The 72,089-nt window shown below is 38.3% G+C and overlaps 2 protein-coding genes across 2 annotated transcripts; both read right to left on the minus strand.

The window, feature by feature from the left end:
* Positions 1 to 18,022: 18,022 nt before the first annotated feature.
* LOC145004622 (small COPII coat GTPase SAR1A-like) lies at positions 18,023 to 19,990 on the minus strand. The gene is made up of 3 exons (XM_078963578.1): positions 19,588 to 19,990; positions 19,265 to 19,396; positions 18,023 to 18,501 (listed from the first exon to the last, which is right to left on the minus strand). Exons 1-3 carry the CDS (start codon positions 19,714 to 19,716, stop codon positions 18,181 to 18,183), a joined length of 582 nt encoding a protein of 193 aa, XP_078819704.1. The 5' UTR covers positions 19,717 to 19,990; the 3' UTR covers positions 18,023 to 18,180.
* A 5,890-nt stretch (positions 19,991 to 25,880) lies between these two features.
* LOC145004865 (dihydrolipoyl dehydrogenase 2, chloroplastic-like) lies at positions 25,881 to 29,768 on the minus strand. Its single transcript, XM_078963873.1, has 16 exons — positions 29,245 to 29,768; positions 28,816 to 28,962; positions 28,586 to 28,720; positions 28,355 to 28,472; positions 28,135 to 28,259; positions 27,912 to 28,037; positions 27,747 to 27,827; positions 27,573 to 27,635; positions 27,241 to 27,315; positions 27,093 to 27,171; positions 26,904 to 27,004; positions 26,692 to 26,805; positions 26,494 to 26,607; positions 26,330 to 26,401; positions 26,159 to 26,222; positions 25,881 to 26,065 (listed from the first exon to the last, which is right to left on the minus strand). The coding sequence occupies exons 1-15, from the start codon at positions 29,560 to 29,562 to the stop codon at positions 26,175 to 26,177; spliced, it is 1,716 nt and encodes a 571-aa protein (XP_078819999.1). The 5' UTR covers positions 29,563 to 29,768; the 3' UTR covers positions 25,881 to 26,065; positions 26,159 to 26,174.
* Positions 29,769 to 72,089: the final 42,321 nt, after the last annotated feature.

Genomic DNA, 72,089 nt, shown 5'->3' on the forward strand with positions numbered 1-72,089 from the left:
GTATGAGGATGACGGTGATGACTCCGGTATTAGATACCATCCGAGAGGCCTAGTCAGAGGCTATGAGACCGGAGAACCACAAGAGGGAGCGGGTGATTGGACAGGTATCCGAGTTTGTTACTGATAGCCAAGGGCTTATAACCTTTCACGATCAGATTTGGGTGTCATTTATGGGCGGGGCACGTAGCATACTGATGGAGGAGGCGCACAGATCGAGATTCTTGATTCATCTCGGGACCACTAAGATGTATTTGGATCTGAAGAGAGATTACTGGTGGCCCTGTATGAAGAGGGATGTTGCGTGGGTAGTAGAGAGGTGCTTAACCTATCGTCGAGTTAAGGTCGAGCACCAACATCCGCATGGCAAGTTGCAGCCGCTAGAGGTTCCCTAGTGGAAGTGGGAGTAGATTTCTCTGGACTTCATAACCAAATTTCCAAGAACGGAGAGGGGTGTTGATGCAATTTGGGTGACTATGGATCTATTGACGAAGAGCGCTCACTTCCTTGCCATCAGTGAGAGCTCTTCTGCAGAGAGGCTAGCAGAGATATATGTGAAAGAGGTGGTGTCTCAGCATGGAGTTCCGATCTCGATTGTGTCAGACTGTGATGTACGTTTCACTTCCAGGTTCTGGAAGAAGTTTCATGAGGAATTGGGTACGAGGTTGCATTTCATTACTGCTTATCACCCACAGACGGACGGGCAGAGTGATCAGAGGATTCAGATGCTCGAGGACATGCTTCGAGCATGTGTTATGGATTTCAGTGGGAGTTGGGATACATACCTACCCTTGGTTGAGTTTTCCTACAACAACAACCACCATTCGAGTATTGGTATGCCTCCCTTTAAGCTATTATATAGGAGGAGGTGAAGGACCCCCATTTGTTGGGGAGAGGTAGGACAACGAGTGATGGGTAGCACATAGATAGTTCTTAAGACAACCGAGCAAATTCAGCAGGTCAGACAGAGGTTACTGACGGCCCAGAGTCGCCAGAAGAGCTATGCAAATAGGCGGCGATCTGAGCTCGAGTTCTAGGTTGGAGACTTTGTAGTCCTTAAGGTATCTCCTTGGAAAGGAGTGATCCGGTTCAGGAGGAGGGGCAAGTTGGGGCCCTGATTCATTGGTCCCTTTAGGGTGATCGCTAAGGTGGGTAAGGTAGCATACTGATTACAGCTACCCGAGGAGTTGAGTCAGATCCATGATACCTTCCACGTATCCCAGTTGAGGAAGTGTATAGCCGATGAGACGGCGGTGGTACCACTAGAGGATATTCAGGTGGACTCGAGCCTGAATCTCATTTAGATACCGATCACGATTTTGGATCGCAAGATCAAGGTTCTGAGGAACAAGGAGGTGCCTCTGGTTCAGTTCCAGTGGCAACATCGGAGAGGGTTCGAGCTGACTTGGGAATAGGAGACGGAGATGCAGGAGTAGCATCCAGAGGTGTTTGCGTTGTGAGACTTCGAGGGCGAAATCTAATCCTAGTGGGGGAGAATTGTAACACCCTAAAATTCGGGTATATCTCTTTAAACCTTCTTCATTTCCCAAGATGTCAAATTTGGCCCCAAAGTGGAAAATGATGACAAGTGGGTACACTGGGCGTACTAAAGAGTACGTTGCGCGTACCCATGAGCATGCCTTTGACGCGGACTCACCCCAGTACGCGGGGCGTACCGGTGTACGCTGGGTGTACTAGGTCCTGGCTTAAACCCTAATTAAGTCATAAGCACTATAAAAGGAATGCTATGGCCTCTATCCCAGCCACCATTTCTAGTGAGTGAAACCCTAAGAGAGCTAAACCTTCATTCTAAGCTTGTGTGTGTGTGTGTGTTTTTGGGCTTGAAGTGTCTTTGTGTGTTTAAGAAAAAGGAGAGAAGATCTTGAGGAGGAAGTTTTGGAGTCTAGGCTTCTAGATCCAAGCTAATCAGAGTGGGGAGCTTCTCATAGAGGTAAAAAGCATCGAGCTTTACCACTCTTTTGTTATGAACATTATATAGGAGCATTTTTAGGGTTTAAGTCCCAAAGGTGGAGACTTTTTGAGAAAGGGAACTCCATGGACCTAGATCTACCCCTTTTCAGTGTATATTTTGTTATAAGTCCATAAAAATCCAATCTTTGACGTTAAGATTAAGTAATGCATGAGTTTAGGGATTAATGGGGAAAGAGGATATGTGTCTGAAGTGATTGGTGACCTTTTGTCACACCCCCAAACCGAAACGGCGGAAACGTTTGGGGGTGGATGACTTCATGTCGTAACGTAACAAATGAATACATAGTAAAGAAAGCAATACAACCATTGTATATATAATTCAAGAATCTATTTGGTACCTGCAATTACTGAGTCCCTGGGACATACAAGTAGTTTTGAAAGTGTAGATCAGCATTTAAGCTGGTGAGTTTCATAAGTATTAAATGATAATGTTTGTATGAACTAAAATGAAATGGTTTGTTTTTGTTTGTGGGTTCCTAGAAAATCCCATATTTTCTACTGGTATAAATGTAGCCTTAAATCAATACCAATGTTTGTTTCTAGAAAATTGATGTTTTCCCGTATGTGGGTAGTGGTTTAGAAGTTCCAAACTTGTATCCCAATTAGGTTTTTCATGCCCAAAGTAGTTAATTTATGTACGCATAAAATTTCCAATACGTCTGAAAAACCCCGTAAATCAATGTGTTTTTAATACTCCATGTGAGTTTTATAACCATGCTATTGACTAGAAATGCCTATACACACCGTTCTTTAGGCATTGGAATGTTCTGACGTTTATCACCCCAAATGGTGTACTGTAGCTAACAGTGAGGGCGCAAGGTTGTCAATCCCGTATAGATCTATACACAAACACCATGCTCCCCCTCCAACGGATTCTGGTATATAATACAGGACTTGAAATGTGTACTCGAGCGTACGTGAAGTTTAATGTCTCACAAACCTTAGTATAAAACAGATTTACGTGTGAAAATGTTCGTTTGTTCTTGTATATGAAAGTAACTTCTTGAAATAGTGTTTCTAGTATGTAAAAGTTCATGATGTTCTCGTAAAAATATACCTATTATAGTTTTCTAAAAGTGTGTCTCGTTTGTATAGTAATCCCTAGCGAAATGCTCACTTGTTATGAAAAGTATAATTTTTGTAGTGCCAAAGGTAGACACATATACATCTAGTATGAGCAGAGTGTTTGATTTACATATATGTACATAAATCATTTCTTAATTCAAAGATAAGATGATATCGTGGTCTATTTTGCATACGAAAGTTTCCCTATAATAGTTATAAATCACATATGATTCCATTGATAAAAAGTGTATAATGAAACTTTATATAACACACGGTAATAAACGTGTGTTTTACTTGTATCCCCCCCCCCCCCTAAAAGCATATAAAAGTATTTATAAAACATTTAAAAGTGTGGATTATAGGGGTATGAACTCACTTGAAAGATTGAAGAAGGCGAGATGAAAACCGAGCAGAATTTCGACTCGAGAAAGTAGATTTTCTCGGGATTCTCGGGAATCTCGGGAGCACAAACGACCTTTGGGACTTGAGCAAGGAAACTAGGGCTTTGGGATAGTACGTGCACGGAAAACGAGGAAAAAACCCAAGAAAGATGAGAGGAATTGGGCCTTTTCTTCGGAACCCTCACATCCTTTTTATAGGGGGTGGGAACCGTCTCGGTACGCTGAGCGTACTCATGCATCATGCGTGACCACTTCCTCCACTGCATCGGACCTTCAGATGGGACGGGGCATAGCCTCGCATATGGGAGACATGGACGATCCGAGGCCTAGGCCTCGAGTACACTGGGCGTACGAGTGTACGCTGGGCGTAACTCGGATCGGCATGTGACTCACCCTTCGGATAATACCGAAATTAAATATAAAAATTATATTTTTATTATTTAATAAACTTCAAAAATTCATATCTTCTTCATACGAACTTCGTTTTCGATGTTCTTTATATCCACGCGTAGGTGAGACTATACTCTACAACTTTCGTTTAGATTCCGTCGGCAAATTTTGAAATTATTTTTATTATTTATTTTTAAAAGGTCGCGGTAAGAAATTTTCGTTTAGAAATTCATAACTTCATTATCTGACGTCTGTTTTTTCCAGACTTTTTACCGTTGAAAAACCATTGTTGAGACCTTCGATTCTCATTTAGGTCATTTCGGCCAAAAGTCGCTCGATCTCCGTTTCGAGTTTTTAGCTGTCCGTTGCTAAGCCGAACTTGGAAAATTCATAACTTCCTTATACGAAGAAGGATTTGGGCGTTCTTTTTATGTACGATCACGATTTAATGACATCTAACATAGTAGGTAATTTAATTAGAGATTTTTGGACATTTTATTTTCGAAGTTAATTTCATTATAACAAAAGTGGTTACAATATTTGACTTTTTAGGTCGTTACATAGAGTTGAAATATCGGGTTGTCACACCTTTAAAGCCCTGCAAAGGCTTAAAGGTTTCGAATTTATGGCTTGATAAACAGTAGAGTGCCTGGATCTGAGATATGAGAAAATGACTTAATCTATTCAGACCAAAAAGCATGGAAGTATGAAACTGGGACTTACGTTGGGCGTAATCCCAGTACGCTCCGTGTAGGGGGTCGAGTACCCCGATTCTGGATGTCCACGGAGTACGCCTCGCATATAGATCTAGCACGCGCAACGTACCTCCCTTCAGTTGACTTTCGTTGACTTTTGAGGTTTGGTCAACATGTGGACTTTTGGACCATTAGAGGGGTAAAATGGTCTTTTATCCTTCTGAGAGAACTTAGGAAGGGACTGGTCTAGCCTTAAGAGCCATTATTAATTTGCGATAATTACTTTATGTGATTAGGCGGGGGCTAGGTCATCGTTTCGAGTTCGGGGATATCGAGCACGTGAGTTAGTACTAGATATCATACGAGGTGAGTCTTCTGATTATACCTTACCTAGAGTGGTAATTATGTGTGACCGGAAGGTCTTACGTGCTATGACAAGTATGTGATATATGTTTCTATGTTTCTATGTATGTGTTATGTATGTTATGAGTGATATGAGATGGACCGGAAGGTCAGCAGTGTATGGACCGGAAGGTGAATATGGGATGGACCGGAAGGTCGACAGAGTGGGGCTGGAAGGTTTAAAGTAAGAAAGATACTTGTGAATCAGAGAAAAAGATGTGGGTACTTTTGTTTCATCTGATCTTCGCGTTCCCATGTGAATTCAGGTCCTCGCTTGGCATTCCAGTGAACTTTCACGATGGGTATCCGACTTTGTTTCGTTTGTTTGACCTCTCGGTCCATGATTTATACCAGTTCTTCCATGAAGTTGAGGCTTTCGTTGATCTCGATCTCGTCGAGTGAGATAACGAGAGTCTCATCGGACATACACTTTTTCATGTTCGATAAATGGAAGGTTGGATGTATGTTACTAAGTTCACGTGGCAGATTAAGTTTGTAAGCTATAGGCCCGATTCTGGCAAAAATCTCGAATGGCCCTACGTATCTTGGATTTAGCTTTCCATGCTTTCCAAAGTGTATTAAGCCTTTCCACGGTGAGACCTTTAATAGAACGTGGTCTCCTACTTGGAATTCCAAAGGTTTCCTCCTTTGGTTAGCGTAGCTTTTCTGTCGATCTTTAGATGCTTTCAACCATTCACGAATCTGAACGATCTTCTCTGTCGTTTCCCATATGATTTCCGGACCGGTGCGAGTGCTTTCAGGATCTTGTCCTTTAGCTAACTGTGTGCCACCAACTTCAGTCCAGCACAGAGGGGACCTGCACTTACGGCCATAGAGGGCTTCAAATGGAGCAACCTTTATGCTCGTATGATAACTATTGTTGTATGAAAATTCGAAAAAGGGTAAATGGATATCCCATGCCTTTCCAAAGTCAATCACACAGGCTCTCAACATATCTTCCAAAGTTTGTATCGTTCTCTCCCTTTGTCCGTCTGTTTGTGGATGGTAGGCTGTACTCATGTCTAGTCTAGTCCCCAGGGAACTTTGTAGTGACTGCCAGAATCTTGATGTAAATCTACTATCTCTATCAGAGATAATGGACATCGGAACACCATGCAGTCACACTATTTCCCTTATGTAAGTTCTCGTAAGCCTTTCCATCTTGTCAGTCTCCTTGATTGGTAGAAAATGCACGGATTTGGTCAATCTGTCGACGATAACCCATATGGTATCAAGTCCACCTGTTGTCTTGGGCAACTTGGTTATGAAATCCATAGTAATCTGTTCCCATTTCCATTCAGGTATCTCCGGTTGTTGTAGTAATCCTGAAGGTTTCTGATACTCGACCTTAACCTTAGCGCAAGTAAGACATTTACTTACAAAGGTAGCAATTTCTGCTTTCAAGGTAGGCCACTAGTACAATTTCTTAAGATCCAGATACATTTGATCTGAACCTGGCTGAATGGAATACCTCGTGTTGTGTGCTTCGGTCATGACCACGTCTCTAAAGCCACCATGTCTCGGTGTACAGATACGGTCCATGAGATAATAGGCTCCGCCACCCTTGATTTCTAGATTCTTTTCCATTCCTCTCAGGGATTCACATGTCACATGTTCAGGTTGCAAAGCTTCTAGTTGAACCTCCTTAATTTTTGTGGACATGTGGGAATGGATAGTCATATTCAGAGATTTGACTCTTCGACCATTGTATTCTTTTCGACTGAGGGCGTCAGCTACTACATTGGCCTTGCCAGGATGATAACGAATTTCGCATTCGTAGTCATTGAGTAGCTTGACCCACCGTCGTTGTCGCATGTTGAGCTCCTTTTGATCGAAAATGTGTTGGAGGCTCTTGTGGTCGGTGTAAATAGTACTCTTTCATCCGTACAGGTAGTGTCTCCAGATCTTCAGAGCAAATACCACTGCTCCTAACTCAAGATCGTGGGTTGTATAGTTTACTTCGTGTATCTTGAGCTGACGGGAGGCATAGGCAATAACCTTCCCTCTTTGCATAAGAACACAACCAAGTCCTTGATTTGATGCATCACAATACACTACGAAATCTTCTATCCCTTCGGGGAGGGATAGTATCGGTGCGGTGCACAAGGCCTGTTTCAGTGTTTGGAACGCCTTCTCTTGTTTTGCTTCTTAGTCAAAGGCCACGCCTTTCTGGGTTAATGTAGTAAGAGGTTTCGCAATGCTAGAGAAGTTCTTTATGAATCTGCGATAGTAGCCGACTAGACCTAGAAATTGACGAATCTTCGTAGGTGTCTTCGGTGCCGACCAGTTCTCAATGGCCTTAATTTTGGAGGAGTCCAGATGTATCCCCTTTTTGCTAACAACGTGGCCCAAAAATTCGACTCTTCGAATCCAAAATTCACATTTAGAGAACTTCGCATAGAGCTTCTCCGATCGTAGTGTTTCTAAGACTCTTCGTAGGTGCTGACTATGTTCTTCCTTACTTCGGGAGTAGATAAGTATATCATCGATGAAGACGATGACGAACTGATCCAAGTAAGGATAGCACACTCTATTCATTAGGTCCATGAATACCGTTGGTGCGTTGGTTAATCCGAACGGCATCACTACAAATTCGTAGTGTCCATAACGGGTTCGGAAGGCTGTCTTGGGAATATCTTCCTCTAGCACTCGTAGTTGGTGATATCCGGACCGTATATCTATCTTCGAGAAGTAGTTCGTTCCTTGAAGTTGATCAAATAAGTCGTCAATGCGGAGCAGAGAGTAACAATTTTTGAAAATAAGTTTGTTCAGCTCTCTGTAGTCGATGCACATACGGAACGATCCGTCTTTCTTCTTTACAAACAAAACCGGTGCTCCCCAAGGTGAGAAGCTTGGTCTAATGAATCCTTTTTGGTGGAGTTTGTTAAGCTGACTGGAAAGTTCTTGCATCTCTGCTGGTGCCAGACGATAAGGCAATTTTGCTACTGGGGTAGCCCTCGGAACTAAGTCGATTCTGAACTCGACTTGGCGTTGTGGTGGTAATCCTGGTAATTCTTCTGGAAAGATATCGGGGAAATCGCATACTTCTGGAATGCTTTTAATATCCTTTACTTCCCGACTCGTATCGACGATGTATGCAATAAATGCATGATAATACTTCCGCAAACACTTTCGATCTTGGATGTACGAAATGATGCAAAGGTTTATACTTAATTTTTCGCCGTAAATCACTAGTGTTTCATCCTTAGGGAGACTAAGATGAACTGCTTTTTCAAAGCACATGATGTCGGTGCGAAGAAAGCTTAACCAATCCATGACAACTATGACGTCGAAACTTTTAATTTGGACCGGCATGAGGTTGATTGGGAAAGAGTGGCCGTCTAAAGTTAATGTACAACTCATGTATATGCAGTTAGTGTTTTCTGTTTTTCCATTTTCCATTTCTACCGTGAATGATTCTTCTAACATGCTAGGTTTATGTTTAAGTAAGTGAATAAATTTTTGGCTCACGAAGCTTCTCTCTGCTCCACTATCGAATAGTATGCATGCATATGAATTATCGAGAAGGAACGTACCAGCAATGATTGTAGAATCTGCTATGGCTTCTTTGTGACCTATAGCCAAAACTCGTCCCACTCCGCCGGTATTCGCTGCCTTCGGGTAGTTTCTTTTGTAGTGACCCACCTCTTCACAACCGTAGCAAGCTTGGCCTACACCAACATTGGGAACTTGAGTGATCGACTTTACGGGGGCTTTGCAGAAGTGGACAGTGTGTCCCTTTCTGTTGCAGTTGGAGTACTGCATTTCTCGACAAGGTCCATTGTGATGGTAATTGTATTTGGTGCACTTTGGAAGGTTGCCCACATAAGGCTTTGTTGGGTAGAGATTTGTAGGAACGGTAGTAGGTACAGTAGCAGCATTCACTGTAACTAGTTGTTGTTTCTTCGAGGATTCTTGGGAAGACCCACCCTTCCCCTTATTCCATCCTCTCTTCTTGTTATTGTTGTTGTTGTTTCCCTTTTGTGGTTCTGGTGCAGAAATTGTTGAGTTCTGATGACTTCCGTGATCAATAAGCGATTGTGCCAGCTCTTTGGCACTTTCAAAAGTGTCAGGTTTTGAAGCTAACACGCTTGAATGAATTTGGGGAGATAGTCCCCAAATGTATCTCTCTATTTTCTTGCTCTCAGGAGAAATCATATATGGGCAAAGGATTGCCAGATCGCATAATCTGTTGGTATAAGTTGCTATGTCGGTACCAATCATTCCAAGAGTCCAGAGTTCGTGCTCGAGTTTTTGAATCTCTCCTCGTGGATAGTACTCCCTCATCAGCATGATTTTTAAGCTCTCCCAGCTTATTGAATTCGCCACTATCAGAGTAAGTACCTTAACGTGGCCATTCCACCAAGTTAAATCTCTATCAGTAAGTGTGTAAGTTGCAAACTTGACTTTGCTGTGCTCGGGACAGGAGCAAATTTCAAAGACTGATTTTGTCCTTTCAATCCACTGCCTCAAAACCATCACACCACCAGTTCCATTAAACATCCAGGGTTTAGCATTTGTAAAGTCTTTATAGGTGCACTCTTGGGGTTTCCCATGACTATCGCCATGGTTGGAAGGATGTGTGCCAATTCCTGAACCAGTAGTAACAGGGGTATTGATCTGTGACATGGCAGCCGCCACAGCTGCGGTGACTGCTGCTTGGAACATGACAACATCAAATTGAGGAGGTAGAGGTGGTGGTGGTATCGGTGCTTCCCCACCGTTGTTTCGTCTCGGATTTCTACGCGGAGGCATCCTTCAACTATAGATTGAAAAGACAAGGGTAAGAGTTCCATAGTATAGAAAATGAGTGTGTCTCATGAACTAAATCGCTATAGTTCAACAACAGATGATAGTATGAGTCTCAAAGATAGAAGATTGAAAGTTATTCGTAAATCCGAATATATGAAACAATCGTATGGTTTTTCCATAATATTTTAAAGATTGAACGAAATACTCAACGTAGTAATAATAGCGTGCCAATTATATTAATATAATAGATGATACAACGATCACGAAAATTTGACCCCTAAAAGGGTCTCCGGTTACAAGGTTTAAGAAAATAAAAACTTTTAGCCGAGGTCCTAACTTATAACAAAATTTGGGGTTTTCGCAAGTACTACTTGCGACGTGTGTTGCGCTTGGAGCTTGACTCCGCATCTGATTGCTTTGATTCTATAAGATGCCTATCGAAGGCGGCTTGTTGTTCCCTCAACTCTGCGAGTGCTGCAATCATTTGTGCTTGGAATGCATCGACGCGGAGATGGGTGTCATCCTGCAACATATCCAGATGACGGATGTCGGCCGTGTGAACTTGTACTTCTACGTTAACTTCGTGGATTCGATTTTCTTGGACCCCCGATTGATAGGACTGGTTAGCCAGTTTACCTACCATGATCGGAAGTGCTCGGTCAGCTGAACCTCCGTCCCTGATGTCGTAGAAGTTCTGACACATACCGTAGGGAGAGCGTATCCCTTGTTGTTGGCTCCAATTGTGGAGGTGACTTCCCCAAACGGGAGTTGGTCCCTGGAAGTTCCTCCTAATGGTTGGAGGGTCGACTATTTCTGGTTCTGAGTCTGTACCAGAGTCATCCCCTTCTTCCAACTCAATAAGTTCTTCATCCTCTTCAGGATCCTCCTCTACCCATCCTCCATTGCCCTGGTTCGGGTAGTAGGGGTCCCTTGGTGGGTGGAATCCAGCCATTTGAGTATACGAGAATAGGGTTATAAGATTTGGACAAAATTTGAAAACATGTAACAATAAACATGTCGATTAAACTATTTGTATGAACCAAATACTCCTATAGTATTTAAATTTGTATGTTTGATACTAGTGTCTATTTTGGTAAGTTTTGACTTGTTGCTCACTACGATCATTCTTCGACATGCGTTAGTCTAATCTCGGATAAATATAGTTGATCATGCTATATTCGTCCCAAATTCGACTACATATATCGAGAACTAATCATAGTGTCCAACTTGTCTTAATACTTGTTGTATAGCTCTAACCATGAAAATATATCGTTGTATGCATGTATTTTGTATTTTTATGACCCAAAATAATCTATTTAAATGAAACAAGGTTTTAGGTGTAAAAAAGTTTTTTCAGAGACTTTGATTCCCTAATTATTTATAGTTTGCATATCTTATGAGGCTCGATATACTTAGTTCACTATAAACATTGCTCTGATACCAATCTGTCACACCCCCAAACCGGAACGGCGGAAACGTTCGGGGGCGGATGACTTCATGTGGTAACGTAACAAATGAATACATAGTAAAGAAAGCAATACAACCATCATATATATATATATATATATATATATATATATATATATATATATATATAATTGAAAGTTTACATTGTTAAAAGGTACATGTTCAAAACCAATTACAATATGATGCCAAAAATATGAATTTAAACTGGCGCCGCAGCGTCCCTTCTTCAAGAAGCTATTTGGTACCTGCAATTACTGAGTCCCTGGGACATACAAGTAGTTTTGAAAGTGTAGATCAGCATTTAAGCTGGTGAGTTTCATAAGTATTAAATGATAATGTTTGTATGAACTAAAATGAAATGGTTTGTTTTTGTTTGTGGGTTCCTAGAAAATCCCATATTTTCTACTGGTATAACTGTAGCCTTAAATCAAGACCAATGTTTGTTTCTAGAAAATTGATGTTTTCCCGTATGTGGGTAGTGGTTTAGAAGTTCCAAACTTGTATCACAATTAGGTTTTTCATGCCCAAAGTAGTTAATTTATGTATGTATAAAATTTCCAATACGTCTGAAAAACCTCGTAAATCAATGTGTTTTTAATACTCCATGTGAGTTTTATAACCATGCTATTGACTAGAAATGCCTATACACAACGTTCTTCAGGCGTTGGAATGTTCTGACGTTTATCACCCCAAATGGTGTACTGTCGCTAATAGTGAGGGCGCAAGGTTGTCAATCCCGTATAGATCTATACACAAACACCATGCTCCCCCTCCAAGGGATTCTGGTATATAATACAAGACTTGAAATGTGTACTCGAGCGTACGTGAAGTTTAATGTCTCACAAAACTTAGTATAAAACAGATTTACGTGTGAAAATGTTCGTTTGTTCTTGTATATGAAAGTAACTTCTTGAAATAGTGTTTCTAGTATGTAAAAGTTCGTGATGTTCTCGTAAAAGTATACCTATTATAGTTTTCTAAAAGTGTGTCTCGTTTGTATAGTAATCCCTAGCGAAATGCTCACTTGTTATGAAAAGTATAAATTTTGTAGTGCCAAAGGTAGACACATATACATATAGTATGAGCAGAGTGTTTGATTTACATATATGTACATAAATCATTTCTTAATTCAAAGATAAGATGATATCTTGGTCTATTTTGCATACGAAAGTTTCCCTATAATAGTTATAAATCACATATGATTCCATTGATAAAAAGTGTATAATGAAACTTTATATAACACACGGTAATAAACGTGTGTTTTACTTGTATTTACCCCCCCCCCCCCCCCCCAAAAGCATATAAAAGTATAAATAAAACATTTAAAAGTGTGGATTATAAGGGTATGAACTCACTTGAAAGATTGAAGAAGGCGAGATGAAAACCGAGCAGAATTTCGACTTGAGAAAGTAGATTTTCTCGGGAATCTCGGGAGCACAAACGACCTTTGGGACTTGAGCAAGGAAACCGGGGCTTTGGGATAGTACGTGCACGGAAAACGAGGAAAAAACGCAAGAAAGATGAGAGGAATTGGGCCTTTTCTTCGGAACCCTCACATCCTTTTTATAGGGGGTGGGAACCGCCTCGGTACGCTGGGCGTACTCGTGCGTCATGTGTGACCGCTTCCTCTACTGCATCGGACCTTCGGATGGGACGGGGCATAGCCTCGCATATGGGAGACATGGACGATCCGAGGCCTAGGCCTCGAGTACGCTGGGCGTACGAGTGTACGTTGGGCGTAACTCGGATCGGCCTGTGACTCACCCTTCGGATAATACCGAAATTAAATATAAAAATTATATTTTTATTATTTAATAAAATTCAAAAATTCATATCTTCTTCATACGAACTTCGTTTTCGATGTTCTTTATATCCACGCGTAGGTGAGACTATACTCTACAACTTTCGTTTAGATTCCGTCGGCAAATTTTGAAATTATTTTTATTATTTATTTTTAAAAGGTCGCGGTAAGAAATTTTCGTTTAGAAATTCATAACTTCATTATCTGACGTCTGTTTTTGCCAGACTATTTATCGTTGAAAAACCATTGTCGAGACCTTCGATTCTCATTTAGGTCATTCCGGCCAAAAGTCGTTCGATCTCCGTTTCGAGTTTTTAGGTGTCCGTTGCTAAGCCGAACTTGGAAAATTCATAACTTCCTTATACGAAGTCAGATTTGGGCGTTCTTTTTACGTACGATCACAGTTTAATGACATCTAACATAGTAGGTAATTTAATTAGAGATTTTTGGACATTCTATTTTCGAAGTTAATTTCATTATAACAAAAGTGGTTACAATATTTGACTTTTTAGGTCGTTACATAGAGTTGAAATATCGGGTTGTCACACCTTTAAAGCCATGCAAAGGCTTAAAGGTTTCGACTTTATGGCTTGATAGACAGTGGAGTGCCTGGATCTGAGATATGAGAAAATGACTTAATCTATTCAGACCAAAAAGCATGGAAGTATGAAACCGGGACTTACGCTGGGCATAATCCCAGTACGCTCCGTGTAGGGGGTCGAGTACCCCGATTCTGGATGTCCACGGAGTATGCCCCGCGTATAGATCTAGCACGCGCAGCGTACCTCCATTCAGTTGACTTTTGTTGACTTTTGAGGTTTGGTCAACATGTGGACTTTTGGACCATTAGAGGGGTAAAATGGTCTTTTATCCTTCTCAGAGAACTTAGGAAGGGACTGGTCTAGCCTTAAGAGTCGTTATTAATTTTCGATAATTAATTTATGTGATTAGGCAGGGGCTAGGTCATCGTTTCGAGTTTGGGGATATCCAGCATGTGAGTTACTAGATATCATACGAGGTGAGTCTTCTAATTATACCTTACCTAGAGTGGTAATTATGTGTGACCGGAAGGTCTTACGTGCTATGACAAGTATGTGATATATGTTTCTATGTTTCTATGTATGTGTTATGTATGTTATGAGTGATATGAGATGGACCGGAAGGTTAGCAGTGTATGGACCGGAAGGTGAATATGGGATGGACCGGAAGGTCCCTGAGATACATAGACCAGAAGGTCTTGTAGAGCTATAGCCTCGAGTGGCTATTTGTATGTACGTGGTATTCTGGGAAACTCACTAAGCATGCGTACTTACCGTTTATGTGTTATGTGTTTCAGGTACTTCAGAGGATCGTGGGAAGGCACCGACATGATTGTACTCTCTCACACACACCCTATGTTTGAGAAGAGGTGTTATGGATCCTGGCTTTTAACAGCACGTGGTTGTGTCGGGTCCGTATCAACCCTTGGGTCTATATCCACCCAAAATACAACATATAGTTGTGTCGGGTCTGAATCAACCCCCAGGTCCGTATCAACCCCAAGTCCATAATGACTCCGAGCCCATATAGCTAAATGCATATATGATACAAGCACAATAAACAGAATCATACGATAACATACAATTCTACTCATACAACACAATCGGTCAGCCTTGGTGCCTTCGGCCCACTTAAGGTGGTAAGGAGACTCACCTCATAGACAAATGAAAAGTTGAATGCGTTGCTCCGAAACCCACGCTATTGGTCACCTCCATAAGCTGCACAAGGGGGATAAGATGTTGGATCTAAAGTCTTGAAAGAAACACCACCACCTCAATGCTTTTCCTTCTACTCCAAAAGCTCCAAATGGCACCAAAAATGGCTCAACAAGCTTCAAAATGCACAAACACTCTTTGGGGTTTCGAAATAGGGAATGGGGCTAAAGATAAGAAGGTGCATGAGGCAATAAATGTGTTTAAATAGGGTCCAAACCCTAAATTTTAGGGTTTGCACCTTGGCTTTATACGCCCTATGTACCAGCGTACATGCTACGTTCTAAGGTGATCCAGAGTATGCTTAGCGTACGAGGGTGTACGCCCCACGTACTCCAACAACTCCGTAATTACGAAATTACAATTAGGGACTAAATTGCAATTGGAGCATAACTCACGGATTAAAACGAATACCGCAAAAAAAATAGATATTATATTAGAAGCCTCTATTTGATAATTAGGAAAGTAGATAATTACTTAATTTGAAATATTATTATTATATGTTCAAATTTAGGGTTTCTAGGGTTTTCTAGCAGCTATGAACAGAGCCTTAAACCCTTATATTTTTGGTTGACCTATTCCAAAGGAGCAAATCCAAAAATCTCACCTCTCTCCCCTTTCTTCTCTCAATCTTAAGGTTTCTTGTGTTGTGGGTGTGAAACATTAGAGGTTCACATACTATTAGAAATGTGTTTTTCAAGGAGACAAGAATATCTTGATTAACTTGATTGGAATCAACAAAAGGTATGTATCCTAAACCACGAGTTTCGATTCATAGGGTTCTAGATTGTGTTCTTCATAAGTATGTTGTTATTAGATGTGAAAAAGACATTCATTTTAGGTTGCATGTAACCATAAGTGTTAAGAGAATTTTTGCATGTACAATTCTGTTGTAACCTAAAATCCCCAATAATGTCTCCCCATCTTGAAAATATTATTCCACACGGTGAGTTGTTAGAGAAATTGCAAATTGTCTAGTTTAGTTTGCCATCGCTAATATCCATATCATTAATTTATTTTTTTGACTTCTTTAATCCATTTCTCAGTCTTTCTAATTTCCTTTATGATATTATTATTGTATGCAATAATGTCCTTGCCCTCTTTGACATTCCTACTGTTGATTGCTTCAAATTTATCGATACCATTTTTTATCCAACCCCATGTCGTTATTGGGAATTATTTACCAAGAGGGACGTGAGCATATATGATTGCCTCTAATGTTATAAAACTAAGGTTAATGGTATAAAACTAAGCTATTGTCTGTTATCCTCTGAATAAACCATTTAAAATGCAACATTCAACCTATTTTTTTAGGACCTTTGAACACTTTTTGAAGGAATTAAAAGCCTTTGAACGGTACATAATCATTATCACTCAGTAGAGGTGTTCAAAAATATCCGAATCCGAACTAAATTATCCAAAATTTCGGATATACGAATTTTCAAAAATCCAAGAATGTCCAATTTTTTGTATTCAAATTTGAATACTAATTTTGTAAAGTTTCAGATATTTCGGATATCAGAATATGATTTTGGTTCATACATTATCTGTTATTTTAATCACATGTCTTCTGATACTGATGTTAGGCACTAAAACATATTCATAATACCCTTGATTAAATCCTTATATTACTACGTGTGCCTATGTATTTTAGAACGGTGGTCACGAGAATGAAGAATAAAAGCATTGGCAACACTTATGTCCTCAATTTCAAGTAAGATTATAAAATTATTATTATTATCATATTTATACTACATGTAACTATATAACTAAGACTATAAGTTAAAACATAATAAACTAATTTACGGTTAAAACTAGGGATGAGATTTAGAACCGGAAAACCGGACCGGAACCGGAATCGGAACCGTTAGAACCGGAATATATAGAACCGGTTTTGGTTTCGGGTTCAAAAATTGGCTTTATCCGGGTTCCGGGTAATGCGGGTTTGGGTCCATCGGGTCCGGGTAAACCGGGTCTATAAACCGGAACCGGTTTTTGGAACCGAAACCACTTTTAGGGTCGGAACCGGTTTTTTGTAAAACGTTTAAAAGATGCATATCTCATTCGTTTCAACTCCGATTGACATACGGTTTTTTCCAATATGTAGTTTAGAGTTTGTACATGATTTTAAACTATAAATTTGCCATTTTAGTTTTATATTCATTGACTTACAGTCCCTCAAAGTCGATAAATCAAAGCTGGAAGTTTTTAATTTTTCAATTTTTTTGTATTCGGTGAAAGTTTTAAAACATGCATATCTAATTAGTTTGAAGTCAGATTGACATGTGGTTTTTTCTAATTTGTAGTTTACAGTTTATACATGATTTTAGACTATAATTTTGTCGTTTTTGACTTAACATTCAATGATTTCCAGTCCTCCGAAGTCGGAATATCAAAACTGAAAATTTTCAACTTTTCAGCTATTTGTTTTTGTACTTTGTATTATGTGAAAATGTTAACACATGCATATCACATTCGTTTAATGTCGGATTGACATAAGGTTTTTTCTAAAGTGTATTTTAGAGTTTGTACATGATTTTTTACTATAATTTTGTTTATTTTGGTTTCATATTTCAGTAAGTTACAATCCCCCAAAATCAGGATATCAATATGAAAATTTTCAAAGCTCAACCCACTAAGTAGTAAGTAATTACCAAAAAAATTCTGGTTTTTTCGGGTTTTCCGGTTGTAAACCCACTTTATCCGGTTTCAACCTACCCACTTTGATGTTTCCGGGTTTTCCGGTTCTAGACCTACTTTATCCGAAACCAAACCAAAACCAATTCTTATATACCGGTCTAGTTTCCAGTTCTACAAAATTCCGTTAACCGGGTCGAGATCCATCCAGTCCAACTCACTTTCATCCATAGTCAAAACTCATAGATCATACCGTAAGAAAGAAAGATAAAAAAAAGTTGGGTAACACATAATAAAATATTTAGAACATTATTGCGGCTGACAACCAATACACATGATGGTTAACATTAGGTTTTATAATTGAATTTAAATCTGGTTGTGAACAAAATTTTAGGTTTTTTGATACTAAAAATCAACTATCCTAAATCCAAACATCCGAATTTTGAACACCCTTTATGAATCTTGTTGGATGAACTACCAAGCATATGATGAAACAAAAATCTTTGTAACAAAAGTCGTAATGTAAGGAATAATCGTATGATATGAAAAATGAAAATTGATAGCTTCTTTTATAGACAAAAATGCAAAGATATAGTTTTTCTCAATCATTTTATGAAACCTAAGCCATAATAACATTTGCATAAAGGATTGTACCACAACTTCACACCCAAAGAAAACAAACCAAACATAAAATTTCATACTTAATATCCATCCATTCAGTTATAAAACACACCATTTATCAAACAAACATATATCCTCAAATCCAAATCCAATATAACATTTCTTCTTTTTTCCTTCCAAACCAAACCAAACCAAACCAAAGGAGTTAACTACTTGATATACTGAGAAACCCACTTAAAGCCATCACCATACCCCATCTTTCTCACAATACTACACATGAACACCTCAAGAGGGCGAACACCCGAGTTTTCAAGATTTACTTTCCCTTTGCCTGTGGTGAGGCCCGTTAGGCCCAAGAAGTATCGCAACTCGTCTTCTGATGAAGCATAAGGGATGTCAATCTTGTTGCCTAGGACTAAAAAAGGTACATTTGCTAATGATTCATCTGACAAAAGTGCATCTAGTTCTTTTTTTGACTCTGCAAATCTTTCCTTATCATATGCATCCACTAGGTATACCACTGCATCCACCTATACATATATAAACAATTTAAATAGTATATCAATACACATAACTCATTCCATTCTAATCAAATTTGTAGAATGTTTGTGGAAGGAATGGATATTGGAATATGGAATGTACACAAACTGCTTAGTGTGCATATAGAAAAGATACACCCATACTTTGTAAAGCTCTAAAAATGACCCTGTACATAGTAGCTAAATATTTGAGTTGGGTAGAGTAGAAAACTTGAAATGGATTTAATCATATGAAAGGTTTTCTTCAAGATTCATGTTCATCTTCATTTCCATTGACATAAATCTATAATGTTGAACATGAAGCAAGATAGATACTTATATAGTGTATAATATTTCTAAAACAACCAGCAGTTGTAACAGAAATTCCATGGTGTTCTGTGATAGCAGTCTACTTAACCTCCAAAAGTCACAAAAGTGTGCCTCTTATTTGGAAAGTAGAAAGTACAACTTTCAAAACAAAAAAAGGAGGATCACATGTAAAGTTATCGACTCAACACTCATTTGTATCATAGAATTCTAAAAAAGATCCAACTCAATAATCAACTCCAAAAGGTAAACATTTGACTTTTGAGCATCAAAAACATAGCTTTTAGCTTCAAAATTCACAGGGATGTTATTAGTGTGAGATAAACTTAGTACATACTTACCTATAACTACGGTAAATTTACAGATAAACGGATTTTTGGTGTAATATATCTGGATTTCAGAAATCAAAAGTGGATTGCTCCTTTAGGAGGGAAGGAATATGTGATACCTTGGCGTAGTAATCTTTCCAGACTCTACGAGCGATCTGATGTCCTCCCAAATCGAAGGCTTTGAACTTAATTTTCCCAATACTCAGTTCTTCAGATGTCGGATACTGAGTTGGCTGATGCTGAACGAGTCTCTGCGAAGATCAAACCATCATCAAAACAAACACATATAACATCCGTACACCGTCGGTGTGAAAAACCTCTACACCAATTTCAGCTACATGGAAATTATGCAAAAACAGAAAGCAAACAACAATCGAATACCATAATTGTGTAATAATAACATACTGATTCGAACTAAAGAAAACTGAATTGCAGAACGAACCTCGTCTTTCAACATATGAAGCAAAGTGGTTTTGCCGGCATTATCGAGCCCTAAAAACAAGATCTTAGCCTCCTTTTGCCACAGACCTAGCGATGCCAGAACTCCATAGAACCAATCCACCAAAAACATGATTACTACTCCCTAAAAACCTCAAAATTAAACCTCTGATTTCTCCACAAAACACGAAAAACTCCAAATCTATTAAACCAAATCGATCGATTACACGAACATATAGCGGTTCGTAAATCTCTCGATCGATGATTCAGTTTAACGCTTTTCGGAATCACCCGAGCTGTGTCTCCCCAAATAGAAAACCTAGTGAGAAAGAAGATTATAGAAGTGGGATTTTATGGCACAACACAAGTTGGAAAACTCTCTTTGGGGAGAAGGGGTGTGGATAAATGTGAGCCGTTGGATCTGCTTGAAGGTCTTGTCGTTAGCTTTTAAGACAAATATTTTCAAAATTGCCCCCTCGTAATACTCATTATTTAAGTTTGTGGTCGATATTGTTTCAAATTTTAACAATATTGGTCCCTATAGTAGTAAAACATTTTTTTTGTATATTTTCTTTTAGTAACTCGAGTTTTTTATTTGACGTAAAAGTAGTTTTGGGATAGCTTGGGATGAGAAAAATAATGTTTTGATAATTTCTAAGATATTAATACACTATTTCACAAAACAAACAAAAAAATTTGTATAGTGAAGAGTGCTAATTAATGAAGATTATATAGCAACGTATAAGTTTAGCAAAAAGAGAGTGTTCAACAACTAATTTTTGCTAAAAGTAAGGGACATTCTTCTTGCATCTTTTTGGTGTTCTTTATGTTGGTAATGTTAGGTTTAAACTTCAAGATGGTGAATCTTTTGTCATTAGATTGAATTATGACTTTAAATAAAGAATTTGCATTTTTAACCCCCAATTATATATATATATATATATATATATATATATATATATATATATATATATATATATATATATATATATATATATATATATATATATATATATATAACAACTAGCAAAGGCAACAAACAAAGAAAATAAATTTAAAAAAAAAAAAGTGATTGAATTACATCTAATGCTAAACAACAAAAACTAAATACATCTTGTCAGAATCAACAGTAGACGGCTTTTGGTAAATCCTGTACTCCAAATGAAAATAAAAGGGTAATAAGGAAGAGAAGATCACTACAATAACAACTCGGAATAAATTTGATGAAGAGAACAACAACCATTGGTTCTTAAGAATGCTTCAATTACATTAGCATGAGTGAAATCAACATAATGCAAAGTACAATGCAACAACTCTGCTTGGTGTCGATACTTATCTATCTAAGTCCACAAGCTTCATCCCCGAACTCAATGCCATTGATTTTCTATATTTAGGTTGAATTTGTGAAGCTCCATCCCCAAATTCTACTTGGTGTCAATGTTTATCCATCTAAATCCACAACACACCATTGGTTTTTATTTGATACCTACGAATGATATTGAGCACATACATCGAATGAAATACACACCGACAAAAGTCCTCATAAGGATCGAACGGTCCATTTTCTTTGATATTTGGACAATGACTTCCTAATATCGAGGCCTTCATATCACCCAGTTGAATTTGTGAGATCGGCTACATAGGCTCAGGAATCATTTCTTATGTTTGTTGTTTGACAACTTTTTTGGTGATATTCCTCTTTGCCTTTTGTTTATTTGATTTCATACGTTTGAAGTTAAATTGTTCCAAGTGTGTGATGATTATTGTATGCCTCTAGTACATCTAGAAAAGACTTTGTATTGTTCAAATATTTGCTATAGTGGATTTGAAGCGATTCTAATAGTCCCGTGGTTTTAATTTCATTTCTTGAGAGATTTTCATGGTGTCTCGTATTTGTTGATTAATTACTGTTTTTTGGTTGATTATATTGGTCATATAAATTGCATCAGGTTGTTTTTTTGCAATTGAAAATGTATATTTGTTTGCATCCTTAAATGTTCATTCATGATGGAAAAAAGTTTAGTCAAATGAAGTTTTATTCCGCATTATTATTTACGGTTGTGGTTATGTTTTTCCCATCAAGTGTTATGTAGATGAACCATTTTATTTTAGTGGATTAAGCTCAACATGTTTTTGTTTGGATAATTTGGCACATGGAAGATGGTAAAATCACAACTTTCATGAAATAATTTAGTACGATGAAAACGAACTATCAATATATGTTCCAACACATGTAAAACCCATTTTCTCCAACAAACTATTTATGCCATTAAAGATAGGGAAATTGTCATAAAAGCCCTTAAGTTTTCCAAAAATTGGATGAGTTTTAGGGGTAATAAAGTCGGATACTTTTGCTAAATGTTTCAAATATCTCTTTTAAGAGGTTGCACCCTTGGTGGTCGGTTACCCATATGCTGATTTGGCACTTAACTGAGGAGTTGGCACGAATGTTACGTCCATTTACCTAGAGTAGTGTACCCATCACCTTACCTCAACCTTTTGCACGTAAACGTACACTTTCTCAAAATCCTTCAGAAAATCGACATCGTTCACCAAAAATTTAGGACTTTTTGAAGAAGATTAGGTTATTGGAGATTTGATTTCACAAGGTATGTGTAATTTTTTTGAAGATTGTGTAATTACAGTTCTTTGTTCTTCATAGGTTAACGAATAACAATAATGTGTGTTTTTTCAGGTTATTTTGATGGATTGGGATTCAGAAGACGAAGGCAACAAAGACCCATTTTTTGGTTTACGTGTGCCTTTCTCTGGTCTTAAAGAGATGGATTTTGAGCTTCATGGCATCTACATGGATCATGAACCAGAAGAAGAGTTCATGACTCCATTGGACAAGTGTAAGGATGCATTTCTTAATGTGTTACTAATTGATGAAAATATTAGAAACTCTAGTTTGGGATGTAAGAGCACAAGTATATCATGGTGATGACTTGCAAAGTGATGAAGATGAAGAAGAGCAAGAGCAGGTGAAAAACAAGTATGGAATACATGATATTTGATACTTCGGTGTAACGTGAGTTCTCCTCACTATACTAACATGGTCGAAGGCACCAAGGCCAACCCTTTGGATTGTATCCTGGTTTATCATATGATGCAACGTGTAGTGATTTGTTAGATATGTGTCCTAGTATATATGATAATGCTATGATTAATGGTCGGTTAGGCCTGTATGATTATTGTATGTGTTAGCTAGTGTTTGATGTTTATGTGATGTTGTGTGATGGCGGGTGGGTTGAAGTGGTCATGCTATGTATTGAAGGCTAATAGATCTAGGGTTGCCCAGATAGACTAAAGACCCAGCGGGGCGTACCAGTCAATCCGAAGGCCTGGAGAATGGTCCAGATAGGTTGAAGGCCTGATGAGGCGGTCCGGTCATGCTGAAGGTTCTGTGAGCGGTCCAAATAGGCTAAAGGCACAGTGAGGAAGTCCAGTCATGCAGAAGGCTCTGTATTCATATTGTTTGTTCATGATATTGTTCTGGTTTGTATGGTGTGGTATTTTGGGGGAACTCACTAAGCTTTGGGCTTACATATTTGGATTTATGTTTCAGGTACCTTTGATGATCGCAGAAAGGAAAAGACTTGATCGTGCACCTCCTCACATTTTGTGTTATAATTTCTGGGATTTCTCTGATGTTAAACTATTTTGAAAACAATTTGTAATAACTAGTAGTTTTTGGTATTTTAAAAAGTTTAAAATTTTTATGAATTTTATGGGTGTTACACCAAGAATAAAATTTGACTTCTAGAATAAGAATACTCTTAAAAATAGAAAACTTACAACACTGAAGATTGATGTAAGATTCATCACATCAGATTGTCATCTTGGATCAATTTCTCGAAAAACTTGTTAAACCTTCAAGAACTCGCTCGATACCACATATTGGATCTTGGAATAGATGACAAATGTAGAATAGTAATGATCAATATGAATCAACCATAACGAAGAACACATAGTGTAAAAAATTCTCTATTTTAGCTCAATTAGTCTAGAATGATGATTACAAAGTGGTCATGTAAAAATTCTCCCATGAGACTAAATCTCACATTAATATAAAATGGGAGTTATCTCTCTACCTATACATGAATAATAAGACTAGTATTTATAGGTAAGCTCAACACAATACATATCTAAAGAGGGTAAGCCAAATACACATTCAATGGAGAACTTTTCACCTCAACACTTCAGATGTAGAAAAGATAGCCTTCAGAACTTATTCGAGCCAATATGAGCTCAAGGTAATTCTGTTTGGATTAACGAACACCCCTTCTATATTCCAAGCAACAGTGAATGATCTGTTCCGCCCCTTTCTGCGATATTTTATACTCGTTTTCTTTGATGATATACTTATTTATAACCCCTCATTCAAGTTGCATTTAGCACATTTACGAACGACTTTTGAACTACTTCATAGCAATAGATTCTTTACCAAACTTAGCAAATGTTGTTTTAGACAACATCATGTCCGTTTTCTGGGCCACATTATTAATGATGAAGGGGTTCAAGTCGAGTAGGAAAAAGGTGAAACTGTTCAAGCCTGGCCTTTGCCAAAAAAAAAAAAAAAAATACGTGATGTAAGAGGATTTTTGGGTTTAACAGGATATTACCACTGATTTGTGAAGAGTTATAGGTTACTAGCTAGACCCTTAACTGAATTGACCAAGAAAGATGGGTTTGTGTGGTCCGAAGCCACCCAAAATGTATTTGATCAATTAAAATCAACGCTTGTCTCAGCTCCTGTACTTTGATTGCTTTATTTTAATAAAGCATTTATGATCGAACGTGATGCATCTTCGGAAGGGATAGGAGAAATCTTAGGATGAACGCGCAATAGCATATTTCAACAAAGGTCTCTCGTTATCTAACCACCTAAAATTGGCATATGATTATGAGCTCTTAGCTTTGGTATTAGCCGTTTAGAAGTGGAATCACTACCTCTTCGGTATACATTTCTTTATACGTACCGATCATTATACACTTAAGTTCTTGTTGGAACAACGAATTACCACTACTGAACAACAACGATTGTTATTAAAACTTATGCCATATGACTCTATGATCATCCATAGAGTTGGGAAAGAACACAAAGGGGTTGATGCATTGTCCCGCATACCCCAATTGCTTACTCTTGTCATACCTCGATGTCTGAACTTTGCTAATTTTATCTCTAGTTTGTCTGTTGACCCAGACACGATTGATCTTATAAAATGACTCCGTGCAGACTCATCTTCATGTCCAAGATTTTTTTATGGTAGTGGGGTATTTAATCTACAGGGTCACAGACCCCTGACATACCCCCGATATCAATGCATCCATTTATTTGAAGCACACTCCACACTAGCAGCAGATCATGGGGGATTTTTTGAAAATAATGAAGCGAGTGGAAAGTCAATATTTTTGGTCTAAGATAAAGCAGAATGTTAGGTCTTATCTACAATAATGTTTGACACACTCTCGCCTGTCAGGTTGCTTCAACCGTACTAATTCCATAACAGGTTTGGGAAGATATTTTGTTGGTTTTTTTTATTGATCTTCCCCCGTCTAAACAGTTTGATATTGTATTCGTGGTTGTTGACAGATTGAGCAAGTATGCTCATTTTTCCCCCTTTCTCACCCTTTTACTGCCAAAGGGGTCGTTGATGTGTTTTGTAAAGAGATAGTTTGCTTACATGGTATTCCACGTTTGATTGTTTTGGATCATGGTGTTATTTTTTTAAGTCATTTTTGGCAGGAGTTGTTTTTGTTATGCCAAACAAAGCTCAAGATGAGTACCGTCTACCACCCCTTAACAGACGATCAGACGAGTGTGGTTAATTGCTCTCTGGAGACCTACTTATGTTGCCCGATTGAACCAACTAACTGGATCAACCCTTTTGTTTCTTCGGGAGTAATTTTGACCCGTTCAACGTGGAGCAGGGGAACAATGCTTCTTGTGGATGAGTTGGTGGTTACGAGAATCAAGAAACTATCGAGAATGTTTCTTTCATCTCTACTGTTTTCGTTTATAGTTATTTTTTTGTCTTGGATTATTTTGACTTTTGAACTCTGTATTGGAGATTTGCCATCTCGAATTGGCTATCACCTTTTCCGATTTCTTTATTGTAACCCTAGTTCTATAAGTTTTGGGATCATTTTATCCAACGAAATTAGTTGTTGACCCGAAACATAGAATGGAGATAGTTTTCAAGGAAAATGAACACCCCCCTTAATCGAGATTCCAAGACACGTCCAAGCTTGTGCCAAATACATCAATCACACATATTAGTTGTATGTAAAAAATACGAAAAAACGGGTTAAGTGAATCAATTATTAGCCAATTTATAGAGCACACATCTCATTATTATCCACATCATCTTGGATGGTCTAAAGAGGGGTTAATCATTGTTACAAAACTTTATATCCTTTACGCGTGGATCAAAATTAATACATAAATCCTTGCCATATCTTTAATCCAGCCAAAAACTCTGTACACCGAATTAAATAAAATCAAAATAATATCTCTAAACACAAAAATGGTTCATTTTTCAAATTTTCAATTTTATAGATTTGTACTTCACCTCATTTTCATAAATCTTAAACGGAAACCGGTTCACGTGCCTCATTAGAAACATAGCCTGTAACCTACACAAGTATGTCGAAATTAATTTTAAAGTTCTTGCACATAATTCTAATAAGATTAAGGGGTTTAATTATTTAATTATTATATTAGATTTTGTATATTAATTTACCTTGGCTGATTTGAATAGTTCATCAATGACTTCAGATAAAGTTGGGTGCGCATGAACAGCATACTTTATATCCTACATGATTCACAATTCAAGAAAATTTATTTATATTTTTTAATAAAAGAAAACACCTGAAAATGTAGCAAAAGAATTAGAAAGAAATTTACTTGTATACGTGTTCCCAAAGCAATTGCATTGGATGCTTCGTGGATGAGGTCAGCAGCATGCATTCCGAATATGTGGACCCCAAGGATCTCTCCACTGTCAGGTCTATAAATCATCTGTACAAACATGAAAACATTCTAATTAACCACGTGAATTAGGAGGGCATTTTTGTCTTTTTGGGAAAAAAAAAAAAAAAAAACCTTGGCGATTCCTTCTCCTTCATTTTCTGCAAGGGCTTTAGTGTTGGCTTTGAAGCTAGTTTTTGCAATACTGATTTCAAATCCTTCCTTCTCAGCTTTTTCTCTTGCTTGGGGCTACAATGTAATTTTTAAATTAATTTATTAAAATTAAAGGTTATTTTATTTATTTCTTTTTAGGGAAAAATAAAAAAATACAGAAAATCAAAACAGACCTCTGTTAGTCCAACCATGCTGATTTCAGGATGTGTAAAACATGCAGCTGGGATGCTGAGGTGATTTAGAACATGATCTTTTCCAGAAACTTGTTCAACAACTGTATTAATAAAAAAACAATTATTGATATACAAGGGTATTAAAGGGAAATCACAATGTCATTGTTTTTATAGTAATGAGTAAGATACCTGAAATACCCTGGGCACTTGCTGCATGAGCAAGCATCATCTTTCCATTAGCATCACCAATGCAATACAAGTGAGGGACCTAAAAAGACCAATATTTTATCATTTTATGTTTTAAAAAAAAATCCAATTCAAATTTTGATGTCAATACCAGTTCTCCCTTTGAGTCAATCACTCTCATGCGTTCATCAACAGGAATAAACCCGCGTTGCGTTTGAACATTCACCTATAAAAAGACGTTAATGCCCTCCTCATCTTCATCATCAAAAGATAGCCCTAAACCCTAAGAGAGCTTTAGGGGCAGAAATTATCCCATTGAAAAAGGTGGGACATGATCAATTTTGTATGAAAAAGACGCAAACGCCCTTCTTATAAAAATCAAAAAAGACGATAATGCCCTCTGTATTTTCATAATCGAAAACATCCCAAAACCCTAAACCCTAAGAAATGGAGCTTTGTAGATGTATTGATAAGTTTACTTACATTCTCAAGACCAAGCCCTTCTGTGAATGGAGCTCTTCCAGTTGCAATAAGAGCAGCATCTACCTGGAACAAATAATAAATTCACAGAGGTAAAATATATTTAAAACACATAATTTTTTTTAATATATAAAAAGATATTTATTCATATAGTTGTGGATCATGATATATACCCACCTCCAATGTATCTTTTGGCTCCTTTGTCTTTGCATCAATAAGTTCAATTGTCACAGGCTTTCCATCTTTTGCTGGAGTAATCTATCAACAACAAATTAAAAAAACTAAATATCATAAAAATCAATATATTGATATGAAAAATAAAGAAAGAAAGAAAGAAAATACCTTGGTTGCAAATACGCCAGTATGATAATCAATTTTTCTAGGATTTATAAGAACCCTTTGAGCCAATTTCCCAATTTCAGGGTCAAATCCAGGCATTAACTGATCTAAAGCTTCTACAAATGTCACCTGTGTGAAATGAGAAACTTCTTCATAAAATTACACTCTATTATTATATGTCAATTGGAAATTAATTAATTAGAAATATGAGAAGCTTCCGTCTCACTTCACTTCCTAGAGCTGTGTAAACATCACTGAATTCAAGTCCAATGTAACCACTTCCTACAATAACTATCCACTCTGGAACTGTCTCTAATTTCAGTGCATGATCACTTGTTATTACAGTCTTACCTGCAATCAGCTAATCGATAAATTTACTTTGCTTCACTTCTTTAATGTTCTTGTTTACTTTTTTAATGTTTTGCTGTTATAAAAAAAGCACTTACCATCAACTTCAACCCCTTTAGGGACAAAGGGTATTGAACCAGTAGCAATGATTATATCTTTTGCAGTGATGACTGTTTCAGTACCCCCAACTTTTCCATATTTCACCTTCTGTGGGCCCTGCATATATTCATAAATCATAACCAAATAAAGAGTTCATCAAATGTATCATGTCACATTTAGTTCACTTAATAAGGAAAAAGAAGAATGAAAGGCTGGATTAGAGGACATACAACAACAGCACCAAAACCTGTTAATATGTCCACACCAAGAGATTTCATTGAATTGCTTAGATTGTTTCTGATTTTGGTAGCAAGATTTTGGGCATGATCAGCTACCCCTTGTCTGTCATACCCAGCAGCAGCAACCTGTGGATGTAAACAGATATGAAATTTAGTAGAATATTACAAGCTTAAGAAAGAAAGAATTTAGTGGTGGGAAATAGATAAAGATATAGATATACCTGCAAACCGAATGACTTCATGTGGTGTTCATTCTGAAGTTCCCTCATTCGACCACTTACAGCAAGAAGGGCCTTTGAAGGAACACACCCACGATTAACACATGTTCCACCAACCACATCTCCTTCTATGATGGCGGTTTTCAGACCCTGGAGAAGTTAATTTCATGAAGATTTGAACAAAATGCTTGTAAGCAGAAAGACATAACAACCAAAGTCGTAAGGAAAGCAATGAAGCATATAAACTGACAATGCGAATCGCATATCCATTTGTAATATTAGGATGGTCAGAAATAGTCGATCCAGCTACTACGAAAATTTAGACAAATACCTAACCTAAATCCGTCCATGTATGGAGAATGGAGATTCCACAATGGAGGTGTTGCTTGTAGAATCGTTAAATTCGTCCATAAGGTGTGTCGTTTAAATTACCTTTTCAACGGCATGAAGAGCAGCGCCGTGACCACCAACACCAGCTCCAATAATGACGAGATCATAATCAAAACCCTTGGACGGAGTTCCATTTCCAGACAAGGAAGCCGAAACCTTCTTAGTCGAACGCAATTGCTTGAATCGAATTGCGTTATTTGACGAAGACGATTTGCAACCAGAAAACGCTTCTCTTCTGAGACCACAAAACCTCAGCTGACTCGGAGTAGTATTGTTGCTCAAGAAGAGATCAGCTCCGCAGTTGGATCTAGCAGTGATCGGTGAAGACGAAGAAAGTGAGAGAGAAATTGAAGACTGCATTTTTGAAAATAAATTGAAGAGAGAAAGGAATAGGGTTTAAGAAGGAGGGAATTGAAGGAAGATGTAGAAATGTTGAAATCTTGGTTTGGGTGGCTTCGGGAGCTCCGTCGTAAGGGGCGGAGGTAACGAAGTGAAGGGAGTCTGCGACTGCGAGTGAGTTTTTGGGTTTTAGATTTTCAAAACGGTTGGGGACGGTTGAACGATGTTTGTTGACTTTTGGTTTTGACTGAATTTTATTTTTATATATTTGGGTTGAATTTGAAATCGAAAAACAAAGAACAAAATTGAACATCCCTCTTCAAAATGATGTTTTCCCAACAGAACATGGTATTTTAATACTATAAAATAATATTAAAAAAATGATTAAACATGAATATCTATGTTGCTATCATTTTCTACCTTAATGTCAAATATATGAGTTATTTTCAAATGTAATGATAAATATGTTAAATATATGTAGGAACTTATTAATTATTCATAGTGATTTTACTAATATAAATAGCATCATTATAAATGTAAAATACATACCAATTTGAATGCATTTTACAAATGGTCAAATTATCATATTTCTTCTTACTTCTTAGAGTTTTAATTTAGTGTTTTAGTCTTGTTTTAATTATGTCGAATTTATAACACATTATCAATACAAAAAGTCTAATCAATGTGATTAAACAAGTGAAAATCACATCTATATATCTTAATCAAGTCACAACATGTCCAACAATTCAAAAATTGAATTCATTGCTCTAGAAGTTAGTGACAAAAACTCACGTCATGGACCATATGTAAGACTAAGAATGTAAATAACCAATCAAAGTAACCAGATTTATATAGTGGAAAAACCTGAAATCGGGAAAAAAAAACACTTTGAATGAACACTATAGTTTTAAGGGTTACAATGGCTTGTGTTGGTGTAAAAAACGGGAATGAAATGATGATCCATAAAGATGATCGGATATCCTATATATAAGATTAAATAAAAGAGTCCTAATCTAACGCTATGTGGAGAGCAAGGAATAAAATGACAACCTTAGTGAACAAGGAAGCTATCACAGCTTGCCAAACTCTGTAGCAACAGTTTTCGAAAAATGTCACCAAAAAAGAAATTCCATGCATGCATTTGGTTTGGGTCATATTCAACAATCTCCTCCTTGAGACGAAACCAAAACTTCAGCAACGTAACCTTCAACCATCGAGTGAAATCAAAAACATATAGTGTTCAAAAGTCCCTAAGGACTTAATTTGAAATACCAACCAAATCTGAACAAAGTTCAAATTTGGCAGTCGAAACCGGCTTCGTCATCATGGCAGTCGGGTTGTGTTTGGTGTTAATCTTTGTCACCTTGATATCGCCTTAGGCAATGACATCTCTGATGTAATGGTGTCATATATCAATGGGTTGCGTTCGCTCGTGGAACGTCGAATCCTTTCGTGAGGTATATTGCACTTTGATTGTCATAATAAACTATAGTGCATGAGAAATCACCACATAGCTCACCATACAACCCTTTAATCCAAGTAGCCTCTTTACACGCTTCCGAAAATAGGCATGTACTCGACTTCCATGGTAGACAAAGCAACGGTAGATCGAAGTGTAACTTTCTAACTCACTGCACTATCACCGATATAAAAATATAACTCGTAAGGGATCTTCTTTTGTCGAGATCGTCTGCATAATCTAAATCAACATATCCACATAAACCAATTGTTGATGTCTCAAACTCCAAAAAAGCGTCAAAAGTACCTTTAAGGTAACAAAAGATCCATTGAACGATTTTCCAATGTTGCTTTCCCGGATTAGCCATAAAACGACTTACAACACTCAAATCATGTGATAAGTTGGGATAAGAACAAACAATTACATTAACGATCCTACTACACTTGAATACGGAACATTTGACATCTGATTAGTTTCATCTTTTGTTTGTGGAGAAAGTCTAGAAGAAAGTCGGAAATGGGCGACAAATGGTGTGCTTACCGGTTAGGTATTTTTCATGTTGAATTGATGTAGAACTTTATTGATGTAGTTGCTTTGGCTTAAGTATAACTTGCATATGGATCGATCCCTTGAAATTTCCATGCCAGGTATTTTCTTTTCATCACCCAAATATTTCATCTCGAACTCCCGACTAAGTTGGTTTTTCATTCTGGTGATGGCAGACTTGTCTTTTACAGTTATAAGAATATCATCAACATAGAGTAATAAGTAGATAGGATGCTCTTTTTCGAATTTTAGGTAAACACATGAATCATAATTTGACCTTTTAAAGTTTTGAGACATCATGAAGTTATCAAACTTCTTGTACCATTGTCAGGATGATTGCTTTAAGCCATATAACGATTTCTCTAACCGACACACCAAATCTTCTTTCCTGGGAATAGCAAACCCTTCGGGTTGCTCCATGTAAATGTTTTCTTCCAAGTCACCTTGTAAGAAAGCGGTCTTTGCATCAAGTTGTTGAAGCTCCAAATCATGCATTGCAACAATGCTTAGTTAATTACAAATGGAACTATGCCTGACAACAGGAGAAATAACATCAGTAAAATCTATACTGAGTATTTGGCTATACCCTTTTGCAATGAGCCGGGCTTTGAATCTGGAATCTTCCTTTTTCTTGTACACCCATTTTCACCTAATTGAATTCTTTTCCTTGGTAATTTGAAAAGTTCCTAAGTCTGATTCTTCTCTAGAGATTCAATTTCTTCTTGCATTGCAGTCATACACTTGTCAGAATCAGAAGTAGAAATTACTTCGGTATAGGATGACGACTCTTGATAATTTTCAATTTCTTCGGCAACCGAGAAAGCATAAACTATTGAATTAGCAACATTAGTGAACCTACTACGAGGTCTAATAACCCTCCTAGGTCTATCGATTTCAATAGAACGATAAGGGGACGAAGAGCTTGAAGGAGTCAATGAAATAGTGTTATCCGAGTTAAGCGAATTGTCTTGGTTTTCGGTATTTTCATAAGCGATAGTGTGCTCCACCTGAATTTTAGCACTTTCATGGGAATTAATATGGTTAGGAGAAGATTGGGACGAGTCTAAAATATTTGGCAAAGAACCATGTTGAGAATCGGCGTGGCTGTTGGGTGAGTAATACATCACCGTTTTGTTGAATATCAAACTCTAATCGTGTTGCTTTAATGAAAATCAACAAAATCAAGATGCAATTTTCTATCAGAGTATGATCAAGATTGTAAATCAATAAAAATTTATCTAATGTCATTCTTTGTGAACAGAAAATAATCATCGATTGGAGAAGAAGTGTATAATTGTTGAAAACGATTGCTGCTCAATGTAAATCTATGAAAAAACGAAAAATTACTGAACGATTGTTAAAATTGTTGGATTAGGTGTCTAAGCTCATAACTATTTTTGGTATGTACTTTATTTGAGTATGAGCATGGTCATTTTGGATTGTCTTCACTCATGCAACTTGATAAGATGACAAGAGGAGAAAGAGAGTAGGATTTATTATTTGAATAATAAGTTAGTACTCGAAATGGTTTTATTAATATATTACAAGATTTATATATTATTTGGAAATCATATTATTTAATTAGTATTGATGGGAAATTAGTTTGTAATTAATTTGGTGGTCAAAAGAGACTGATTAAATTAAGGGGAATGATATTGCCATTAATTATTAGTTGCTAGTTGGGCAATGGACACCTAATAGAAGGATGGACAAAATCCATGGGAAGTCCATATAGATTTCGTCCAAGGGGCCTTCTAGAAGGATGCCATGGATTGCTTAAGGCCTAAGCAGAGAATTAGGGTTTCCACTTAAAACCCTAGCAGCCTTAACTATAAATAGACCCCAATATTAAAGGATTCCCGTCCAAGTCTTTAAGAAACCCTAAGGTGGCGAAATCCTTCCCTCTCCTAAGTCATTCTTCTTGCATTGGGTGTTTGTGACTCCATTAGAGGTGCAACACTTGGGGCACTAGGCTTTCAGAAGTCAAGATCAAGAAGAATTGTGCTTGTTATTGCTACATAACAAGTAAGGTAAAGTTCCTAACCCTAATCATATGTGATTTTCGAATTGTGTATGCTAGTTCATAGGGTTATTGCTTTGGTATTCATAGTTGTATGTTCATTAGAGAAAAACCTAGATCCAAAGCAATTAGGGTTGCATGTACACCATAGGAATGTTGTTATGCTCAAAACCCATTAGTGGTATCAGATACTAGGTCATTTTTCAATTGAATATATGCAAAAGTGAACTGCCAAAGGATCAAAGAGTCAAGAATTTTGTTGTCTGACAGGTCTACTCGACGAGTCCATGTACGGACTCGATGAGTTACATGAACTCGACGAGTTCCATAGTGGAATCGGCAAGTCTAGTGATCTGTTGTCGGGATTTTCGATTATTTGGCCAGTTTTTGATTTAGATAACTACCATAACTCGTTTTTAATGCCTAAAATCGATTTTTTTGAATGGTATGAGATAGCCTTATCAAAATTGCTGGATTTGGTTAAATATGAATAATATAGGATTATTTTGATTCAAATATTTAACCTGGTAATTTTGAAAAGTTTTAAATTACACCCTTTTGGTTTTACTGTTTTAAATTTGAAATTAAAAGTTTTAGTTTTGAAAATTTAAATAGTTAAAACAAAATATTTTGAAAAAGTTTCAAAAATTTGTCCCCAAGTTTTGGAATTTAAATTTTGATTAAAAAGTTTTAATTTTGAAATATTAAATTCTAAGCCCCTAGTACATTGAAAAGTTCAAATTACATCTTTATGGTTTTATTAAATTAATTAAGTGTTTAATTAGAAAGAGAGAATTAATAAATCCATAATAATATGGTTTAAGTTTATTTAAATTAAAAGTCTAGTCTATTAATAGATTAAACCACTTAGTATTTTAAATGTATAAAATACACCCTTATGCTATAAGTAAAAAGTTAGTATTACCGTTAGTAGGCCTCAATCTATAAGGGGTGTTTAAGGAAGCAACCTGTAAAATGACCGTCATTGGGTATTAACTCTTACCCACTGCACCCTTGACTAGTGGAGGGTCGTTAGCCGAACGGGTAGGATAGGACACAAACTCTCATTAATAAGTATAATGAATTACGAAGTAACTAAATACTTTTATAAATTCCCAAATCTTAGTTACTATAGGAAAATGTGAATTTGGTGCTAATCCATGAAATTGCACATTGCACCTTGTTGGTCGTTAGTGGAGTGTATATGGTTAACCGGTACACTAATACTCTAATATGGGACTAATGAAGGATGACAATGGGTAGCTTGTAGATTATCATAGATCAATGGAGCGTCTGTGGTTACCTGGCACATTGATTATGTGATAAACGTCTTTGAGAGTACCAAGCTAATTTGCATGGCTAGTTACACCTTGTTTGTGATCCTCGGCATTGTGACAACCGTCAAATTCTGGTCAATTCAAAGTCAAATAAAGTCAACGAGTCAAACCGGTCAGCTCAACTAACCTTGTGTATTAGGTCGATGAATCGATAAAGCAAGAACATATGAGTTTTTGATTCGCATTTGGATTGATGATTGAGGGATGATTCGTGAAGAAAAACGCGAAGTCAAGGACTATGAAATTGTTGGTTGCAAGAATTTAAAAAAACTCGATTGTGGAGTTGTTGATGCTCATTTTGCGAAAGTAAAACAATCGAGTGTTCGCATCTATGAATCAATTTGAAGTCAATTGGGTTAATATTCGCATATGGGTTCAACATATGAAAATTTTGATTTCGCAAGTTTAGAGTTCAAGAACTAAACTGTGTTCGCATCTGGAATGAAAAATTTTGTGAATCGCATTTGATTAATTAGGTTAAAATGCGAAGGGATGCGAAGGGTGTAAGAATGAAAATGCGAAGGTTAAAATGCGAAGGGATGCGAAGGGTGTAAGAATGAAAATGCGAAGGTGATTAATGCGAAGGGATGCGAATGGTGTAAGAATGAAAATGCGAAGGTGATTAATGCGAAGGAATGCGAATTGGGGAAGAAAACAGAAGATTTCAAATATTGTCCCTGGAGTTTCGCATTTTTGGAAATAAATACTCAACTTCGCAAATGGGGGTCATAAAATGATGAAATTGCAGAATTTTTAAAGAGATGCACACACATAGACAACCACACATATATTTAGAAAATTAAACTAAAAATGGGATATAGACTATTATAAGACATTGTTCTTGACTTTTGAGTCCAAAGACGTATGATCACAAGCAACCACCCCACACCCACTCTATGACCAGCCATACCTCCCCACCTTACCTATGTCACTTCAATGTTCCCTTACACTCAAATTTCACTCACTCCCACGTTTTTGAGCTGGAACAATCAACCACACTCCTCATTTTCTCTCATTTCTCTCATTCCACTAAGTAACAAACATCACTTTTTCTCTCAAACTCTTCTACACAAATTTTCGAGATCCAAGGCTGGATTCAAGTGTTCTTCCACACTTAATTCTCGAAAACCTTCAAGGCATCTCCAAGCGTTCTTGAATTAAACACTTCCATTCTTCAACAATCATCTACTGAAATCACTCAAGGTGAGTTCATACCCCTACATTTTCATGTTTTCTCAAGTTTTCAGGGGGGGAATACAAGTTAAGACACTAAGAACATAACTAGATTTTTCTAACAGCCTTCATCAGAAAAGTTCAACTCCATTCACGGACTGTTTTGGGCATCTTACACATTTTTGTTTTCAAAACTGTACAAGGTGCAAATAGTTCAAGTTTTTAGCTTTAAAATGGCTACTTGCACATCTCCATACGATTTTTCTACAATTTATGGCGATTTTTACAAAACTGCCTATCATTTCAAACAACAATCCGGACCAGTCTGTGATTATGGACTTTTTCACCCAAGTTAGAGGTCATTATAAATTGTGATAAAAATTATGAGCAAACTAGACACATTTTGCGAACTCTCAGAATTTACGGATCTAGTTTTCGACTTTGTATGATTTTTCTAGGATTTTTCCAAAACAGGGCAGAATTGCTAAATTTTACCAACAGCATGTAAATATCATAACACTTTGTATTATGTTGAGCAAAGTGTATAATCATAAGTTTTAATGTTTGAATGTGTTTCCTAGTTAGTTTATCATTATGAACTGAAACTAAGACATTCATATTAAATATTATCCATTCATTTTGGAACACGTATTATTTAACTATAAAAAGTATAGTTTGGATAAATTCACAACACTAATACATCTCCATAAAAGGATTCATACATATTACATACAATTTAGATAAACTATAATAGGTATAGTTTATGATACATCACTCTACGCACTCGTACCAGAAGTGTACATTCATATAAGAAAGATTTCTATTCGCACACATCTCACGTAAGTTAATCTATGGTTTGATAAATTCACAACACTAATACATCTCCATAAAAGGATTCATACATATTACATACATTTTAGATAAACTATAATAGGTATAGTTTATGATACATCACTCTACGCACTCGTACAAAAAGGGTACATTCATACAAGAAATATTTATATTCACACACATTTCACGTAAACTTGTTATCCTATATTGTGAGTTTCTCTATTTCTCTCTCTCTCCCCGTACGTCCGAGTGCGGGATATAATTCCTGGTAGTTATAATCAGAATCTCCTTGAGGGAGAACGTGATACTTGTATATAGATCTATATTGGGATTGACACCCCACACCTTGCTGCTAGCTACAGTTGGACCTGCAGGTCTACGGGTGACAAATGTCATTTCATTTTTCGCGACACTGAGAACGTCGTGGCAGGTTCACATAGTCATAGTATGATTATAACGGCTCACATAGGGAACAATCCATAAGTTTACGGGATTTTATTTTTAAAACCTGAATGAGTTTTATGTCGATTTAAAATCACCTTTTATCTCTATGGGTACAAATACAAAGTACCGGGTCTCTATACAAAAAGGGGTACAAATACAAAGTGCCGGGTCTCTATACAAAGCTATTATGATATTAAAACTACACATCCTCTAAAATTGTTAGACTTCAACTATAGTCGCTGAGCGTATATGTTGAGTCATATAAGAATTTAGTCTTGATTGGCCTAGAATTGGTGGTGCCCGCCTCATCTCCTGTTCCTCGTTGGGTTGTGGACCTAGGGCAGACCCACTATATTCAACGTTTTATCTAAGTTAAGCCTTATATAACTTTATATGTTGGACGATTATAGAGGAACTCTACGGATTACTCTAGGGTTCATTACAGCATCATGTAGGATTATTTCTATTCATACTTAACTAAGAAAATATTGGATTTTCTGGAAATCAAACTAAATCGATTTTACAAGGAAAAACGGTTTCTACTTCAAACAAAACTCTTATGAACTCACCAACCTTTGTGTTGACACTCTTTAAAACTACTTGTATTCTCAGGAAATCAGTGAAACAGGAAAACTTCATCGCTTTGAGGATGGGGCGCTAAACCGTCAACAATTTATTTTGTCATCATAATGTAATTGCTTTTGAAACATGTAAACATATACTTTGGTGTAACTTTTGCAATTATATTTGTGTTGGTTGTATTTACTTTGAGCACTATTATACGCGTTGTTGTGATACTGTACATGAAGTCCTCCACCCCCAGACGTTTCCGCCATCCTTGGTTTGGGGGTGTGACAGGCATCCCAATCACAAACTTGAAGGGCATAATCAAGATTAAACATGCCATTGAATAGTTCAATGAATCTTAAAAGATCTAGGAATTTCAATTCATTTAAAACCTAATGTTTTTTTTTTTTCGTTTTTCATGGTGGAAATTGGTAAATCATCATTTACCTACCTTCAAATATTTTACAATTGGATTACGACATTCCTCTTCCGAATTGTAGAATATTGTGTTAGGTCCTAGCCTTAATATTTCATTTGGGTGTTATAAGGACTTAAATCAACTAACTTGAATTTCTCCCTTTTGTAGATGTCAAATTCTAACAACTATGGTCTTCTCGAATTTTTTGCAAAAAGCTTTCACCATGAAAATGATGTTCCACGATTGGATCATGGAAATGGAAATCATACTTCACTTCCTCCACCTCCTCCAGGAAGCTGGCTGTTGACTTGGTTCTTCAATCACTTCCTAAGCCATATAGTGAGTTCATTAAAGATTAATATATGAAAAACCACAACATGACCGTTATCGATCTTACCTATTTGCTAATTGCTGCTGAATCAGAAATGATTTAGCACACTGGTCAAACAAATTCTTCTGGTAGATCAATCTCCCAAACTTCCATGGACATTGATGATGGTGTAACGACGTGAAAATTTAAAACAAATTTTCATTTTTCAAACAACATAAAACTCATTTAATATTCTCAAATAAATGTTCAACATATGTCATCATAATAAAACGTATCCCAAGATCACCAAATACAATCCTAAGTCAGTGTGTACGAAATCATGCCAGCGCGTTCCCGCGATCATCGCTAGTACCTGAAACACATAACACATAACACTGTAAGCATAAATGCTTAATGAGTTCCCCAAAATACCACATACAACACATATTAGCCACTTGAGGCTATAACTCTGAATGACCCTATGGTTAATGTGTCTCAGTGGGACCCTCCAGTCCCATAACTTTGTGGACTCTCTGGTCCTAACTTTGTGGACCTTTCGGTCCTAACTCTGTAAACTCTGAATCATACATAGCACAAATCACATAGAAATAATGCAATGTATCACATCATATAAATAGCATACAATATACTCTGTCACATAAATCTAATTACCACTCTTGCTAAATTATAGTGAGAAGACTCACCTCGGGTAACTCGGATAATCTCGCACACGAATATACTGATCTAGTCCCCGTCTAATCACATAAACAATATCCTCAAATAAATAATGGCTCTCAAAGACTAGATTAAATCCCTTTCTACAATCCTACGGAAAGGTAAAAGACCATTTTACCCCTCCTTGACCCAAAAGTCTAAATGTTGACTAAAACCCTAAAAGTCAACGAAAGTCATCAGGGGCAATACGCGGCACGTACCAGCTCTTGTATGCAGGGCGTACTCCGACGATCTAGAATCGGGGTCTTAAACCCTTACGCTGCACGTACTGAGATTTGCACCCAGCGTAAGTCTTAGTTTCATGCTCATATGGACTTTTGGTCTTAAACGGTTAAGACATAAACTCAAACTCCAGATCTGACTTTTCTAAGGTCACTTAACCCATAAAGTTGAAACCTTTAAGAATTTACATGGCTGTAAATGTCACGATTCACTTCAAACATATAACCTCTTTCCCCATTAACCCCTAAACTCATGCATGACTTAATATTCACGTCCAAGATTGGATTTTTATGAACCTACAACTCATATTACTCTTAAACATGGCAGATCTAAGCTTATGGAGACCATTTGCTCATAAAGTCTCTACCTTGGGACCAAAAACCCTAAAAATTGGTCCATGATGCACAAAACAAAAAGGACAAGGAAAGCTTTGAGCTTTTTACCTCCTAGTGAAGCTCCTCTCTTTGTAGAACTCAGATCCAAGCTTGTACTCCAACCTCTAGCCTCCACAAGAACCTCCTCTTCTTCTTCACTAACACACAAAGGCACTTCTAGCTCAATAACACTCACACACTAGCTTTAGAATGATAATATTGCTCTCCTAGGGTTTCTCTCTACGAAATGGTGGCTGAGGATAAGAACATATCATTCCTTTTATAGTCCTCAAGTCACATTAGGGTTTTGCATCTGGGCCGGTTACGCCCAGCGTAACTGTGGTACGCCCATCATACCTAGGCGAGTCCTCGTCCAAATTAAGCGCTTGAGTACGCGCAACATACTCTTCAGTACGCCCAACATATTCAATAGCCATACAATTTCCTTTAGGGACTAAACTTGACAACCTTCTAGAGAAGAAGGGTTAAAATAGATATACATGAATTTCAGGATGTTACAATTCTCCCCCACTAGAACCAGACTTCGCCCTTGAAGTCTCATGTTGTAAACAACTCTGGATGCTGCTTCCGCATCTCCGACTCCGACTCCCAAGTCAGCTTGGACCCTCTTCGATGTTGCCATTGGACCTGAACCAGGGGCACCTCCTTGTTCGTCAGAACCTTGTGTTGGATAAGGTGTCTAAGTCCATAACTTATTTGGTATATACTTGACCCGACCGGCATGGTCCATTTGGGTTGCATCTCATCCAAACTATTATGGATAATTTTATGAGAGTTATACACATATGTTTATTAATATATTATGAGTTATAATATATTAATATGAAGTTACGTTATTTAATTAGTTTTAGTCTTAAATTAATTATGAATTAATTTAGAGATTAAAAGGAAGACTAATTAAATTATGTGCTATTTGTTTTATATAGTGTGGGCTAATACTCATTTGTTAATGGGCTAGGCTTATGTGGAAGTACATGGATGATCCATGGAGCTTTTAACCCATGGATCCTTGGAAAGGAAAAGACATGGGTTATTAGGGTTTCACCCTAACCATGCACACTATATAAGCATGCTTATGGAGCATGAAATGGAGCCTAAGAGGAAACTAGTGAACTAGTGTGTGTGTGCTTGTTTTGAAAATTTAAATAGTTAAAACAAAATATTTTGAAAAGTTTCAAAAATTTGTCCCCAAGTTTTGGAATTTAAATTTTGATTAAAAAGTTTTAATTTTGAAATATTAAATTCTAAGCCCCTAGTACCTTGAAAAGTTCAAATTACATCTTTATGGTTTTATTAAATTAATTAAGTGTTTAATTAGAAAGAGAGAATTAATAAATCCATAATAATATGGTTTAAGTTTACTTAAATTAAAAGTCTAGTCTATTAATAGATTAAACCACTTAGTATTTTAAATGTATAAAATACACCCTTATGCTATAAGTAAAAAGTTAGTATTACCGTTAGTAGGCCTCAGTCTATAAGGGGTGTTTAAGGAAGCAACCTGTAAAATGACCGTCATTGGGTATTCACTCTTACCTACTGCACCCTTGACTAGTGGAGGGTCGTTAGCCGAACGGGTAGGATAGGACACAAACTCTCATTAATAAGTATAATGAATTACGAAGTAACTAAATGCTTTTATAAATTCCCAAATCTTAGTTACTATAGGAAAATGTGAATTTGGTGCTAATCCATGAAATTGCACATTGCACCTTGTTGGTCGTTAGTGGAGTGTATATGGTTAACCGGTACACTAATAGTCTAATATGGGACTAATGAAGGATGACAATGGGTAGCTTGTAGATTATCATAGATCAATGGAGCGTTTGTGGTTACTTGGCACATTGATTAGGTGATAAACGTCTTTGAGAGTACCAAGCTAATTTGCATGGCTAGTTACACCTTGTTTGTGATCCTCGGCATCCCAATCACAAACTTGAAGGGCATAATCAAGATTAAACATGCCATTGAATAGTTCAATGAATCTTAAAAGATCTAGGAATTTCAATTCATTTAAAACCTAATGTTTTTTTTTTCGTTTTTCATGGTGGAAATTGGTAAATCATCATTTACCTACCTTCAAATATTTTACAATTGGATTACGACATTCCTCTTCCGAATTGTAGAATATTGTGTTAGGTCCTAGCCTTAATATTTCATTTGGGTGTTATAAGGACTTAAATCAACTAACTTGAATTTCTCCCTTTTGTAGATGTCAAATTCTAACAACTATGGTCTTCTCGAATTTTTTGCAAAAAGCTTTCACCATGAAAATGATGTTCCACGATTGGATCATGGAAATGGAAATCATACTTCACTTCCTCCACCTCCTCCAGGAAGCTGGCTGTTGACTTGGTTCTTCAATCAGTTCCTAAGCCATATAGTGAGTTCATTAAAGATTAATATATGAAAAACCACAACATGACCGTTATCGATCTTACCTATTTGCTAATTGCTGCTGAATCAGAAATGATTTAGCACACTGGTCAAACAAATTCTTCTGGTAGATCAATCTCCCAAACTTCCATGGACATTGATGATGGTGTAACGACGTGAAAATTTAAAACAAATTTTCATTTTTCAAACAACATAAAACTCATTTAATATTCTCAAATAAATGTTCAACATATGTCATCATAATAAAACATAGCCCAAGATCACCAAATACAATCCTCAGTCAGTGTGTACGGATCATGCCAGCGCGTTCCCGCAATCATCGCTAGTGCCTGAAACACATAACACATAACACTGTAAGCATAAATGCTTAATGAGTTCCCCAAAATACCACATACAACACATATTAGCCACTCGAGGCTATAACTCTAAATGAACCTATGGTCAATGTGTCTCAGTGGGACCCTCCAGTCCCATAACTTTGTGGACTCTCTGGTCCTAACTTTGTGGACCTTTCGGTCCTAACTCTGTAAACTCTGAATCATACATAGCACAAATCACATAGAAATAATGCAATGTATCACATCATATAAATAGCATACAATATACTCTGTCACATAAATCTAATTACCACTCTTGCTAAATTATAGTGAGAAGACTCACCTCGGGTAACTCGGAAAATCTCGCATACGAATATACTAATCTAGTCCCTGTCTAATCACATAAACAACATCCTCAAATAAATAATGGCTCTCAAAGACTAGATTAAATCCCTTTCTACAATCCTACGGAAAGGTAAAAGACCATTTTACCCCTCCTTGACCCAAAAGTCTAAATGTTGACTAAAACCCTAAAAGTCAACGAAAGTTATTAGGGGCAGTACGTGGCACGTACCAGCTCTTGTATGCAGGGCGTACTCCGATGATCTAGAATCGGGGTCTTAAACCCTTACGCTGCACGTACTGAGATTTGCACCCAGCGCAAGTCTCAGTTTCATGCTCATATGGACTTTTGGTCTTAAACGGTTAAGACATAAACTCAAACTCCAGATCTGACTTTTCTAAGGTCACTTAACCCATAAAGTTGAAACGTTTAAGAATTTACATGGCTGTAAAGGTCACCATTCACTTGAAACATATAACCTCTTTCCCCATTAACCCCTAAACTCATGCATGACTTAATATTCACGTCCAAGATTGGATTTTTATGAACCTACAACTCATATTACTCTTAAACATGGCAGATCTAAGCTTATGGAGACCATTTGCTCATAAAGTCTCTACCTTGGGATCAAAAACCCTAAAAATTGGTCCATGATGCACAAAACAAAAAGGACAAGGAAAGCTTTGAGCTTTTTACCTCCTAGTGAAGCTCCTCTCTTTGTAGAACTCAGATCCAAGCTTGTACTCCAACCTCTAGCCTCCACAAGAACCTCCTCTTCTTCTTCACTAACACACAAAGGTACTTCTAGCTCAAGAACACTCACACACTAGCTTTAGAATGATAATATTGCTCTCCTAGGGTTTCTCTCTACGAAATGGTGGCTGAGGATAAGCACATATCATTCCTTTTATAGTCCTCAAGTCACATTAGGGTTTTGCATCTGGGCCGGTTACGCCCAGCGTAACTGTGGTACGCCCAACATACCTAGGCGAGTCCTCGTCCAAATTAAGCGCTTGAGTACACGCAACATACTCTTCAGTACGCCCAGCATATTCAATAGCCATACAATTTCCTTTGGGGACTAAACTTGACAACCTTATAGAGAAGAAGGGTTAAAATAGATATACATGAATTTCAGGATGTTACAATTCTCTCCCACTAGAACCAGACTTCGCCCTTGAAGTCTCATGTTGTAAACAACTCTGGATGCTGCTTCCGCATCTCCGACTCCGACTCCCAAGTCAGCTTGGACCCTCTTCGATGTTGCCATTGGACCTGAACCAGGGGCACCTCCTTGTTCGTCAGAACCTTGTGTTGGATAAGGTGTCTAAGTCCATAACTTTTTTGGTATATACTTGACCCGACCGACATGGTCCATTTGGGTTGCATCTCATCCAAACTATTATGGATAATTTTATAAGAGTTATACACATATGTTTATTAATATATTATGAGTTATAATATATTAATATGAAGTTACGTTATTTAATTAGTTTTAGTCTTAAATTAATTATGAATTAATTTAGAGATTAAAAGGAAGACTAATTAAATTATAGGCTATTTGTTTATATAGTGTGGGCTAATACTCATTTGTTAATGGGCTAGGCTTATGTGGAAGTCCATGGATGATCCATGGAGCTTTTAACCCATGGATCCTTGGAAAGGAAAAGACATGGGTTATTAGGGTTTCACCCTAACCATGCACACTATATAAGCATGCTTATGGAGCATGAAATGGAGCCTAAGAGGAAACTAGTGAACTAGTGTGTGTGTGCTTGTTTTGAAAATTTAAATAGTTAAAACAAAATATTTTGAAAAGTTTCAAAAATTTGTCCCCAAGTTTTGGAATTTAAATTTTGATTAAAAAGTTTTAATTTTGAAATATTAAATTCTAAGCCCCTAGTACATTGAAAAGTTCAAATTACATCTTTATGGTTTTATTAAATTAATTAAGTGTTTAATTAGAAAGAGAGAATTAATAAATCCATAATAATATGGTTTAAGTTTACTTAAATTAAAAGTCTAGTCTATTAATAGATTAAACCACTTAGTATTTTAAATGTATAAAATACACCCTTATGCTATAAGTAAAAAGTTAGTATTACCGTTAGTAGGCCTCAGTCTATAAGGGGTGTTTAAGGAAGCAACCTGTAAAATGACCGTCATTGGGTATTCACTCTTACCCACTGCACCCTTGACTAGTGGAGGGTCGTTAGCCGAACGGGTAGGATAGGACACAAACTCTCATTAATAAGTATAATGAATTACGAAGTAACTAAATGCTTTTATAAATTCCCAAATCTTAGTTACTATAGGAAAATGTGAATTTGGTGCTAATCCATGAAATTGCACATTGCACCTTGTTGGTCGTTAGTGGAGTGTATATGGTTAACCGGTACACTAATAGTCTAATATGGGACTAACAAAGGATGACAATGGGTAGCTTGTAGATTATCATAGATCAATGGAGCGTCTGTGGTTACTTGGCACATTGATTAGGTGATAAACGTCTTTGAGAGTACCAAGCTAATTTGCATGGCTAGTTACACCTTGTTTGTGATCCTCGGCATCCCAATCACAAACTTGAAGGGCATAATCAAGATTAAACATGCCATTGAATAGTTCAATGAATCTCAAAAGATCTAGGAATTTCAATTCATTTAAAACCTAATGTTTTTTTTTTCGTTTTTCATGGTGGAAATTGGTAAATCATCATTTACCTACCTTCAAATATTTTACAATTGGATTACGACATTCCTCTTCCGAATTGTAGAATATTGTGTTAGGTCCTAGCCTTAATATTTCATTTGGGTGTTATAAGGACTTAAATCAACTAACTTGAATTTCTCCCTTTTGTAGATGTCAAATTCTAACAACTATGGTCTTCTTGAATTTTTTGCAAAAAGCTTTCACCATGAAAATGATGTTCCACGATTGGATCATGGAAATGGAAATCATACTTCACTTCCTCCACCTCCTCCAGGAAGCTGGCTGTTGACTTGGTTCTTCAATCAGTTCCTAAGCCATATAGTGAGTTCATTAAAGATTAATATATGAAAAACCACAACATGACCGTTATCGATCTTACCTATTTGCTAATTGCTGCTGAATCAGAAATGATTTAGCACACTGGTCAAACAAATGTTGACTAAACCCTAAAAGTCAACGAAAGTCATCAGGGGTAGTACGCGGCACGTACCAGCTCTTGTATGCAGGGCGTACTCCGACGATCTAGAATCGGGGTCTTAAACCCTTACGCTGCACGTACTGAGATTTGCACCCAGCGTAAGTCTCAGTTTCATGCTCATATGGACTTTTGGTCTTAAACGGTTAAGACATAAACTCAAACTCTAGATCTGACTTTTCTAAGGTCACTTAACCCATAAAGTTGAAACCTTTAAGAATTTACATGGCTGTAAAGGTCACGATTCACTTCAAACATATAACCTCTTTCCCCATTAACCCCTAAACTCATGCATGACTTAATATTCACGTCCAAGATTGGATTTTTATGAACCTACAACTCATATTACTCTTAAACATGGCAGATCTAAGCTTATGGAGACCATTTGCTCATAAAGTCTCTACCTTGGGACCAAAAACCCTAAAAATTGGTCCATGATGCACAAAACAAAAAGGACAAGGAAAGCTTTGAGCTTTTTACCTCCTAGTGAAGCTCCTCTCTTTGTAGAACTCAGATCCAAGCTTGTATTCCAACCTCTAGCCTCCACAAGAACCTCCTCTTCTTCTTCACTAACACACAAAGGCACTTCTAGCTCAAGAACACTCACACACTAGCTTTAGAATGATAATATTGCTCTCCTAGGGTTCCTCTCTATGAAATGGTGGCTGAGGATAAGCACATATCATTCCTTTTATAGTCCTCAAGTCACATTAGGGTTTTGCATCTGGGCCGGTTACGCCCAGCATAATTGTGGTACGCCCAGCATACCTAGGCGAGTCCTCGTCCAAATTAAGCACTTGAGTACGCGCAACATACTCTTCAGTACGCCCAGCATATTCAATAGCCATACAATTTCCTTTAGGGACTAAACTTGACAACCTTCTAGAGAAGAAGGGTTAAAATAGATATACATGAATTTCAGGATGTTACAATTCTCCCCCACTAGAACCGGACTTCGCCCTTGAAGTCTCATGTTGTAAACAACTCTGGATGCTGCTTCCGCATCTCCGACTCCGACTCCCAAGTCAGCTTGGACCCTCTTCGATGTTGCCATTGGACCTGAACCAGGGGCACCTCCTTGTTCGTCAGAACCTTGTGTTGGATAAGGTGTCTAAGTCCATAACTTTTTTGGTATATACTTGACCCGACCGGCATGGTCCATTTGGGTTGCATCTCATCCAAACTATTATGGATAATTTTATGAGAGTTATACACATATGTTTATTAATATATTATGAGTTATAATATATTAATATGAGGTTACGTTATTTAATTAGTTTTAGTCTTAAATTAATTATGAATTAATTTAGAGATTAAAAGGAAGACTAATTAAATTATGGGCTATTTGTTTTATATAGTGTGGGCTAATACTCATTTGTTAATGGGCTAGGCTTATGTGGAAGTCCATGGATGATCCATGGAGCTTTTAACCCATGGATCCTTGGAAAGGAAAAGACATGGGTTATTAGGGTTTCACCCTAACCATGCACACTATATAAGCATGCTTATGGAGCATGAAATGGAGCCTAAGAGGAAACTAGTGAACTAGTGTGTGTGTGCTTGTGTGTGGCTGATTTTATACAAGGGTGTATACTCTCTCAAAGTTTTCCAAGAGTTTGTGGTGTTTTGTGATTCCATTTGAGGCATTCACACTATTGGTGCTTGGCCCTCAAACTCCTTAGAACCAAACTCACCAAAAGGTATGTAATCTTTTCTAACTCTTTTATGTTGAAATGTTCCCCATGCCATGTTAGATAGGTTATAAACCTTGGAAAATTTATTATTTTGCATGTATTTAGACAAACATAGATCCAAGGTTTATTAGGGTTGCATGCACACTTAGGAAGTGTTAGATTGCTCAAAACCCAATAGTGGTATCAGAGCCTAGGCTTGCTTGTTTGATACTTGATGGAAAATAGTGATAAAAGTCGAAATCGTTGCTGTCTGCATGATGGACTCGCCGAGTTCATTGGGGGGACTCGACGAGTCCAAGGAAAACTTCAACCTACTCGGCGAGTAAGTTCATGCACTCGACGAGTAGGATCGAAAGAGTACAGTTTTTCGACTTTTACTGCTGGAAATGGACTAGAAACATTACCCTAAACTATTTTGGTGTTATAAAACTTATTTTAGTTGGTGTAATGGTTGTTCTAATCCATTTACAATAGCATATATCAAAATTCCATGATTTTATGTGTTCATATAATTCTTGAATTTTTGATGATCATGTTCATGTTCTTATGAATTTAGAAAATGATAGGAATTATTTGCTGAATTGTTTAGAATTAATTCTTGATCATTTATGTGTTTTAATGGAGTCCATAATTTGTCCTAAAGTTATGGATTTCCAAAGGTCACTCTTATTTAACACACACTTAAAACACATAAGTTACATGAAAATGAAGAGTCTTCATTTTATGAACCTTTAATTCATAAGTTATGAAATGAAGAGTTTTGCAAAGTTACAAAACTTGCCCTCAAGTTTTGGAATTTGTAAAGTTTCACACACTTTAATAAACTTTAATTCCAACCCTTAGAGTTTTAATAGTTAAAATTCAACCCTTATACTATTTATAACATTAATGGTTAATTATTATATATATGTATAAGAATAAGTCGTTTTACCGTTAGTAGGCCTCATTCACGAAGCCGGTCTATAAGGTGGGTATAAGGTTGTTGCCTATAAAATGGCGACTTAATGGGTGTATACTCTCACCCACCGCTTGCTTGATCGGTGGAGGGTTGTTAGCCGAACGGGTAGAACAATGACTTTAAATCCTCATTAAAAGTATAATGAATATTATAAAATAACTAAACTCTTTTAATTCCTAATCTTAGTTATTTTAGGAAAATGTGAACATGGTGCTAGTCCATGGAATTCACACTTTGTACCTTACCAAGTCGTTGGTGGAGCGTGTGTGGTTAACCGGCACACTAACTAGGACTAGTAAGGATCACGAAGGGTGACTTAATGTTTGTCATAGATCAATGGAGCGTGTATGGTTAACCGGCACATTGATTAGGTGATAATATTAAGGGTACCAAGTGAATTAGCATGGTTATTCACACCTTGTTTTGTGATCCTCGGCATCCCAGTCACAAAGCTTGAAGGGCACAATCGAGATTGAAACATGCCATTGAAAAGTTCAATGAATCTCAAAAGAATCTAGGAATTTCAAATCCAATTAAACCTAATAAATCATTTCGTTTTCATGGTGGAAATTGGTGAATCGTCATTCACCTACCTTTCAAATAGATTATTACTTAGATTACGGCATCCCTCTTCTAAGTGTAATATAGTGTGATTGGATCCTAGCCTTAATATTACATTTGGGTGTCTTATTAAGGATCCTAAATATCTAATCTAAACTTACTTTCTTCTTTCAGATGTCTTCCAACACTAATGCTTTAGGCTCTAACCCAACTGGTTCTTTCTCTCTCATGAATCTTTGTGGGAGGGTCATCTTTGATGGTTCCAACTTCATGGATTGGATTAGGAACATCAGGATGGTTACTCGTTATGAGTACAAAGAATATATCCTCGATAAGGAGTTAAAAGAACTTGATGAGTCTACTGCTACTCCTGAGGAGATCGCTGAATTCAGGACTCATGAGAGAGATGCTACTAAGGTGACATGTATCATGATGGCCACGATGACAGCCGAGCTCCAAAAGTCATATGAAGATTTCTACCCTTTTGAGATGCACCAAGACCTGATGGAAAGGTACCATCAGAGTGCTCGTTAGGAGCGGTATGAAATAATCTCCTTCATAATAACTACCCGCATGAAGGACGGTGAATCCGTCACGGGTCACATGCAAAAGATGCAAAGGTATGTGGACCGTTTGCTGAAGCTGAATGTTAACATCCCCGAGGAGTTGGCAATTGACATCATTTTGCACTCCTTGCCTTCTTGTTATGATCATTTTCGAATGACATATCATATGAACAAGGAGGAAGTTACCCTCAGCAAGCTTCAAGGACTCTTGAAGACCGCAGAATCCGGTCTTAAGGGTAAAGCGGTTGTTACCTCTACTACTCCTACTCCAACATCTACCCCTGTTTTAGCTATCGGGCAAGGCAAAGGGAAAAAGAGGAAGCACCCTTCGAAGGGTACCAAGGGAAAGTCTCTTGAAGGCTCCTCATCAAAGAACAAAAGCGGTTCTGCCACTCCTTCTACCATTCCCAAGGATGCTGAATGCTTTTATTGCCATGAAAAGGCACACTGGAAGCGAAACTGCCCTAAGTACTTGCAGTATCTAAAGGATGGGTAAGTGAAACCCACCCATGCAGGTATTTACACTATATTGTCTAATTACTCAACATATTCTAACTCTTGGGTGCTTGATACAGGATGTGGTATTCACATATGTTCTGATTTGCAGGGCCTAAGAAGAAGTAAGGATGTGGAGCACGGGAAGATAAACTTAATCATGGGGAATAGGAAGGCTTCACCTGTTTCCAAGATTGGAGTTTATACTTTGTTGCTTAATAATGGGTTGAAATTAGATTTGAATAAATGTGTGTACTCGTCTGAAATGGCGAGGAATATTATTTCTTTTCATGCATTGTACAAACAAGGTTTTACCTTTTCGTTTGATAATGAATGTGGTGGTATTAATGCTTTCTTTAATAATGTGTTTTATTTTAAAGCATTACCTTGTGATGGTGTGTATGAAACTGTGTCGATTGTAGACAACTTAGGAAATAATGTGTTATATATTGATTCTTCTACTAGCCTAGATAAAGCATCATTGTGGCATTGTCGTCTTGGACATGTAAACAAGAAACACATAGGTCAACTCCAAAAGAGTGGAGTCTTGGAATCATTTGACCTTAAATCGGATGATAGTTGTGAATCTTGTCTACTTGGAAAGATGACAAAATCGCCCTTCACTGGAACTTGTGAGAGGGGTGAGGGTTTGTTGGACCTAATACATACCGATGTATGTGGGTCATTTAAAACCGCCACAAGGGATGCTAATCGGTATTATGTGACTTTTATTGATGATTTTAGTAGATATGGGTATGTCTACTTAATCAAATATAAGTCAGAAACCTTTGAAAGGTTTAAGGAATTCAAACAGGAAGTAGAAAATCAATTGGGCAGGAACATTAAGATGCTTCGATCCGATCGAGGTGGTGTGTATCTTAGTACCGAGTTCCTTGACTATCTTAAGGAGTGTGGGATTGTCTGACAATTGACTCCTCCCAGGACACCACAACTGAATGGTGTAGCTGAGAGGCGTAATCGAACTTTGTTGGACATGGTTCGCTCTATGATGAGTCGAGTTTCATTACCAATCTCTTTTTGGGGGTATGCCTTAGAGACCGCCGCCCATATCCTTAATCTAGTCCCTACAAAGAAGGTTACCAAAACACCTCATGAGATGTGGACTGGGAAGGTTCCCAATTTGGACCACATCAAAATTTGGTGTTGCGAGGCTTTCATGAGACGTGAGACTCATGATAAGCTTGAACCCCGAAGTGAAAGGTGTATTTTCATCGGCTACCCACAGAAATCCTTCGGTTACCTCTTCTACAAACCCAATGAGAATGTGGTCTTTGTAGCACGAGGAGGGATCTTTCGCGAGAAAGAATTTATAAGCCAAGGAGACAGTGGGAGGCAGATTGATCTTGAAGAAATTCAAGAATCAATTGGTGAAGGAACCTCAGACACTAGCAATCAACCTGAGGAGGAAACTTCTGTTGATCCAGCTGACGAGTCTGTACCTCCGAGGCGTTCCACACGGGTTAGGAACACACCTTCGTTTTATTATGGCTTTCATATTACTACGGAAGGTGATACGTTTATTAGTGATAGTACACTGGTAAATTTGGATGAACCCAACAGTGTTAAGGAAGCCATGGCAGGCCCGGAGTCTGCTAAATGGAAGGAGGCTATGGACAGCGAGATACAGTCCATGTATGACAATCAAGTTTGGAACTTGGTTGACAATGTACCAGGCCGTAAAACAGTCGGCTGCAAATGGATCTTCAAGAAGAAGACAGACATGGAAGGAAAAGTGCATACTTATAAGGCTTGACTGGTTGCAAAGGGTTTTACTCAAACTCAAGGTATTGATTATGATGAAACCTTCTCGCCGGTAGTAAAGATTAAGTCTATTAGGGTTATGTTAGCCATTACAGCATTTCATGATTATGAAATATGGCAAATGGATGTCAAAACCACTTTCCTTAATGGAAAGTTAGCTGAGGATGTGTACATGAATTAGCCAGAGGGTTTTGTCAGTGCAGAGTACCCCAATAGAGTATGCAAGCTTGAGAAATCCATTTATGGATTAAAACAAGCATCTCGCAGCTGGAATCTTTGTTTTGACGAGAAGGTAAAAGAGTTTGGCTTCTCGAGAAGCGAAGATGAGTCTTGCGTGTATGTCAGAGCTAGTGGGAGTATAGTTAGCTTCTTGGTACTATATGTGGATGACATACTACTCATAGGAAATGACATCCCAACCTTGCAGGAGGTTAAGTCCTAGCTTGGGATGTGCTTTGCTATGAAGGACCTAGGGGAGGCTACCTATATCCTAGGGATAAGGATATTAAGAGAAAGGAGTAGAAGACTAATTGGACTTAGTTAGAGTATCTACTTGGATAAGTTGTTGAAAAGGTTCAACATGGAGAATTCCAAGAAAGGAGATTTACCGATCCAAAGCAATACCAAACTGAGTAAGACTCAGAGTCCGAGTACAGAGACAGAGATAGCTGAGATGAGCCAATTACCATATGCTTCCGCAGTTGGCTCGATCATGTATGCTATGACTTGTACCCGTCCTGATGTGGCATTTGCTTTGAGCATGGTCAGCAGGTATCAGGGGAACCCTGGCAAGGCTCATTGGACCGCGGTAAAGAACATTCTCAAGTTCCTGCGGAGGACTAAGGATTGGATCCTTACCCTTGGTGGCAGTGATGACTTGAAAGTATTAGGGTATAATGATGCTGGTTTTCAGACTGATAGGGATAATTTCCGCTCTCAGTCGGGCTGGATCTTTACCTTAAATGGAGGGGCAATTTGGAAGAGTTCCAAGCAGGAGACGGTGGCTGATTCGACTTGTGAATCAGAGTATATAGCAGCGAGTGAAGCAGCGAAGGAGGCGATATGGCTAAAGAACTTCATCGGAGACCTTGGAGTTGTACCAGCTATTAAGGAACCTATATAGATTTTCTGTGACAACAATGGTGCGGTTATCATAGCCAAGGAACCAAGAGATCATGGCAGATCCCAACACATTGACAGAAAATATCACTTCATAAGACACAAGATTGAAGAAGGACTCCTTGTGACAAGGAGGATATCGTCGGATGAGAATCCTGCAGATCCCCTTACGAAGGGACTGACGAGGGTTAAGCATTTTCAGCATGCGAGACGCATCGGGCTGAGGGACGATATTAGTTTTGCAGATTAGATAGTTTTCCTGAAACTTGTAAAATGTAATCGACGTTTGATGATGAATAAAATTTGTGATTTATTTATGAGTAAAGTGTTACTATCATTGTCAATTATTTACTATTGTTTCAGTTTTGCATGTTTTGACTTCCAGAATAATTAATTTATTCAAACCTCGACAATCGATCATACGTCGGAAGTAGGTATGAATCAAGATTGTCATGAATTGGGTTTGTAGATGCCTTAAAGGTGTTTAGACATGGCAATGGTTGCTGCAACATTCATGAGTACTCATAAGTTATGAGTATTGGTATAAACCCACGCTCACTTGTATCACTTCATGGAATTTATCTCGAGTGATCGTGAGACGATAACATCATATAAATCTTCAAACCTAGAGATATGAGTTGTTACCTATGAGTTGGTTATGCATTGATTGCACGTAAACACATCAGTAACTTGATGTTATAAAACATGCCTTTATGTACAATTCAATGAGTAGTAGAACAAGCATATCAATCGAAGTTTATCTGTTCCTTCTAGAAATAGAAGCGATATCTATGCCCCTCGATGATTTTGTGTTGACTCATGTACCAGGCGTGGTCAGAACTAAACCGATGTGTTCAGTGAAGTTCTTCGTCAAACAAATCGGAAAATCAAGAAACAACTGCTAGACAATAAGCAAGACATAGTTCCATGTGTTTGTCCGGCTGATATCATGAGAACAGAGGATTATGTGATCACTTATCTAAAATGGCGCTTCATAGTTCGACAGTGTCTTCATAGTTCAAGGGAGTTTTCGAGAGCTACGATTGCTGGTTAGTTCCTGAAGTTATAGGCAAATACAGTTATTAGACTTATCCAACTGGGAGTCTGTTGGATAAGGTGTCTAAGTCCATAACTTATTTGGTATATACTTGACCCGACCGGCATGGTCCATTTGGGTTGCATCTCATCCAAACTATTATGGATAATTTTATGAGAGTTATACACATATGTTTATTAATATATTATGAGTTATAATATATTAATATGAAGTTACGTTATTTAATTAGTTTTAGTCTTAAATTAATTATGAATTAATTTAGAGATTAAAAGGAAAACTAATTAAATTATGGGCTATTTGTTTTATATAGTGTGGGCTAATACTCATTTGTTAATGGGCTAGGCTTATGTGGAAGTCCATGGATGATCCATGGAGCTTTTAACCCATGGATCCTTGGAAAGGAAAAGACATGGGTTATTAGGGTTTCACCCTAACCATGCACACTATATAAGCATGCTTATGGAGCATGAAATGGAGCCTAAGAGGAAACTAGTGAACTAGTGTGTGTGTGCTTGTTTTGAAAATTTAAATAGTTAAAACAAAATATTTTGAAAAGTTTAAAAAATTTGTCCCCAAGTTTTGGAATTTAAATTTTGATTAAAAAGTTTTAATTTTGAAATATTAAATTCTAAGCCCCTAGTACCTTGAAAAGTTCAAATTACATCTTTATGGTTTTATTAAATTAATTAAGTGTTTAATTAGAAAGAGAGAATTAATAAATCCATAATAATATGGTTTAAGTTTACTTAAATTAAAAGTCTAGTCTATTAATAGATTAAACCACTTAGTATTTTAAATGTATAAAATACACCCTTATGCTATAAGTAAAAAGTTAGTATTACCGTTAGTAGGCCTCAGTCTATAAGGGGTGTTTAAGGAAGCAACCTGTAAAATGACCGTCATTGGGTATTCACTCTTACCCACTGCACCCTTGACTAGTGGAGGGTCGTTAGCCGAACGGGTAGGATAGGACACAAACTCTCATTAATAAGTATAATGAGTTACGAAGTAACTAAATGCTTTTATAAATTCCCAAATCTTAGTTACTATAGGAAAATGTGAATTTGGTGCTAATCCATGAAATTGCACATTGCACCTTGTTGGTCGTTAGTGGAGTGTATATGGTTAACCGGTACACTAATAGTCTAATATGGGACTAACGAAGGATGACAATGGGTAGCTTGTAGATTATCATAGATCAATGGAGCGTCTGTGGTTACTTGGCACATTGATTAGGTGATAAACGTCTTTGAGAGTACCAAGCTAATTTGCATGGCTAGTTACACCTTGTTTGTGATCCTCGGCATCCCAATCACAAACTTGAAGGGCATAATCAAGATTAAACATGCCATTGAATAGTTCAATGAATCTCAAAAGATCTAGGAATTTCAATTCATTTAAAACCTAATGTTTTTTTTTTTTCGTTTTTCATGGTGGAAATTGGTAAATCATCATTTACCTACCTTCAAATATTTTACAATTGGATTACGACATTCCTCTTCCGAATTGTAGAATATTGTGTTAGGTCCTAGCCTTAATATTTCATTTGGGTGTTATAAGGACTTAAATCAACTAACTTGAATTTCTCCCTTTTGTAGATGTCAAATTCTAACAACTATGGTCTTCTCGAATTTTTTGCAAAAATCTTTCACCATGAAAATGATGTTCCACGATTGGATCATGGAAATGGAAATCATACTTCACTTCCTCCACCTCCTCCAGGAAGCTGGCTGTTGACTTGGTTCTTCAATCACTTCTTAAGCCATATAGTGAGTTCATTAAAGATTAATATATGAAAAACCACAACATGACCGTTATCGATCTTACCTATTTGCTAATTGCTGCTGAATCAGAAATGATTTAGCACACTGGTCAAACAAATTCTTCTGGTAGATCAATCTCCTAAACTTCCATGGACATTGATGATGGTGTAACGACGTGAAAATTTAAAACAAATTTTCATTTTTCAAACAACATAAAACTCATTTAATATTATCAACTAAATGTTCAACATATGTCATCATAATAAAACATATCCCAAGATCACCAAATACAATCCTTAGTCAGTGTGTACGGATCATGCCAGCGCGTTCCCGCGATCATCGCTAGTACCTGAAACACATAACACATAACACTGTAAGCATAAATGCTTAATGAGTTCCCCAAAATACCACATACAACACATATTACCCACTCGAGGCTATAACTCTGAATGACCCTATGGTCAATGTGTCTTAGTGGGTCCCTCCAGTCCCATAACTTTGTGGACTCTTTGGTCCTAAGTTTGTGGACCTTTCGGTCTTAACTATGTAAACTCTGAATCATACATAGCACAAATCACATAGAAATAATGCAATGTATCACATCATATAAATAGCATACAATATACTCTGTCACATAAATCTAATTACCACTCTTGCTAAATTATAGTGAGAAGACTCACCTCGGGTAACTCGGATAATCTCGCACACGAATATACTGATCTAGTCCCCGTCTAATCACATAAACAATATCCTCAAATAAATAATGGCTCTCAAAGACTAGATTAAATCCCTTTCTACAATCCTACAGAAAGGTAAAAGACCATTTTACCCCTCCTTGACCCAAAAGTCTAAATGTTGACTAAAACCCTAAAAGTCAACAAAAGTCATCAGGGGCAGTACGCGGCACGTACCAACTCTTGTATGCAGGGCGTACTCCGACGATCTAGAATCGGGGTCTTAAACCCTTACGCTGCACGTACTGAGATTTGCACCCATCGTAAGTCTCAGTTTCATGCTCATATGGACTTTTGGTCTTAAACGGTTAAGACATAAACTCAAACTCCAGATCTGACTTTTCTAAGGTCACTTAACCCATAAAGTTGAAACCTTTAAGAATTTACATGGCTGTAAAGGTCACCATTCACTTCAAACATATAACCTCTTTCCCCATTAACCCCTAAACTCATGCATGACTTAATATTCACGTCCAAGATTGGATTTTTATGAACCTACAACTCATATTACTCTTAAACATGGCAGATCTAAGCTTATGGAGACCATTTGCTCATAAAGTCTCTACCTTGGGACCAAAAACCCTAAAAATTGGTCCATGATGCACAAAACAAAAAGGACAAGGAAAGCTTTGAGCTTTTTACCTCCTAGTGAAGCTCCTCTCTTTGTAGAACTCAGATCCAAGCTTGTACTCCAACCTCTAGCCTCCACAAGAACCTCCTCTTCTTCTTCACTAACACACAAAGGCACTTCTAGCTCAAGAACACTCACACACTAGCTTTAGAATGATAATATTGCTCTCCTAGGGTTTCTCTCTACGAAATGGTGGCTGAGGATAAGCACATATCATTCCTTTTATAGTCCTCAAGTCACATTAGGGTTTTGCATCTGGGCCGATTACGCCCAGCGTAACTGTGGTACGCCCAACATACCTAGGCGAGTCCTCGTCCAAATTAAGCTCTTGAGTACGGGCAACATACTCTTCAGTACGCCCAGCATATTCAATAGCCATACAATTTCCTTTAGGGACTAAACTTGACAACCTTCTAGAGAAGAAGGGTTAAAATAGATATACATGAATTTCAGGATGTTACAATTCTCCCCCACTAGAACCAGACTTCGCCCTTGAAGTCTCATGTTGTAAACAACTCTGTATGCTGCTTCCGCATCTCCGACTCTGACTCCCAAGTCAGCTTGGACCCTCTTCGATGTTGCCATTGGACCTGAACCAGGGGCACCTCCTTGTTCGTCAGAACTGTTGGGCTGAAGATCATTTTTGTTGATTGCGTCTTTTGGGCTCGCTTAGCCTAAAGCTTTTTGTGTACCGGTTTGGGCCTGTCCAACCGTGAACCTTTTATGTTTTGTATATATGTTTACGCTTGCATGCATATTAGGTTAAGGTTTTAGAGATCTGAGAATAGCAATACATCTAGACGAGAACAGGTTTCTTTGATCGTTCTTGTAACCTTCCAATCCTCTACAGTTGATGTTCTTAATCGAGCTCTTCTGAGGATTTTGTTTAATCATTCGACACGTTTGATTCTATCTTGTCTCGTTCTTATTATTGTGTTTTTATCGTCTTTGTTTACTTACTTGTTCAAGATCTAATCGATCTTCATAGATTAAAAGATTGTTAAATCTCATCAATTGGTATCAGAGCAGGAGGCTGTGTAATTGATACACATCTTTTCTGTGAAAAAGATTTCCATTAGGGTTTTTCCACAATCATTAATATTTATTGAGCCGTCATCTCTTTATTGACGTATCTTGATATTTATTACTTTGCCCTAATCTGCTTTATTACAAGTCTGATCTTTGAACAGGTTTTTACGATCATAATGGACGCGACACAATCAAACCTTATTAATATTTCCAACAGCATTGGTTCGACGAAAAAGATTCCGATCTTATACACCCATGACTATGAAGTATGGGCACATCACTTCGAAGACTATGTTATTGGATCGGAGGAGAATGGGTATCTGATTTGGGAAGCCATCACCAATGGACCGTTTTCTCATTCTGCAACGTCCAGAATCATCAAGACTCAAAAAGAATACAATGATCTGCTAAAGGACGTGAAAGATATTGCACAAGATGAAAAGGATAAGTTCCAATGCAATATCAAGGCATTAAGATTGATTCAGTTCGCCCTTCAGCCCGATACTTTCAGATTGGTTAGCTCATGCACGACGGCAAAGGATGTTTGGGATAGACTTCGCGAACTGTATTCTACAGACGAAGATCTTGAACATTCGATTCAAACTTTGCTTCTATCTGAGTTTGGAGAATTCAGGCAAGGGGATGAAGAATCTGTGACCCAGATGTTCGATCACTTCAATCATCTTCTCAGCAAGATGATCAAACACGATATTGAAAGGAAGCTCATCGAACAGAAGGTTACATTCCTAAATGGTATGAGGTCTGAATGGAGAGCAGTAGTTTCCACAGTTAAAGCCCATGAGCAGTTTAAATCATACTCTTTGGCGAAACTGGTGGGAATTCTCAAGTCTCAAGAGAAGATCGTGGTGCAAGAAAAGAACGTCGTTTCCAGTCTTGGTTCGTTGGCCCTCCTGTCAAAAAGTAAAGCTGTTATGGAGGATGAAGACCTCAACCTGGAAGAATATGATCTCACATCAGAGGATTATGCCTTGATGGTATCCAATCCCAAAAGGTTCGTAAAGAAGAGATTCCCCAGCAACAAAAACCAAAACTGGCAAGGGAGTTACAGCTCCGAAAAGGTGATTAATGAACCGAAAGCTGAGGAGCACAAGAAGGAACCGAAGGTGGATGGCGACTCTGGAGTGAGCTGTTTCTATTGTGGTGGGAAAAATCATTATGCTAAGGAATGTGTCCTTAAGAAAATGGCTGAAAAAGATGATGGGAACGACGAGGAAGCCGTGTTGCAGACAAGATTGGATGAGTTGAGAAAGAAGAAGTCTGTTGCTAACCCGCCTATTAATGCTCTTATTGTGCAGGGTTCTGTTCTAGGTGATGAGTTCGGTAGCACGGAAGTTTGGTCTACTGACTCAGAAGACGAGGAAGCGAGGCAGGCTACTCATGGAAAGGCCTACTTGTCTAAGGAAGAAAGCAGTGGTGGAAAATGCCTCATGGTTTCTGACGTATCTCAAATGAGGGGATACAACACCGATGGAGGCATTGATGGACAGAAAGCAAAGGAGGACATGTGCTTTACAGCCAAACCACTCAGCCAGCAGTTCAATGAACTCGATGAACTGATAAAGAAGGTACAATCTGTTTTTATTTCATGCAAAGTACCAACATCCTCTTATGAGAAAGAACTAAAAAACATCAATACAAGAATATCTCATCTAGATAGTAGCTTAACTCAAACTCGGGTCACAAATTCTAACCTAACTGATCAATTGAGCAGGGCGGCATCGAAGAGTGAGGAGCGGAGAATGTGGATAGAGTTAAAGGAGTCGGAATTAGTCAAAGTTAAAGATGAAAACATTTATTTGCAAAGAGACAATTTGAAATTGTTAAAACAACGAAATGTTTTTTGTTTAATTGCTAAACGTCTGTATTCTAATATTACTCAGCTTCACTTGGATTGTGAAATAGGCAAAAGGATTCACCGCATGATCTTGCCCTTCCTAGAGTTTTGCGGAAGATGAAATCGATGCCGAAGCCTATAATTGTGAGAGTGTGATATCGTCTGATGATGTCAATCCAACCTACATGTATGGACTGGACAAAATTGAGTCCTTCATTAAATCCAAAGACCACAAGAACATGCTTAAAAATCTTTTGGATGAAAATGACAGACTTAAACTGAGAACCGAAACCATGCAAAAATTTGACTCTTTAAACGCCAACGTAAGCTCAGAAAACAAAATTGATGTTGAAAATGCATCTGAGCTTAACGAGGATGATAACATGAGCGAAATTTCTGTAGAGGACACGGTTGGCTGCTCAAAATTTATTAAAACCGAGCCTGAAAATCACAAGAATCTAATTTCTAAAAATTCAGTGGAGTTCGCTCGATTGTCCCATCAAAAGTCCCCAAAATTAGTTGAGAAAGCTGTTGTGTATCAAAAGGTCAGGACCACTCCAAATCAAGTATACAAGGTAACAGGAGTAACCGAACATCAAACAGCTGAACTTGTAGCCATTGTAAACGAAGACAATGCTGATGGTTGTGATGAGTACTTCTGGGAAGCTCCAATTGATAATGCAGATGAAACCATTGGTTTATCTGAAAGAACTTCCTGGAAGAGCAAAGGAAGATACATACCTGAACCCTTGAATAAGCCGAACAACTTCGATGAGCCGAGCACCAGTGGTACAAAAGATATTCCTCAGAAGAATGATCACTCGGCAAAAGAAGACATTCCCTCGGCTCCTTCAGCTCAAAGTAAAACTCCTGCAATTCAAAAGGAACCAGCCAAGGAGTCACCAAAAACGAAAGCAAATGTTCATCATCAACCTTCTCAGATGAGGAATAGGAAGATAGAAAGGAATAATAGATACAGGAAGAATCTTTCTGAAAGGAAACAATTCTGGCATTCCCAGAATGCATATTTCTCTCATCAAGACAAGAATCTAAAGCATGAAAACAATCCTGTAGGAAAGCTTGAATGTCACAAAAACCGAAAGCCAAGGTTCGGTTCACAAGAAGATATCAACCGAAAGCCAAGGTTCGGTTCACAAAAAGATATCAACCGAAGGCAAAAGTTCGGTTCTGAAAAGGACTTCAACCGAAACCAAAGGTTCGGTTCCAAGGACAGTTCCAACTGAACGTAAAGGTTCGGTTCTGAAGTCAAAAGAGAACAAAACTCTAAGGTCATTCCCTCCAATGATCAAAAGCAAAAGGGTCACCTAGAGTCTCAAGCCCGGAACTTCTCTCAATCCAAACCCTCTTGTTCAAATTCTTCTCGTTCTTCTAATTCCTCTTCTCAGTCTCATAATTCTTCTACTCCCACCGATTCGTCTCCATCTTACTCTAAAGCTGATGTCTCTTGTTTTCAAAAATCTCATTCGTCAACTAAGCAAAAGTGGAAGAAAAAGGTCAATGAATCCCAACCAGAATCCAAACCTAATTCACCCAATCCTAACAAAATAAAAGTTTTTACCATTAAAAGGAAAGATGCAACAACTCTTATAAAACGAACTTATCTTGTTGATGTCTCTCTTATTGTTCCCGTTCCCATGCAAAGCTCACGTGGACCCAAGAAATTTTGGGTTCCTAAATCTGTCTAATTTTTGCAGGTTATAAGTGACGAGCATTTCGACGAAGAATGGTACATCGATAGTGGCTGCTCACATCATATGATAGGGAGGAAAGAGGAGCTTAGGGAATACAGATCTCTTGAAAATGGTGGCAACGTCAAGTTTGGAAACAATTCTTTTGGCACTATAAAGGGATACGGGATGATAACAAATGGAGACTTTACTATAAGGAAGGTGGCTTATGTGGAAGGACTCCAACACAATCTCATTAGTGTATCTCAGCTTGTTGGAGGTACAGGTCTCAAAGTCTCGTTCGATGATGAAGGTTCTGAAATCATAGAGAAAAAGTCAAAGAAAGTGATTCTCAAGTCAGAGCGAAAGGGTGAAATGTTTCCCTTAAACCTTAAACCCATCAAAGGAAACCCAGCTATATGCTTGTTGTCAAAAGCTCAATCCGATGAAAGTTGGTTGTGGCACCGAAGATTATCTCATCTTAATTTTAAAGATATCAACCGTCTTGTTACTGGAGGTCATGTTAGGGGCCTTCCATTTCTCAAGTTCGACAGGGATCATCTGTGCGCTGCATGCGAAATGGGGAAGCAGAGTCGTCAAAGTCATCCATCTATAATCAACACAAAAGTTGTTGAACCACTCGAATTACTTCATATCGATTTGTGTGGTCCTTCATCTATCGAAAGCATCGGTGGTAGCAAGTATATTCTTGTTATTGTTGATGACTTTTCACGATTTACATGGGTGTTCTTTCTAAAGCTCAAATCTGAAGCGACTCAAAAGCTGAAAGTGTTTATCAAGCAAATTGAAGTACAGCTTAAGAAGGTTGTTCGCAACATCAGAAGCGACAATGGTCACGAATTCAAGAACAGGGAGTTTGAAGAGTTTCTTGCAGAAAAGGGAATAAGTCACAATTTCTCAACTCCCTACACACCACAACAGAACGGAATAGTCGAAAGACGAAACCGATATTTGTGTGAAGCTGCCCGAACCATGCTAAGTTTCGCTTCCTTACCTCTTTATTTTTGGGCTGACGCTATTTCAGCTGCTTGTTTTACACAGAACAGGTCATATCTCAACAAGAGGTTCACGCTAACTCCATATGAGATACTGAACAACAGAAAGCCAAATGTGACATTTTTCCATGTGTTCGGCTCAAGGTGTTTCATCTTTAATTCTAAAGAACAACGCAACAAGTTTGATGTCAAAGCCGACGAGGGAATATTTCTGGGTTACTCGCTCACATCCAAGGCATACAGGGTCCTAAACAAGCGTTCGAGAAAGATTGAAGAGACATATTATGTGACCTTTGACGACTCCTATGTCAAGAAGCTACAGGCCAAAGAAGACACCGCAGGGGAAATCTTTCCTCTAACTGGCCAAATCACAGTCTCGATCGCCAATTTATACGAGAAATTTCTGGAGCTCTTTGACGAACCAGAGAAAGCTTCACTCTCCGAAGCAGGTGCAGCAGATAACAAAGTTGATCACATGAAGCATATTGTCGAAGATGCTGCAAGAAGAATGCATGAAGGAGAATCAACCTCTGACAACTCTCCATCCCACAACGCTCAAGTCGAGGGGGAGCCAAGCGCTCAAGTCGAGGGGGAGCCAAGCTCACAAGTCGAGGGGGAGACAAGCTCACAAGTCCAGGGGGAGCCAAATTCTAAATCTTCAACCGAAGGTCCTTCATCAACCGAAGAGGCCTCAACACCAGGAAGCTCAGTACCACAAGAAACACCTGAACCTCATGTTTTTCAAAGCTCATCAATTGAGGGGGAACATAATGATATGACGCTCGGTTACGATAGCCAATCTGAGCCAGAAGAAATAATTAATGCTGAACTAGACCCAACCTTTGATCCGAATTACCCTCCTCTTATCAAATGGACCAGAGATCATCCTGTCTCTCAAGTAGTTGGAGATGTCTCTGAAAAGGTCTTGACCCGATCACAACTGAAAGCAAAACAGACTTCCTTATTTTCAAAGGTTGAGTTTTGCATGTTCAACTCATTCGTATCAAAAGTTGAACCAAAGACAGTTAACACTGCCCTCGATCACTCTGATTGGGTTCAAGCAATGCAAGACGAGCTGAACGAATTTGAAAGGAACAAAGTCTGGCGCCTCATTCCAACTCCTCCAGATGCTTCGGTCGTTGGTCTCAAATGGGTATTTAGGAACAAAATGGACAAGGAAGGTAACCACCTTATGATAGTTCAAATTTATGTTGATGACATCATCTTTGGCTCCACGAATCCCAGCTTAACAGCTGCATTCAGAAAGCTAATGGAGACTAAGTTTGAAACGAGCTCAATGGGTCCAATTAACTTTTTCCTTGGTTTAAACATAAGACAGGGACCCGAAGGCATCTTTATTAATCAGGAAGCTTACACGAAGACTCTCCTAGCAAAGTTTGGAATGATGGGAGACTCAAAAGTCAAAGTCCCAATGGCATTCGGCACCAAGCTTACCCCATCCCTAGACAAACCGGCTGTTGATATCACGCTCTATCGTCAAATGATTGGCTCATTAATGTATCTAACCGCTAGCAGACCTGATATCATGTTTTCTGTTTGTTACTATGCTCGATTTCAGGCAAACCCACGCGAACCTCACATGCTTGCAGTGAAGAACATCCTACGCTACCTCAAGCGAACCACCTCCTTAGGTCTATGGTATCCATCCAACTCAGGCTTCTTTGTTCAAGCCTATTTTGATGCTGACCTTGGAGGATGTGGACTCGACCGTAAAAGCACAACTGGTGGCTGTCAATTTCTTGACGGGAAGTTAGTCAGCTGGCAATCCAAGAAACAAACGTGTGTATCGCCATCTACTGCCGAAGCGGAATACATTGCAGCTACATCATGCACGTCACAAGTGATTTGGATCCAAAGTCAACTTCGAGACTACGAACTCAATATGAAGAAGATCCCACTATATTGTGACTCTGAAAGTGCAATTAGGATCTGTCATAACCCAGTGCAACACTCCAAAACCAAACACATAGCACTGAGGTATCACTTCATCAAAGATCACGTGGAAGATGGAAACGTCGAAGTTCACTTCGTAAGAACCACTGATCAACTGGCTGACGTCTTTACAAAAGATCTTCCTGAAGCATCATTCAATAAAATATTGCAAGGACTAGGTATGATGGAATCAGAGTCAGTACCTCACGCTACCTCTCAAACTCAAACATAAGAACCGAAACCAACCGAACGTTCGGGTTCGGTTCAACTATCTGACCCACTCATTTCTTCAAAGATAGTTTTTCAATGTTGTATAATTCTTGTACAATTCTGTTTTTCCTCGTTTGATTCAAAAAAAAAAATACTTGTTTTCTTTCATTTCCAGGTTCTTCAAAATTTTCTAAAACCGAAACCAACCAAAGGTTCGGGTTCGGTTTTTCAAAATTTTCTAGAACCGAAACCAACCAAAGGTTCGGGTTCGGTTTTTCAGAATTTTCTAGAACCGAAATCAACCGAAGGTTCGGGTTCGGTTTATCTCAAAAATTCCAAATTTTTTTCTTGTGTGTTTATGTTCGTTTATGGGCATACATTCGATGAAATACCTAAATGTCCCTAGAAGCATGCTGCTGTATGTGCCTCAAGCCTCATAAGATTTTGAATAATGGCCTTCATGACCTGGTATACACAAACCTTGTCTTCCCAATAAGGCCAATTCATTTATTCTAATCGTAAGCTACCTCACTCTTTTCTCACATGAGTTAAGAGTTTCCTGCTTGGTCCTTCTTTTCGCAGTAGAGGTACTTTGTTCTCTTACACCATCTCTACATTACTTATCCACTACACTCATTCAATCATGGTAACCCTTGAGACTCTCAGAAATTACCACTGAGGTTTATGGTTACACAACATCTGTGTTTATGATCTTAGTATTGTGTCACTACGAACTAAGTGAAACCCAAAATTCCACACCTAACGAATTGACGGTGAACAATTAAATTGCTCAAGTTCTCACTATAGAAATTGTTACAAACCCATAACATTTCTTCCCTTGGGATCTCGTTCTTATTTTTCTTTCTGAGATTTTATTTTCAAGCTAGTCGTTTTTAGCCTAATTAAAAGAAGCCTTTCAACATTTCTTTATAAATGGTTGATCGTAATTTTAACGGACATTCTTTTAAACCTTAAGTTCTTTCTTGTCCTATGGCATTTAATGCGCGTGGTTAAACAGTAACGGCTTGTCCCTATGAAACGGCGCTTATTGGGCGGCGTGGTCCTAGGAACCTGACACTCTCTCTCCTACGTGATCATCGCACGTTCCAACTGTCATCCATAAGAGATTTGACCCAATTTTTCTCTCTCTTATCACCCACTATAAATAGCCCATTACACCTCCTTTTACCTCTTTACCACTTTAAAATTTCCGAAACACAAACACTCCCATACAGTTTCCTGTTCATCATCTTCTTCTCACCTGCATCAATGGCTGACTCCTCTTCAGTTCATGCTACCTCACAGATTCTTCCCATTCGACCACAGCAATGTTTGGTCATTGATCTTAACCCAAAGGCATACGACTCCTACATGTCGCCGATCATAGAATGCTTAAAGTATTCCCAACTCGTTCCAGCACTTTCCAGAATCGAATCGGTGCCGATAGCGGCCCTATCGCAGGTCTACGCGACTGCATATTATGACAAGGCCGTCGACCGGGTATTTTTCGAGATTGGAGACCACAAAACCTCCGTCTCTCATCCACGTTTCTGCACTTTGCTCGGATTTGCTACTGACCATTCCCGAGTTCATCCGGAGTCGATACAAATTGGTCATCTGTATAACATGTTTTACAACATGGGATACACAGAGGTTCTTACATCAGTTGCAAGATTCAAAAAGTCATGCTTGCCGCCACAATGGAACGGTTTATTTACAGTCCTTTTCAAGGGATTGTCGGAGAGAAGTTCAGGTTCAGATGGTTCAAGTCGTCTGTTCCTCACCATCATGTACGGAGTTTACAATGGGATCAACCTGGATTATGGGTTTGTTCTGTGGCAACAACTTATTCAAAGCCTCTCTTCTTCATCCCGACACTCTGAAGTTTCGTTGGCCCGATTCTGGATACTGATAACTAAATGGGCCATGGACAGATTCGATGTTCCCACTGCTGAAGGTGCATCGATGTCTTCTGTTGGTACTTTCCATACCAAGAAGATCATCGTCTCAGATGCATCAAAATTCTCCTTTATTGGCTCTATCCCGGAGTCAATGTATGGTGATGTGCCTTCGGGTAGCAGGTTGATTCGGCAGCTCAAGGAGCTAAGGCCATCTGGTCCAAGGGATCTGACCCCGGATATGCTCAGGTCTATTCATGATGCAGATAAACCGGTGAGCAGGGGTAAAAAGGTAGAAAAAGGAAAGCAAGCCTCCAAAGCTTCAAAGGGACCTTCACCTAAAAAGAGGAAACAGCCGAAAGCTGCACCTTCCCCACCACCGAAGAAGAGGAAGACCCAACCGAAGCGAAAGCTTGTTATACCCTCTTCTTCGAGTGACTCTGAGGGTGAGAGTTCGGGTTCTGACGACTCTCAAGGGGATGCATCTCCTCAACGAGGCAATACACCACCTCGGTCCCCTACCCCAGAGATTGAACTACCCATTTCCCAAATTCCTTCCCCTCCACCAATTTTTACAACTACAACCGAATCACCACATGTAACCGAACCTCCTCAACCCAAAACCCACAGAACCGAAACTACTCATACTCAACCACCAACCGAAACTATACCTTCACCCACTCAACCTGCTCCTACCAAACCCTCAACACCCCAACCTCTCCACCCTCTTCATCTCATGGAAATGCATCTGAGGGTGAACAACCTTATCTTGGGGGAGAAAACATGATCTTTGATTCGGTCTACTATAGTCCGTTTCAAGTTCAAAGTGACGAGGAGGATGATGCTCCAGTAACCAAGAAACATCTCAAACAGCTCAACGAGAAGATTGACCTACTTCTCGCCTCCTCGTCTAACCAACAGTCCACTTTGTCTGAAGCTGCCCTTCAGAAGATTGTTGATGCCTTCTCCAGGGCTCAACATGATTCTGCAGCCTCAGCAACTGCTGCAATTCAGGCATCTACCAGGGCATGCAAGGCAGCGATCGAAAAAGTCGATAAACTATTTTCTGATGCCTCTACCCTGCTGCAGTCCCTGCAGGAAAGTGCAGATGCCACAAAGGCATCTTTGGAACCAATTGTCCAACAATTGGTCAATTTTGTCTCATCGGAGTTGCCTTCGTTCGCAACTCTACGTCAAACAATAAGCAACGACAACTCGGCATTTACTGCCTCCATTGATGCTCGCCTCGCCAAGCTACAAGAAGATCTGGCAACCGAGCGTTCGTTAATGGACGATCTGGCCATCAAAACAACTGCACTTGAGGTCAAGACAACACAACTCTCTCAATCCCAACAACAACTGGAAGATCTTCGCTCTGAACGGGAGGTGGTCAAGACGTGTGTTTCGGATGTCCACGCTGTTATATCCAACATTCTGGAAGCACACGATCCCATCCTAAACTTTTCGGTGAGGCGTTCCCTTGCTGAAAAGCTCTCTCCAGCCATCGATCTTCTCAACAAAGTCGAAGGCCTCCCAAGTTTTGTGTCCATTCCGAAACAAGGGGGAGATGAGAAGACAGGATCAAAACCACCTCCTTCCTCCAAAGCTACTCACACGACCGAACCATCTCTAACTCATCAAACTTTAGGTTCGGGTGTGAAGAACAAAGGCAAAAACATAGCTGAGGACGAAGATGAAGAAGGCGACAAGGAGACCATTGCTGACATTTTAAAAAGAAAGAACAGTCGCAAGGTTGGTGAAGATGCCAGTCGTGTGGCGCGTGAGGCTGCCGAAGCCGAACGCAAACAAAAAGAAGCCCACGATCTCCTTGAGAGCCGAACGCTTAATCAAAGAGAGCATTGAAACTCCCAGCATCTTATGGCTCGAGCCGGTTATATCGTTCGACTGCAGCAACTCTGTCGATTCGCAGTTCGATATGCCGCTGACTCGAAAGGCGTTCATCTTCCACGTCTTCTCTAACATTTTTGAAGTCCCTCACCCGAACGCTGAGCTTGACAGGGAGCTCATTGACTTCTATCTGGCGGCTGCTCGTCCACAATTCCTTACATGGAGCGCCCAGAAGATTGTCAACGTTCGGGTGCTAAAACCTTATACTGAGGGACGTTTTATAAACGTTCGGTTCAAATTGATTCGGGGATCTGCAAAGACTGCTCATCTTATCTCCCTGGCAGATCTACCGAATCTAAATCCTCATGATTGGATCGTCCTGTATAATATCCTTTTGACTAATGAAGCTGAATATGGTCCCATTCTAGACCATGTCAAAAGGATGTTAATCTGCTACATCATGGAGGTTTCCCTAATGGATCAGGAGGTCGCCACAGTCTTCAAGAAGAAACCCAAAATTGCTCCTGTGGGATCGGCCAGTGATCTCAATCAAATGCTACTGGGCAGGATCGACCCGAGACGCAACACAGTTATGTTCACTCGAGCGGAAGGACAGAAATGTCTCTTCGCTTTAGCTGACAAGCATCTTTACACCACAACCTGTTTGGAGCATGTGCTGTTCATTGTCAAACGGTGTAAAGAGAACTCGGCCGATGATGTCAAGTATTTTGAAGATATGATTAACTGGTACATCCGGTTTAGACAGACCATTCTTTCAATAACCAAATGTCTGTTTAGTACCGTGAAGAAGGTACCGGTTTCAGCTGCTGGCCCAAGTAATAAATGAAGGTCTCGCTCCAAATTGACGCAAAGGGGGAGATTGTTGGGTTGAAGATCATTTTTGTTGATTGCATCTTTTGGGCTCGCTTAGCCTAAAGCTTTTTGTGTACCGGTTTGGGCCTGTCCAACCGTGAACCTTTTATGTTTTGTATATATGTTTACGCTTGCATGCATATTAGGTTAAGGTTTTAGAGATCTGAGAATAGCAATACATCTAGACGACAACAGGTTTCTTTGATCGTTCTTGTAACCTTCCACTCCTCTACAGTTGATGTTCTTAATCGAGCTCTTCTGAGGATTTTGTTTAATCATTCGACACGTTTGATTCTATCTTGTCTCGTTCTTATTATTGTGTTTTTATCGTCTTTGTTTACTTACTTGTTCAAGATCTAATCGATCTTCATAGATTAAAAGATTGTTAAATCTCATCAAGAACCTTGTGTTGGATAAGGTGTCTAAGTCCATAACTTTTTTGGTATATACTTGACCCGACCGGCATGGTCCATTTGGGTTGCATCTCATCCAAACTATTATGGATAATTTTATGAGAGTTATACACATATGTTTACTAATATATTATGAGTTATAATATATTAATATGAAGTTACGTTATTTAATTAGTTTTAGTCTTAAATTAATTATGAATTAATTTAGAGATTAAAAGGAAGACTAATTAAATTATGGGCTATTTGTTTTATATAGTGTGGGCTAATACTCATTTGTCAATGGGCTAGGCTTATGTGGAAGTCCATGGATGATCCATGGAGCTTTTAACCCATGGATCCTTGGAAAGGAAAAGACATGGGTTATTAGGGTTTCACCCTAACCATGCACACTATATATGCATGCTTATGGAGCATGAAATGGAGCCTAAGAGGAAACTAGTGAACTAGTGTGTGTGTGCTTGTGTGTGGCCGATTTTATACAAGGGTGTATACTCTCTCAAAGTTTTCCAAGAGTTTGTGGTGTTTTGTGATTCCATTTGAGGCATTCACACTATTGGTGCTTGGCCCTCAAACTCCTTAGAACCAAACTCACCAAAAGGTATGTAATCTCTTCTAACTCTTTTATGTTGAAATGTTCCCCATGCCATGTTAGATAGGTTATAAACCTTGTAAAATTTATTATTTTGCATGTATTTAGACAAACATAGATCCAAGGTTTATTAGGGTTGCATGCACACTTAGGAAGTGTTAGATTGCTCAAAACCCAACACCTTGATCCTCCGATCCACAATTGCGACTAGCCTCTCAATGTAATTAAAGTTCGCATCTATATGAATATCCTCCAGCGGTGCCACTGCCATCTTATCGGCAATACACTTCCTTAACTGAGACACGTGGAAGGTATCATGTATCTGGCTCAACTCCGCGGGTAGCTCTAAACGATATGCTACCCGGCCCACCCTCGCAGTCACCCTGAATGGACCAATGTACTGGGGCCCCAACTTGCCCCTCTTCCTGAATCGGATCACTCCTTTCAAAGGAGATACCTTCAGGAGTACGAAGTCTCCAACCTGAAACTCAAGCTCAGATCGTCGCCTGTTCGCATAACTCTTCTGGCGACTCTGAGCTGTTAGCAATCTCTGCCCGACCTACTGTATCTGCTCGGTTGTCTGAAGCACTATCTTAGTGCTACCCATCACTCTCACTCACTTCCCTACCTCTCCCCAAAAGATGGGAGTCCGACACCTCCTCCCATACAATAACTCGAAGGGAGGCATACCAATACTCGAATGGTGGCTGTTGTTATAGGAAAACTCAACCAATGGTAAGTAAATGTCCCAACTCCCTCCAAAGTCCAACACACATGCTCGGAGCATGTCCTCGAGCGTCTGAATCGTCCGCTCACTATGTCCGTCCGTCTATGGGTGGTAAGCGGTGCTGAAATGCAATCTTGTACCCAACTCGTCATGGAATTTCTTCCAGAATTGGGAAGTCAAACGTACATCTCGATCTAACACAATCGAGATCGGTACTCCATGCCGCGATACCACCTCTCTCACATATATCTCTATCAGTCTCTCTGCGGAAGAGCTCTCACTGATAGCAAGGAAATGAGCGCTCTTCGTCAGCTAGTCGACAATCACCCAAATTGCATCGACACCCTCACGGCTCTCAACAATTTGGTGATGAAATCCATAGAAATCTGTT

The sequence above is a fragment of the Lactuca saligna genome, chromosome 7 (assembly GCF_052625555.1).
Source record: "Lactuca saligna cultivar CGN05327 chromosome 7, ASM5262555v1, whole genome shotgun sequence".
NCBI classification, from domain to species: domain Eukaryota; kingdom Viridiplantae; phylum Streptophyta; class Magnoliopsida; order Asterales; family Asteraceae; genus Lactuca; species Lactuca saligna.

Bases quoted from the DNA above. Each gene is read 5' to 3' on its own strand.
- LOC145004865 (XM_078963873.1), bottom strand. From the start codon at position 29,562: ATGCAGTCTTCAATTTCTCTCTCACTTTCTTCGTCTTCACCGATCACT. The intron at 28,038-28,134 runs GTGAGACGGAAG...CATTTCACACAG, and splicing joins ACACAGCTCTAGGAAGTGAA to GTGACATTTGTAGAAGCTTT. The intron at 27,172-27,240 runs GTATTGACATCA...TGGTCTTTTTAG, and splicing joins TTGACTCAAAGGGAGAACTG to GTCCCTCACTTGTATTGCAT.
- LOC145004622 (XM_078963578.1), bottom strand. From the start codon at position 19,716: ATGTTTTTGGTGGATTGGTTCTATGGAGTTCTGGCATCGCTAGGTCTG. The intron at 19,397-19,587 runs GTTCGTTCTGCA...TGATCTTCGCAG, and splicing joins TTCATATGTTGAAAGACGAG to AGACTCGTTCAGCATCAGCC. The intron at 18,502-19,264 runs GTATCACATATT...ATATATGTATAG, and splicing joins GGAAAGATTACTACGCCAAG to GTGGATGCAGTGGTATACCT.